The following is a 72,089-nucleotide window of genomic DNA, read 5'->3' as shown; positions in this document are numbered from 1 at the left end:
ACTTACTTACACATAGTTGTTTGCATGTTGTCTCCTCCATTAGATCATGAGCTCCTCATGGTCAGGGACTTTGTTTTTGTCTTTCATTGTTTCCACAGTACTTAGCACATTACCTTGCACATAGGTGGTAGTAGATAATGCCTGCTGATTTATTCTCTTTCAGTCTTATACTATTACTTCCCTCCATATACTCTGGTCTAGACACTCTGGGTTTTTGTTGCTGTTATTTGTTTGTTTGTTTTTGCTATTCCTTATAGAGGATACACTAATATGTTGGAAAATATGCATCAGGAATAGGAAGAAGAGGGCAAGGACCTGTACAGCAGAGGTATCAAACACTGGCAGGCCACATGGGGCAGTGCTTTCAAGGTAGTCTGAGCCAGATTAAAATGTAATTGGTAAATATTTTACAAAATTAAAAAAAATACCGTAGGCAAAATTCATGTCAATATGTGATTTTTCTAAGTCAATATAAAGCCCACAGGGATCTTTATGGACTCTCTGTTTTTATTTGAGTTTTCTGTCACTGATGTAGAAACCTCACCCCTATAAATCATGAATAATTTCAAGGAAAGTATTGTTAAGTGCTGGATGTGGTGAAAAATGGAATAACATCACTGTGATAGGCCTGGGGTTCCCCTGGCAATAGATATTAGTTTTCCCTAAAAGGCAACAAAACTATCCTGTGGCTTGATTGGTCTCTGCCTTCGCTGAGCAGCTTCTTTTTCACCTAAGGGTATAAAAAGTCCCATATACATGGAATAGAGGCCCCTCTGATCAGTTGAATTTCTGAAGACCATGTTGAGTCACCATACACTGTTCTTTTCACCTTCAGAGTTTTGATATGGAGAAATGGAGGGTCCATAAAGGGAATCTAACTGTAGTGTATCCTTATAGAATATTCTTGCTTTGTTAGGACAAAGTAGCCTCCCTTTAGTTAACTATTTGATGATTCTCAATGAGTGCCTCATTTCATCCCAACACTTAACCTAAATTAACAGGATGCTGGCATTAGGCCAGCTCTACCTCATTATCATCACCACCACCACCACAATCATCACACAAGAAATTAATTATATTTTAAATGACAAGAAATGGCATTACTGAAGCGAAGTTCTGAATCAGTTGTCTGTATAAATTGCCCAGTAATTAAAGAGAGCAAAGATCAAAATTAGAAGTTAGAATAAAAAAGAGAAATTATAGCATGGGATTTATAATAATTCCATGCTACCTATTTTTAAACAATGACAAAAATGGGAGAAAAGACACATACAATGAAACTTTATGTTGACCAATTTAAATTTAATTGATATAAATAATTATAAAAAGAGCCTAAAATTTGTCTTGATTCACTTGTCAAGCAGAAAGATATGATATCCAGGGACAGCATGGGTTTAGAAGTAAACTTGAAGTAGGTTCAGGAGAAGGATGGAGGAAGAGGATATTCAGTATCACTTCATAATGCAGGGAGAAGTAGCATAGGGCAAAACCAGTTTAAAGAAAGTTTGGCACGATAAAGTCAATCCAAACCAGTATAAATCCTCTTATACATTTTGCCTCCTCCAATTAGGATGTAAGTTCCTTGAGAGCTGGGACTGTCTGGTTTTTCCATTTGTATCCCCAGAACCCAGCAAAGGATTTAGCACACCATAGGCATTTGAATTTTTGTTTTCATTCATTCATTCTTTGATAAAGGCTAACGGAGGAGAACACTGTCACAATAGCTCTTGCTGCTCACCTGCTTGCTGAAGGAAATAAGAAGACAAGTAGAAACAAGTTACCAATTCCTCATTCAGATGTGATAGAAGAGAGCCAAGAGCCAAAGGTATCTGTTTTCTACTTCTTATTAGACCACAAGTCATCACCTGTCTTCTTGGAATGCTCATAGCTTGCTCCTCACCATCCCCAGAGAGATAAGGACATATATAATTAGAGCTTCAGTTAAAACGCTGAAATTCTTGGTGTTAGCTGAGGACCACAGAGGATGCTTCTGGGGTCTAAGTAAATGGTTCAGTTTTGGATCACAGGCCAAACTTGATAAGAGTAGAAAGCTAACTCCTCATTCTGTTCTTATGGCTTATTGTTGATCCATTTCTTTTTTTTCATGGCTCGTTGTTGTTCCATTTTTTTTTTGAGATCCGTTGTTTTGGTTGAGGCCAAGTAGGAGAGGCATGCATTTACTATAATTCTTTCCATTTTCCCATTTAGAAATATTTGAAAGGTAATGAGGCAGCTAGATAGCATAGCAAATAGAGTGCTGGGCCTGGAAGTCGTCCTGAGTTCATCTCTGGTCTCAGACACTTATTTGCTGTGTAACCCTGGGCAAGTCAATTAACCCTGTTTGCCTCAGGTACTTATTTGTAAAATGACCTAGAGAGGGAAATGGAAAACCCCTCTAGTATTTCTGCCAAGAAAACCCCAAATGGTGTCATGAAGAGTTGGATGTGACTTAACAACAACAACAAAGTGAGGTTTTAATGAACAAATCTCTTTCCTTTCCCTTCCCTTGCCTTCCCTTGCCTTGCCTTGCCTTCCCTTCCCTTGCTTTCCCTTGCCTTCCCTTCCCTTGCCTTGCCTTCCCTTGCCTTCCCTTGCCTTCCCTTCCCTTGCCTTCTCTTGCCTTCCCTTGCCTTCCCTTCCCTTGCCTTCTCTTGCCTTCCCTTGCCTTCCCTTGCCTTGCCTTCCCTTGCCTTCCCTTGCCTTCCCTTGCCTTGACTTCCCTTCCCTTGCCTTGCCTTCCCTTGCCTTCCCTTCCTTGCCTTCCCTTGCCTTCCCTTCCCTTCCCTTCTACTTTTGTTTGTCTTTGTTTTTAAAAACTATATAAAGTGCTTTGGATTTGGAGAGGGAGCATCCAAAGGTTTTTATTTTGTAGTTTTAAAAGTAGAAATATAGTTATTTTTTATTTGGCCTTACCCTTATCTTTAGTTTTATGGGATATTAATCAAGAGACCATCTTGGGAAACATTTTAAACTCGGATCCCAATTTAATATGAAAATGAGCTTAGTGAAAGAGGACAGTGGGGACTCATAAATGAAGAGCAATAGATAAACAATGCAATAAAGGTATAATGGAAACTACAATTGAATGTGGTTGACCCCCAAGGTCAAGCTGTTCACTCATGTCCCAGCAGTAAAGAGGGCTACACAGACTAATTCATATATTTGGAGTATTTGGAGAAGTTAATGACTTTTCCAAGTCAAAGACTTGGTCAGTTTTAGAAATGTTTCTATCAAGAACTGATGTTCTGGGGCAGCTAGGTGGCACAGTAGATAGAGCACTGGCTCTGGAGTCAGGAGTACCTGAGTTCAAATCCGGCCTCAAACACTTGACACTTACTAGCTGTGTGACCCTGGGCAAGTCACTTAACCCCAATTGCCTCACCAAAAAAAAACCCCGAAAACTGATGTTCTTTCAAGTCTAAGGTCTGGAGTATGGGAAGTTGTTGACTCTGCTGTATGTTTTTGAAAGAAGAGAAACCAAATCCAACTGGTCTTACTTCAACCAACCTGAGTGAGTTTGGGTTGGGATGGATCTAATCGATCCCAAATTTATAGCCCTTTAGAATTTAAATGGATCTTAGAGATCTTCTGCTTCAGTATTTCCAAATTAGGGTTTGTGGAAACAAGATATATAAGAAAAATTTTAATGTTAGTAATTTATTTTAGAATGTTCTTACTGAATTGAATTGTCCAACCTGGCCTAGAAGTCATCAGCCTCTCCCCATTTTCTACCTCTCCCCATCCCCCCCCATTTCTCATGCCTTATTTCCCAGTACTTCTCTTATCCCCAATTAATCAATCAACAGGCATTTATGAAATACATAGTGAATACCAAGCCCTGTACTGGATTTATAGTGAAGGAAGCAGGCAGTCTCTGCCTTCAAGTAGCTTATATCCCATTAGGAGAAAGATCCAGTAGGCCCTAGATCCAAAAAAAAAAAGTTGTGAACTGAAAAAACTTTTTTTCTGATGCTCCCATATTTTAGTGTCTTTCCTCTAAAGCTACCTTGTATTCCTTTCATCTACAAACATACACATATGAGTACATATATGTATACATGCATATATAGGGTGTTCCAAAAATCTTAATAGTTTAAAACTGTACTAAGATTTTTGGGACACACTCCAATAAAGCTTAAAACTAGTAAGACTTTTGAGATACCCTCTATACACATACATGTATGTATGTATAATATATGTACAGAAATAAATTCAATTATATAAATACACAATACATGTATACATGCATATATATGTATATATGTGTATATATATATATAAATATAATATATAGAGTTTGGTCATTTTCAGTCATATCCAACTCTTTGTGACCCCACATGGGGTTTACTGGCAAAGATACTGGAATGGTTTGCCATTTCTTTCTCTGATTCATTTTATAGATGTGGAAACTGAGGCAAACATAGTTAAGTGACTTGTCCAGGGTCACACAGCTAGTAAGGGTCTAAAGCTAGATTTGAACTTGGGAAGGTGAGTCTTCCTGACTCCAGGCCTGGCATTCTATCTACTGTGCCACCTAGCTGCTGCATATATATATACACACACATACAAATACACACACTATACTATTAAAGCTTTAGGCTTCACTAACACTTTTGGAACCTCCATCTATGTGTGTATATGTATATAAATGTGTAAGTATACATGTGCATATTATATGTATTATATATGCACATATATAGGTATACATGTGTGTATAATATATACAAAATGAGCACAAGGTAGCTTTGGCACTGGCATCTAGGGGGATCAGGAAAGTTTTTTTTTTTTTTTCCAAGTGACTATTTTAGAAGCAGAGCCAATTGGGTCTTCTTGTTACAGGATATTTGTGATGATAGTAAAGGCTTTCAGAGATCCTACCTAAGGCTCAGCTGAGGCAACCCATAGCTTCAAGCCTCACTTCTCTTTCCCTACAATTCATGACTTAACTTACCTCCCTGGATTATACATATTTTAAAATTCAAGGATATGAATTTGTGTCTTACTCAATAGGCAATTAGGAGCCAGGGAATATCTTTAAACAGAGGAATGATGTAGCCAGATTTGTGCATTGTAAAAATTATGGGTAGCTGTAGGAAGGATTATTGGAGAGGGAAGAGAGCAGAGGCAGGAAAATCAGTCAAGAGGCTATTATTATAGAACAGTAAGAGGCAAGAAGGACCAGAACTAGGTTGGTTGTAGTAGGAATGGAAAGTAGAGGACACGTGTAAGAGATATTGTGAAGAAAGAACTGACAAGACTTGGCAACTGATTGGTTATGGCAAGCCTGGGTAACTGGAAAGGTGGTGGTGACACAAACAAAACTAGAGACATTAGAATGACAGTGATGACTTCCATTTGGGGCATGTTACATCTGAGATATTGGTGAAACATCCAGGTTCTTCTCGTGGGAACCTTAGGGACATGCAACTGAACCAACTGAAGTGGGTCACCACCAGGGAGCACTGGGCTTTGAATAGTGAGGGTAAGAAGAAAGAGAGGCCTCTGATTTACTCATCTATAATACCAGTTATCACTAACATAGTACTTTAAGGTTTAGGAAGCATTTTACATATATTGTGTCACTTGAGCTTCACAACCATCCTGTGTCTTCATTTTATAGAAGAGGAAATTGAAGTTAAGAGGATAAGTGACTTGCTGACATTCACACAGCTATTAAGTGTCAGAGGCAGGATTTGAACTCAGGTCTTCTTGACTCAAAGCAGGGATTTTGTCCATTCTGCCACCAAGTAAACATTTAGGCAGTTGGGTGGCTCAATGAATAGAGCCCTGGACCTGGAGTCGCTTAATATGTCTCTGCCTCAGTTTCCTCATCTGTAATATGCAAATAATAATAGTACCTATCTCCTAGGGTTGTTGTGAGGACAAAATGAGAATATATATCTACGTATTTATATCTACACACACACATATATACATATATTTGTGTATGTACATGTATATGTACTAAGTTCTCAACAAATGCTCAAATGCATCATTTAAAAAAAACATTTAGACTAAAAAATCCACATGTAATCACTTACAGTAAATCTCCTATACAAACCAAGTGTTATCAACTCTTATGGTACAAAGAACATTGAAAGGACCAGGCAAAAGTTAGAGCCATTTCTCTATTGGGACAATTGGATACTTTCAGGTATCAGATGAAAATTCCTCTCACCTCAATTACAAGATGGGGAAAAAATCAATAACCTGATAGTGGGTCTGCCTGCCTCAAGTCTTTCCCCTACCCAATACATCCTCCAACCAGCCACTAAAGTGATTGTCCCAAAGCACAAGTCCCATTATGTTATACCTGTTCCCCCCTCTCCCCCTTCCTCCCTCAATAAATTCAAATGGCTCCCTATTGTTTCCAGTAGCAATTACAAAATTCTGTTTGGCATTCAAAGCCCTTCACAACCTAGCCCACTCTTTCTTATCTTTACTGACTTCTTACATGTGTTCTTCTATCCAGTGACCCTGGCCTCATGGCTGTTCCATAAACAAGGCACTCCATCTCTTGATTCTGGTAATTTTCTCTGGCTGTCCCCCATGCCTGGAATGCTCTCCCTCCTTCCACTTTGACCACTGACCTCTCCAGATTCCTTTAAGTCCCAATTAAAACCCCACCTTCTACAGGGAATCTTTCCCAACTCTTCTTTATTTCAGTGCCTTCCCTCTCTTAATTATTTCCCATTTATCCTGTATATAGCTTGCTTTGTATATATTAATTTGCAAGTTGTATCCCCCATTAGATTGCTCTTTGAGGGCAGGGAACATTTTTTGCCTCTTTTCATATCCTGAGCACTTATCACAGTGCTTGGTTCATAATAGTAGCTAAATAACTATTTATTGATGATTGATTGATAAGTTTGTGAGGCACTACTATTGGTATTATTATTCCCATTTTATCCATGATGTGAATAAATGAGATAAAAAAGTCATGTTATTAATCAATCAATCAATATTTATTAAGCACCTACTATGTGCTAGGCAATATGCTAAGTGCTAGAGATACAAAAAGAGGCATTACAATCTATTGGGAGAGAAAACATAGTTAGATAAAGTCACAACAAGAAGCTGGTAACTTTTGATTACAGAGCAAGTACAAACCATTCTGAGGTCAAATTTAGTTAATAGCAGTTAGACAGAAAGCCTAAGAAACCAACTTAAGGCCCTTTCATGGGGGCCATCACCAGTCATCTTGACTTCTGCCTTGCCACTGAACATTGATGACTCTGGAGGAGAAAGTGAGACTGATGACTTTGTGTAGCTCTGCCTCATTTAAGTCCAATTCATGTACAAATTGAGACATCACCCTTTGAAGTAATTGTTCCTCTCAAAGAATGAAGGATGAACAATAAGACCCTTCAGGAAATCAGGAAAAGCTGTTGAATTGGACATGGGAGAGCAAGGCATAAGAGGGAGGAGGCCCATCCCCACTGGCCATCTAGTAGTTTCCTATTTTAACTTTGAACTAATTGTTCTTCCTAACTCACTGCAAAGGTCTTTTGTTTCTGTGCTATGGAAGGACTGCCAATGCTGCTAGTGCCCTCAGAACGGAGACCTGGTTACTTCACCTCACCCTTATTATAGCTCTGAAGTTCGAGCATCTGTAGATCTGTTCTGACAGAGGGGACCAGGGAAGGCTTCAGGGGGAAGGTGGATCTAAGAAGAACTGGTAGAATTTCCTTAAACGGGAATAGAGGGAGTGCATTCCAGGCATTGAGAACATTATAAGCAATGATACAGAGTCAACAAGGCAAAGGGAGAATCAGCATAGGAGTAAGGAGGGTAGATCCAATATCCTTTGTCATTGACTAACTAAGCTGTCAATCAGCAGCAGACTAGTCTATTACCTACTAATTAAATATAAGAAGAAGGCCCCAGGCAGGATTCTGAGGATGCAAAGTGTCTGGGGCTGGCTCCTAAGAGTCCTAGAAATAGCAGACTGTTGAATCCTCAGAGTGCTGGTTAGTGTCTGACCAACTTACAATAAATATGTGGGGGAGTGGGGAGGGGGGGCTTAAAATTATACCCCAGGCTCAGCCAGAAATGAATTGGTGGAAAGTTGTAGAGGGAACAGTCTCCTTCCCTTAAAGATTAGCCCACATATTCTACTCATGTATATTTTTTTATTTCCTCCATAACTAAGCTCCAACAGTATAAAATTCTAATGTATAGTCTTGGCAGGGACCCTAAGAAAGTGTGTACACATGGCTTGAATCCACAAAATTCTCTGATGGGAGACACAATGGGAGTCATAACATTGATGCACAAAGCTTTCCTTCTCTCCCCAGCATGGTGCTCTTGAGCAATAACATGGGCAGAAGTTGGCCCGCAAAGGGAAAAGGAAAAGAAACAAAAGGTTGGGATAATCCACATGTTGGACGGTCACCTCCTGGGCAATTGAGAATTGGGTCTGCCCATCCAAAGTGGTCATTGGTCAGGACAGCAGGTGTGCTGGTTGGTAGGTGTGCTACATCTGACTGTCTGCAATGAGAAAATGGTAACAAAACGCCTCAGAGTGATTCGACACAAACTAAGACTTCCAGGGTGCCTAGCAGGAGTTTTTAATCACTGTAACTTCAAAATGAGATCTGATAAGGCTGGCATAACTCATAAAGGGACATCAAGCCAAGTGGCTCCTATATTTACATTCGAAAAAAAAAATTACTGATGCAGATGCTTCTGTGCAGAGTAAACTTTCCCCTTTGCATTTTCTCCCATCCTTGGCAGCTGCTGTGAACATAAACCAAATGTTTTTGTAACCATGCTTCATAAAAATAAGTCATTGGAAAGCGGGTGTGGGGAGAGGGATGGAGGAGGTTATGAAGTGAGCATGCCCTCTGATGGATTCCAGACTCCACTCCAAGCAACAGGTGGCTCTTTAGAATCTGACCGAGAACATGCTCAGTCAGACTGCCCTGCTACGGCCTGGCTCTTTGCCGTTCTTTGTGGAGGCAGGGCAGACTTTAATGGGATGTGGGGGGTGGAGAGGGAGTGTAGTTGTAAGGGTCTCTGGACCCCTGGATTCCAGGGTCCTAGAATACAACTACAAGAGAACAAAAGAAGACTCAGAAGGTGTTGTCCAGCAGGCAATCATCAATGATGCCGTGACACGGGGTCATCCCAGCTCAGCCCTTTGGTGTTCTTTGTACCTAAAACCCCCTTGCCACTTGCAGTGCAGCCCAACTCTCCACTTCTCTACCAAAACAGATGACACTAAGGAATGTAAAAGGTCGCCTGGGATGTAACAGATAGCTCCAGAGGCACACTGCTCTGCCTGAAGGGTATCACTTGGCTGTCTTGTGCTCCCTCTTGTCAAAAGCAATCGCCAGAACAGACAGGACAAAGTATAAGGTACACATTAGGAACAATAGTCCAGAGGTTCTGAGGCTCCCTGCAGTAATTGCTTTTGTCTATGCCTTAAAGCAGGAGAGAGGTAGATGTTCTTGTTAGGGATGGAGGAAGCTGTCATTACCTTTCTGCTCCCATAGCTCAATTGCTCTCCCTCCCTGATTGTACTAATAGCAGTAAAAGCAGCCGAGTCTGGACTTAAGAGATGACAGACAGCATTTCCAGGGAGCTGGATGTCTGCTGAGAGGGCCATGAGGTGAAGCAATAAAATGTAACGAGAGCCTGAATGCACCACGCAGCTTTATGGAGCAATATTCCAGGCAATTAGATGGGTCAGACCGATGAAAATGACTCATGAAATTTGTGCTTGAGAATAAGGCTTTGGAAAATAATCTGGCTGTTCAATCAAGACACCAAGCATTTAGAAGAAAAGACAGACTCCTTCCACTGGGAACTTTATGATATTGTTTCGATGCACAGGGGAAGAGCTGATGGACAATTTAGCTTGTGCTACATTTTGGACGGGGACTAGTGTTTATTTTTTATTTTGTTTTTGGATATATTTTTAAAGGAGAATTCAGTGATTTCGAGTTTTTATTGCTTCATCTCTTGAATGTTTTGAAAAAACTATAAAATGTCAGTCTGTGTATTTCTCTGTCCTTGGAGAAAAGAGTTCAATGTACTCATGCCCAGAGAAATAGCATGCTATGGTGGGTAGAGCACTGAATTTGGAGTCAAAAACTCCTAGGCTTGAACCCACCTCAGACAATTATTAGCTGTGTGTACCTGGGCAAGTTGCTTAATTTGTTTATGGTAAACTTAATACACTCTTTTAGCTTCATATCTGTGATGTATGTCTCCTCTGATGAAATTTATTGGAAACAAAATTCATAGAATTGGAAGTGAGGAGAACTGTGTCCTACAGAGGATTGTCCTATCAGAAATGAAAGAGCTAAGAAATCTTTTGTAGGAAATGTTCATCAGTGCCCTTTATCATGGAACTTTGCATGGGAATATTGTGCATAGTGGTGGCCCAGAAAGTTATTGAGAAGATCCAAACATATGTAGACTACCAAACCTGGAAGAAGTGGACCAATGTACAAGGTCCTGAGTGCAAGATGCTCTGAACTGTTAGGCAGCAATCATTGGATTTCAGTCTTAGACTTGGCCTTGTCAGATGTCAATGCCAGAGGAAGATAAGGGGAAAACACTGTGTCTGCCCAACAGGAATCTACCAATTTAAGCACACATCTCCCAAGGAACCTCAAGGACACTGACTACATTTCAGTGGCTTATGGAGGTGTCTGGCGATATATAGTACCTCGAAGTGTCAGTGTACCTGGATGATCACCTCTTTTAAAAGACTTTGGAAGAATCTTGGCTTGGGAAGCAACTCACTTTGTGACCTAGGCAGGTCATTGAATCTGTTTCAGTGTCTGTTTGCTATTCTGTCAGATGAGAATGACAGATTTTGTTCAGTTGACCTAGGTTATTTGGGGAATCGTGTAAGACACTAGATATTTGAAGACAGTTTGAAAAGTTAGAAGGATTGTGTGAATATGAAGTGTTATATTATTATTTAAAATCTAAGACAAAACCTAGCTGCCTTTATTACCTCAATTCAATAATCAGAATGTCTCAACATATAGTGTTAGCAAAGCAAATCAGCAGGCCACAGAACTGTGGGGTTGGAAAGACAACAGTAACTCTGAGAAATAGTCCAACCTCTTTCTCATACTGGAGCTACCTGAAGCAAACACATAAATGTAGGAAGGAATAGGAAATTGTTGCTGATGTTTCAGATGAACCCTCATGAGTGAAGGTTCTACATGTAAAAAACTATATAGGGGGCAGCTAGGTGGCACAGTGGACAAAGCATGGGCCCTGGATTCAGAAGGACCTGAGTTCAAAACCGGCCTCAGACACTTGACACGTACTGGCTGTGTGACCTTGGACAAGTCACTTAACCCCCTTTATCCCACAAAACACCAACCAAACAAAAAACTATATAATAACAGAAGGAGAAAGGAGACAACTAGATCATTATAACTGAACAGTCTAGCTTGCAGTTGAAGTATTCCTCTCTGTATATCTATGCTTGTATTATTCTCGCACTGTAAGAATTCCTTGGAGTAGCATGGGAGTGTTTTATGTGGGGGCAGAATGAATGTGTCTTATGTGCCAGACCATGCTGCCAAGCTGCCCAGGGTCTGAGGTACAAAGAATGCCTGAGGGATTGACAGTGGTATATCTGTAACACAATATCAAAGGCTGTATCTTTGACTTTACCTTTGGAATTGTTCCCTCTCCCTTGGGGTGTCTGTGTCAGGAGTTGGAAAACTCTTCTGGTTAGAGGTCAAAGGACCCTGACCTGTAGTAAAGTTGAGGGCTGCAAAAACCAGTGGCTACTTATTCACTCAACTGTCTGTGCCTTCCCTCAGAGAGACTTGGATAGGCTTCTCTTTGGTTAGCATAAGGCAGAGGCCTCATCTTGGGATCCACAGACCCCCAAAGTGCCCATGGGTAGATTTCAGTGGTTACATGAACTTGGAAAGGAAAAATGGCATATTTATTTCTACTAATCTCTAATTGAAAATTGGCATTCCCTTTGGTTATTTAAAAACATTATTCTGAGAAACAGTCTGTAGACTTCACTAGATTGCCAAAGGGGTCAAGGACACAATAAAAGGTTAAGAACCCCTAACACAGAGTAAAAGAATCTGTTACTGGACCTAACAAAATATTATTTCTTTACTTGTTTATTCAAATCAGAAATGATGTATTATGGAAAAAAGAGTCTTCTCATTAGTCAGAGAGAGAGAAACACACTCTTCAATGGCACAATGTAGTTTTTTATTTTCACTGTCTGAATATAAAGTTCTTCAAACCAGTTTCTCTCGGTAATTCTAGGCTTTACTTACGTGAAAATATATTTATTGCATGCTTATTGTGTGCAATCTTGTCTTGTTCAGTCATTTCAGTTGTGTCTGAGTCTTCGTAACCCTATTTGGGGTTTTCTTGGCAAAGATATTAGAGTACATTGCCATTTTCTTCTCCAGCTGGTTTTATAGAGAAGGTATCTGGAGCAAATAAGATTAAGTGACTTGCTCAGGGTCACACAGCTAGTAAATGCTTGAGACTGGATTTGGACTCAGGTCTTCCTGACTCTAGACCCAGCACCCTATCAACTGACTCAGCAACTGTGTCAAAAGCATTGTGCTAAGGGTCAGAAATAACAAATAAAAAAGCAAGTCAGACCCTGCTCTCAAGGGGCTCACCTTCTAAGGAGGGAAAACATATAGTAGGTTTTATCTGCAAGCCAGATGTAAAGAACTTAGGATACTCAGGGTACAACAGCAAAAAAGATAGTAATAAATCTTCTTTAATGTCACTTCAACTGTTAAAAATTCTATCTATTTCTGATGCTAATGCCTTTGATAGTGCCAAGGACTTTTGTGGAGAGAACTTGGGTGGCTGGACTGGAAGTTAGGCTAGTGGTCTGAGAGGCACTGTTATCCCTTGGGTTATTTGATTCAAGGTCCTGGGCTATCTCCATTGGGGTCAGAAGTGGTAGTAATTATTTTACATGCTAAACACATGCCTCCCCCTGTTTCTTCCTAAAATGAATGAAAAATACCAAGAGACAGAGTTTCTGGGTAATTAATAAACAATTTAAAAATTATACTATGTGGAAGTCAATATATTGATAGTCAGTGGTTTTTCTCAGTAACCAAAGACCCTCCAGTGGAGACCCCAAGAGCCTTAAATACCTTTCTGAAAGGGAATGCCCTTGACAAGTGAAAATCAACCCTGATTGGAGGACATTTAATGAGGAGATAGGCTAGAAATTTTTAGCCCCTCCTTCTAAGACCCTGGCTTGATCATGAGACTCAGCAGCCTCCAACAATCTGGACAGGAGAATCCATCTCCATCCATTCCGCACTGGTTGGTCTTCTCTTTCATGAGCTGGGTCACCCTTACCTCTAATGGAGGGGTACAAGGACACATAATCCTTTTCCCAGGATAAGGACTCACCCAGACTAGATTCTATTTATACTGTAAACTGAAGTTAGTTCTCCTAATTGGGTGGGGTCCCACTCAAGATTGAAGATCATACTCCTTGAGGGCTAGGAGCAATCCATGTTCTTCAGAGAGACTGAAAAGCCTGCATCCCAATTTAATAATTGGTTATTAATATAATAATTTATTTCATCTTTTGCTTCTTTGGTTCCTTAATCACTGGGGATATGGTAAGAAAGGAGCTGGGATGACCACATTACTATCCATCAGAGCAGTAGTACTCCCCAGGGACATAAAGGGGATGCCTCAGACCTCAGGAAATCCTTTTTTTGGCTAAGTGAACTCTACATGTGGTCAGGGATCCTGTGCTGTTCCAGAGACAACAGATGAATGGAAGCATACTTCAACTGATGAGACAGAGTTTGTCAATTATTTGAACAATTACTCAGAAGTTGTCAATTATTCAAACAACAACAATAACAGCAACAATAATAATAGCTAGCATTTATATACCACTTGAAGGTTTGCAAAAAGTTTTACATAGGTTATCTCATTTGATCTTCACAATAATCCTGCAAGGTAGTTAACCCTGTACTATTGTTATAACTATTCTACAAATGAGAACAACTGCTTGGATGAGATTAAATGACTTACCCAAGGTCACACAGCTAGTGAATGTTTGAGGCAGAATTCAAACTCGGTTCTTCCACACTCTAAGTCCACCTTGCTATCCAATCTCGATAGACAAACCTACCCAGCACCCTTTCATCTGGCATTTGCACTGCCATGACTACCCAAAATTCTGTTCTGAGATTCCCTTTGCTAATTATCCCATTCATTGCCTTGGTTTAAGTTCCCTGTGACCATGTCCTGTCTTTCTTCTAAATGACTGAGAGAGTCAATAGGAAATGACTCCTAGTACCCTGCAGACTTGACCCATTCCTTACTTTCTTCTCTGACTGCCTTGACCTTTGCCTCTACCCTATAATGTCATGTGAAAAGCCCCCAATCTCACCAATTCATCCTGAATGCTGACATTCTCTATGCTAATTTCTGGCCTTTTATCACCTCTTCACAGTCCTTTGCAATCTGACACAACTCTACTGAAACTGCTGTATCAGAGGTTATCAGTGATCTCTTGATGGATAAATCCAGTGGCTTGTTTCTTAACTCTTATGCTTGTTGACCCCTCTTCATTTATTGTCACTGTTGACCACACCTTCCTCCTAGAAACTTTCTCCTCCCTGAGTTTTTGTGACTATAATCTCCTGGCTGTTTTCCCCCCTGACCTGACTTTATTCTCAGGCTCTACCATCCATATCCCAACCTCATAGTATAATTATAATTGTAATATAATTATAAGGGTATAATTCAGGATTCTGTCCTGGGATCTCTTAATTTCTCTTTACATTCTCTTTTAGTGATTTCATTGTCTCCCATGGATTCAATTATTACCTCCATGAAGATGGCTTCCAGATCTATACATCTAGCCCTACTTTCTCCCCTGAGCTCCAGATCTTCTATCGGTTGCATTAAACTCAGTATGTCCAAAATGGAACTCATCATCTCATCAAAATGTACCCCTTATCCCAGCTTCCCTTTTGCTTTCAAGGGCAGCACTAACCTTCCAGATACCCAGGTTCGTGGCTTTGAAGTCAACCTTAACTCTTCACTCTTCCTCATCCTACATATCCAATCAGTGTCTAGTAAATTCTACCTTCATGTAATCTCTCTTATCCTTTCCCTTTTCTCTGCATCCATGATCATCATTCTAGTTGAGGCCCCTTTCACCTCTTGGCTAGAATTATTACCTGTGGTGTTTGCAAAGCACAGGGTTGATTGTCGCTGTGCTGCTCAAGAAGCTTCAGTGACTCCCTCTTATAATAATAATAATAATAATAGCTGATATTTATGTAGCACTTACTATGTGCCTGGCACTGTGCTAAGCACTTTACAATTATTATTTCATTTGGTCCTCACAGCAACCCTAAAAAGTGGGTGTTATTATCATTCCCATTTTACAGATGAGAAAACTGAAACAAATGGAAGGCTGCCCATCTCTCTCATCATCCCTTACCAGCTGTGTGACCCTAGGCAAGTCACTTAACGCTCATTAACCTGCAGAAAGATAGAAAGAAAGAAAGAAAGAAAGAAAGAAAGAAAGAAAGAAAGAAAGAAAGAAAGAAAGAAAGAAAGGAAGGAAGGAAGGAAGGAAGGAAGGAAGGAAGGAAGGAAGGAAGGAAGGAAGGAAGGAAGGAAGGAAAGAACAAAGGAAGGAAGGAAGGAACAAAGGAAGGAAGGAAGGAACAAAGGAATGAAGAAAGGAAAGAAGGAAGAGGAAAGAAAAAAGAAAGAAAGAAGGAAGGAGAAAGAAGAAAGGAAAAAAGAAAGAAAAACAAAAAAAGAAAGAAAAAGAAAATGATCAACAACAACAACAAAGCCACCCTTCTCTTTGGCATTTCTATACTAGAATGGGCATCTCTTTACTTGTGTAACGATTGGAATAACGCCACCTGCTGGATACTTACTGTAGAAGAGTTCTGCCCATGAAGCGAAGGTCTTTGAGGGCAAGACCAGGAGTCTTTTCTCTGGCATCAGGAAGTGACGCGGACTAGTGGGAGGAGGAAGGAAGAGACTGGCGCTCACTCTCGCGCTCTTTCCTCTGGACTCGGGTGGAGAGCGGAGCTAGAAATGTGCTCTCCCTTTAAATAGATAGGAATCTAGGCCTTTCTCTCTCTTTACCAAATTCTTATTCTCCTTAATAAATGCTTAAAAGTCTAACTCTTGCTAAAGCTTATAATTTATTGGCGACCACTCATTAGATATTTTAGACAGACTAGCTAGAATTTTAGCCCTTAACACTTGTGACCCCCCAAAATCTTGGGATTCAACCAATGTTAGGGGCAACTAGGTAGTACAGTGCATGGGTTATGGGGCTTGCAGTCAGGATAGACCTCAGTTTAAATCCAACTTTGGCTACTCATTAGCTGTGTGACCCTGTGTGACACTTAACCTCTGTTTGCCTCAGTTTTCTCATCTATAAAATGGGGAAAATAATAGCATCTACCTCATATTTGTTGTGAGGATCAGATAAAATGATAATTATAAAGCATTTAGCATAGTGCCTGGTGCATAGTAAGTGCTATACAAATGTTAGCTATTATTATTGTTAACAGGACAGTTAGATAGTGCAGTGGATTGAGTGGTGGGCCTGGAATCAGAAAGACTCATCTTTGTGACTTTGATCAAATCCGGCCACAGATACTTACTAGCTGTATGACCCTAAGCTAGTCACCACTCCTGTTTGCCTCAGTTTCCTCATTTGTAAAATGAAGGAAATGGCAAAGCACTCCAACATCTTTGCCAACAAATCCCCAAATGGGGTCACACAGAGTCAGACATGACTGAACAACAAGTTGTTAATGATTGTTGGTCAGTCAAGAAGAAATTATTAAGCCCTTACTATGTGCCAGGCATAGTGCTAAACCCTGAGGATACAGAAAAAGGGGGGAAATGTCATCCTTGCCCTTAAGAAGCTCACATTCTAATGACAGAAACAGCATTCAAACAACTGTACATATTGCTGTCGTTGCTTGTCCTTCATTCTCAAAGAGGACCATGACATTGGGGTGATGTCATGACTTACAAGTGAATTGGATTTAAGTGAGGGAGGGCTGTGCAAGGTCACCAACCTCACTCGCTCCTCCAGAGCCATCTGGGTCCAGTGGCAAGATACACATCAGGATGCCTAGAGATGGCCCTGGATGTTTGAGGCAATCAGGGTTAAGTGACTTGCCCAGGGTCACACAGCTAGTAAGTGTCTGAGATGAGATTATGTATAGATATGATGGCATAGAAAGGGGGCAATCCCAACAGGCCTTTGAACCTCTTGAACCTCTGCAAGTCTGTGTGTGGTAAGGAACACTATTACTCAGAGGCGTGACTGTCCTACACTAATTCAGCCCACAACCACTGCTCTGCTCTCCAGTACGTATGCAGGGGGGGGGGGGGGGGAGGCGCGACCATAGAGTACTGTCACTGTTTTTACAGCACAATTATATCCTAAGTTTTCCATGTGGATAATTTTAGTCCTTCCAAACTGTTGCCTTGAGACTTTCTGCAATGAATCTGGGGGTGGTGCTTCTGCCACTTAAAAAAATGTGTCCTTCCTCCTTTCTGAGGCTTTTCTTCAGAGCCCAAAGCACATTCTTTTGGTTCTCCTCCATGGTGACAAATCTGTGTCCTTTGAGGGTGGTTATGATTTTCGGAAATGGCAAAGAGACCTTTGGAGCCAAGTCTTGTGAATAAGGTGGATAATACCATTTTGGGTAAAAAAAACCGAGATGTGACCGTAAAATGAGACTAGTCATCTTGTGCAGCTTATAAACCGGCTCCAAAGGCAATTCCCAAAGAAACATATTCCAGGCAATGGCAGCAGCCCTGGAAAGCATGACTGACCCCCTCCCCTGACCCAGGTGAAGACTTAAAAGGAAAACATCTATTCAGATGTCTATGTTACATGATATTCATTAGAAAGGCAGTCACTTTATCTCCTGATCCTACATAACTCATGGAGCAGTTTTCAGTAAGAGATGAAAGTAGGTCAAGGTAACCAGTGCTTTCCCTCAGGACCTGGAATTTAAAGGATACTGACGATACTTATAGTCCTTCATCTGGCAGAAATGTCTGAACTTAACAATTAGCTAGCAAGAATAATGAGTTAAATTAGGGAACAGTTTGTGCCTTTTCCTCTTTTCTCTTTCCCATGAATATCCTGGAGTCACAAGTCTTTCCCTCAAGTTTCTTCTCTTCCTGTGCTATCTTCCTTTCTCTAGGCTATCTGAGTCTGCTTTGTGTTGTACTGCTTGCTTCAGGCTCCACAGTTTCTAGTTTTAGCTCTTCTGTGAGTGGTTTGTTCAAAAAGATACATAGAGGCTGTTGATTTCGAAGAAAGTTTAGAAGGAAGTGGAGAAACCTGAAACAAAGTATAGGTCCATAAAATGGGAAATAGCTAATCAAATTATAGCACACAAATATGGTGGAATATTATTGCATAGAAAGAAAAGGCAAAGATGAAGAATACAGGAAGACATGTGAAGGTATTTGAATTGAGGCAAAGTAAAGTGAGCAGAACAAGGGGGAAAATTACATGAGAAATACAATATAAATGGAAAGAAGGATGACAGCGAAATAAAAACTAAATTCTCAGTTAATTACAATGACAAGACTTGGTCCAAAAGATGAAATAAGAGAATGCACTTTCCTACTTGTAGAAGTGGGGGACCATGGAGGAGGAATACAGCAAACATGGTTAGATTTCATTGATGTGGTGCTTATTTGTCTTGAGCTGCCTTATATGGTCTTATTTTTTATTCTTTGTTATAATGAATAACTGAGTGAGGGAGAGGAGGGAAATTTGGGGAAATACAGGTGATGTAAAAACAAAAAATAACTCTTCAGAAATCAAGGAAGCAGGGAGCATTTCACATAGGTGGGAAAGCACAAAAAACATCTTGGACACAGGAGAAACATGTAAGAGTGAAGAGCTCAGGGGGCAGCTAGGTGGCACAGTGGATAGAGCATTGGCCCTGGATTCAGAAGGACCTGAGTTCAAATCCGACCTCAGACACTTGATACTTACTATCTGTGTGACTCTGGGCAAATCACTTAACCCTCATTGCCCCACCAAAAAAAAGAGTCAAGAACTCAAGACAATTTGTAGCTGTGGACAAGGCTGGTTCGGAAGCAACAAATCAATGAATCACTCATAAGGCATTTATTAAAGACCAGGTGCTATGCTAAGTACAGGGAGTGTGAAGATAAAAATGAAATCATCCAAGCCCTCAAGGACATTTCAGTATATTCTGATAGAGGAAACAATATGCCCTCCCCCATACACATACATACACACACACACAAGTAAATATATGGTAATTTTTGAGGAGAAGACGATAGCAGTTGGGGAGAGGATTGGGGAAGGCCTCATGTAGAAGGTGCTGTTTGAGTACAGCCTTGAAAGAAGCTAGGGATTCTCTACAAGGCAGAGGTGAGGAAGGAGTATATTCTAGACATATGGAATAACTTATGTTAAGGCATGGGGATAAGCCATATCTGAGAACTACCAAGGCAGCCAGTTTGACTGGACCATGATATGTATGGAGGGGAGTAATGTGTAATAAGCTTGGAAGGGCAGATTGGATCTGGGTTGTAAAGGGCTTTAAATACCAAACAGAGGAGTGTTTTAATCTTCTGTCCCATGATCTGTAATTTTAATCTAATTTAGATGGTCAAGAAGTCACATGGGGCTCCTAAGAAAGGGAGAAAACCTGATCAAAATGATGCTTAAGGAGCATGGCTATTGATGTCCTGTAGCTTCTCTATCTTGTATCTATTCTGTAGATCTTGGTGATCTGGGCTATAGGTACATTCTTCTTAGCAGTATTAATAGAATTATTGTCTCTAGCAAGTTGATGGATCTGCCAATACTCATCATGTGTTGTAGAGCAGTAGCATCAACAAAAAGAAATGAATGCCTGCTCCAGGTACATATGAGCTTAGAAAACCACAAATCAACATTATCTATGATGTATTGTATTCTTACTTATTTTGCTAAACCTTTCCTGATTCCATTTTAATTCAGGCACTGGGATCTGCCAGAGCTTGACCCCTCTGTTGTAGAATACCAGCTGCCCACCTGGGTTCTGAGAGCAGGAAGAAGCAATCACCATGTCATCATTTCTGTAGTTTGTATGTTGTCTCTGAACTAGGCATTTTACAAACACAAAGGTTCACAGACAGAGACATGAATACAGAATGTGACTAGGAAATAATGTAGCTGTTTTATTCACAAACACACCAGAAAAGATAGATCCAGGTCAGTGTTATCTCTTCAACATATTCATCCCAGAATGTTACAGACGTGCTAAGGATCTGACTTTGAAACTCAGCTTTGCCATTAACTAACTGTATGACTGTATGTAAGTCATTTAGCTTCTCTTTTCCTCATGGGTAAAATGAGGGGTTAGACTAGATGGCATCTAGGCCCCTTCCAGTTCTAAATCATAATCCAATAAGTCCCGCTTTGGGATTGTCCCCAGAACCTATGACAGATTCTTTAGAATACTTGACCCTCATGTAGTATTCTTTTGTAGACAGGCTGGGGGTGGATGTAGGGGTAAGTTGGTTGGTGCTCAGCACAGTGTGAATAGGGGCTCCGTGAGAAAATTTTGATACTGGCATAATCTTGGGGGCAGGCAGAGGGAAGTCTCACTAGTTCCTTGCTTTGAGGAAGGAAAGGAAATTTTAAAAACCTCCAAACAAACAATATTTATTTAGTGTTTGCCATGCTCAAGGTACTGTGCTAGGTTCCAAGGCTACATAGACAGAAAAAAAAAATCAGTTGCTGCCTTCAAATACCTTATATTCTCCTAGAAGAGGCCAGGTAAGGGTAGCACGTTCACAGTGTATATCTATATTTTTATGTTCTCTCTCTCTCTCTCTCTCTCTCTCTCTCTCTCTCTCTCTCTCTCTCTCTCTCTCTCTTGGCAGCTAGGTAGTACAGTGGATAGAATGTCAAACCTGAAGTCAGGAAGACTCATCTTTGTGAGTTCAAATCTGGTGTCAGACACGTCCTAGCTGTGTGACCCTGGGCAACTTAACCCTGTTTGCCTCAGTTTCCTCATCTATAAAATGAGCTGGAGAAGGAAATGGCAAACCAGTCTAGTATCTATGCCAAGAAAACCCCAAATGGGTCATGAAGAGTTGGGCATGACTGAAATGACTGAATGACAATAGCAACTACTATATTTGTGTGTGTGTATACATATACACAACTATATATATGTATATACACATATACATATACATACATACATGTATGTATCACACACAAACACATGTATACATTTCTACATGCTTTATCCACTGTGCCCTAGCTACTAGGTGGTACAATGGTTAGAACACTGGGCCTCCAGTCAGGAAGACCAGAGTTCAGATTCAGGCACTTCAGAACTGGTCGAAGCACATAGCCTCTCTATGCCTCAGTTTCTTCAACTGTAAAATAGGAGTAATAACAGCACCTACATCCCAGGACTGTTGTGAGGGTCAAATGAGATATTTGTAAAGCTCTTAGCGTAGTGTCTGATATAGAGTAGAGGCTTAATATGCTCTTGTTCCCTCCTCTCCCCTCTCATTAAAGGATAAGTTCTTTAAGCACTAAGACATTGTGGTTTCTGGGTAGGGAAATGTTTGGGCTTGGCTGGGCTTTCCTAGACTTTATCAAAAGAGCGAGTGTTGCTCTGACTCTGCCTGTCAAATCCTATCAGCAGGCATTATTAAAATGTGCCTGCTCTACCCCTCACTGCCAGAATGGTTCACTCACTCCCCACCACCTCCACTCCCTCAGCTCTATATGTACACAGGAAGACTCTGCAATCAGAATTTCCTACCCATCACCTTAAACATAGTTTCTCTTGGACTTGGAAAGGTTTAAATTTTAACCTATCTGATAGCCAGGAGGAGAGAAGTAGGGATGACCCAAACATTCTTTTCAAAATATTTGCTAGACCTAATTTTTTTTTGTTGGCATGTGTCTGGTGATTTGTGAATTTACATAATTTGTTTAAAATATCTCTTGTTCCCTTTTGGACAGTGGTTGCTGTCCAAAGGGCTACAAAACCTTTTTTTTTGTTGTTTTTGTTTTTGTTTTTGTTTTTTGTTTTTGCAGGGCAATGAGGGTTAAGTGACTTGCCCAGGGTCACACAGCTAGTTAAGTGTCAAGTGTCTGAGGCTGGATTTCAACTCAGGTCCTCCTGAATCCAAGGCCAGTGCGTCACCTAGCTGTCCCCAAAATAATTTTTAAGAAAAATTAGGGCTGATGGAAATTACTTTTTGATGTCTCCCCTCCCTTACCCCACTCCCAAACATATACCCTACCCCACCCTATGGTAGAAAGAATATACAGAAACTTTCCCAATGCATATAACAAAATATTTCAATTATATATGTAATTAACACCCCTCTTGTGTGTGTTTAGTGAAAGTCAAACACTCCCACGGGTGGGTATATAAACAAGGAGGTTGTTAAATATAATAGGATAGAGAAGATGCAAATTTATTGGTTTGGGATGGTGGAAGAATAACAGTTATAGTCGTTCAAACATAAAGGATGAGTTCACATCAGCTGATACTTTCTTGTTCCCATAAAGGACATAACCTCTAAATAACTACAACAGATCTATCCTGATGCTAGTGATTTGCTCTGTCTCCTTGCCTTAGTTTTAATGGGACAGGTGATTCTGAAGTAAAATACCACTGTGATCCATAGTTGCTTTTTTCCACAGGATTATTTGGCCAAAGGATTCCTTTTCTAGAGTGTTGGAATATCATTCCCTACTGTCCAGTTGAGAGGGTCGGCTTGTTACATTTCAAGTCTGCCCATTTGAACTTGGGTCCAGGTATTCTTGTGTGTTCTAGAGATAATCCCTTAGAAGGTAACAGGTTTTTCTGTCTCTATCTGTGGTCAGGAATGGGGAACTAGGAATATGACTTGAGCTGGACAGATGAGAAGAAGCTACCACTAATGGTGAGAAGTGAAGATCCTTGTAATATCTTACATTTTGTTTGGTGCTTTATGCTTGACGTTGAAATCCCAGATGTTAAGTTCTGACAACCTCTTACTGAAAGTGATCGTATATCTGACACAGAAGAGAAGTCACTAGGGGTTCAAAGGGGGTTCAACTTGCCATTTGACTTCAAAATGCAAATTTATTACTAGTAAAAACCTTTGGTATTCTCTGTGCCCAAGACTTCAGAAAAAGCCAGTTAGGAACACTAAACCCCCAAAGCTATGCTTTTCTGCTAGAAAGAAGGAAAGAAAGAAAGAAAGGAAGAAAGAAAAAAGTCTCATCCAGGCTCATATCTCTCATTCTTCTCAAGAAACAGCTTTACAACAGCAGTAAAATGAACCAGTGGTCTAAGAGACACCAGTGAGAAGTTTTGCTTCTCTCTACTTTCATCTGTTCCCTATAGGCAACATTAGAGTAAGAAAGAGGCTGGTCCAATCCTTAGCAATATTGTTATAGCTACTGATTACAAGCCCCACGATTCAGCCACCTTAGTACAATTCCACCATATTGTCCAACATCTACCTAACTTCTCAGTATCTACATTATCTGCCACACTACTTGTCCACTCTCATCTCTCATGATCTCTAAACTCAGCTAATAAAAGACAGATTGCAACAATCTTCAATTTGAAGACCCTCTAGTTCAATTCACACCCAAGGAAGAATATACTCTGTGGCATTCTCAACAAACGGTCATCCAGACTTTACTCTAGTGAAGGGGAGCCCACAGTCTCCTGTGGCAGCCCACAGTCCTAATTTTTAGGAAGTTTTTTTCTTTTCCAGCTGCCACCCATTATTCCTCATTCTGCCCTATGGGAAAAAGAAGAACCAGTTTAATTCCTCTCCACATGACATAAGACAATGAATGCTTGGAAACAGGAATTGTGTCTCTGTTGTGGTCTTGTCTAGGCTGTATGTTCTCAGTTCCCTGAATTAATCTTTCCCCCCCAAGTTAATCTTGTGGCATATATTTGAAGCCCTTTACCCACCATTCATTTGGAAAATCTTTAGCTTATTGATGTCTTTCACAAAGCTCAGTGCTTATCAGAACACAAATACTCCATATATAATCTGACCCCAGAAAGGAACAGTGGCACTAAAAAGCTTCCTCATTACAGATCCTATTCTCTCACCATATACCTTATATTTAATCTGATCACTTGAAGTGTTGGCTCGTAAGTATATTAAATTCAACAATAATTTCTTAAGTGCCACTAGATAGTGAGTTCAAGGTTGCTTGAAGGCAGGGACCAAGTCTCTTAATTCTTTTTTTCCACAGGGTCCCTAACATTTAGAGGCTGAGAAATAATGATTGCTGGGAAAGAAAAATGGTTGTCTTGATTGCTCAACTGGCTTTAGAATGCCAGTAAAAAGAAAGATGCTTTCCTAATAGTAATAAATCTTCCCATGATTTTCCATAAGCACCTACTTCTTGCTTAGGGCTGTGAGTCTTGGGGGATCTTGCCAGAGGCCTTTCCAAGGAGATCACACCCTTCCAGAGCAGCCCATTCCTGAGTTCCCTTTTGTTTGTCTTTATTTTTCATTTTCAAGTTTAAGCCGTGTGCTCTTGGCAGCAGAAGACTCCTTAGGATGACTAACACATTACAGGCTCATCAGTATTCTAGGATTACGGGTAATGTTACTGGCAGCCCACACTGGGGAAAAGGTAACCTCTGGAATTCTTAGTTACCAGTTTGTTGTGTCAACATTCTTGGCTGGAGCTGGCATGTATGTAAATCTAATGGCCTCCTCCCTCCTCTACTCTACCCCCACTCACTGCCTGACATGGGACTTTTTCAATTTTAGGTTATTTATTTTTAGGGGAGCCTCAGAGAGTAAATGAATAAAGGAGTAAGGAGTAAGTAAAATATCATGCAGGATGATTGCAGATGGGAAATTCTGCTCATTTCTCACTTTAATCAATCCTCCTTGGGCAGCTCCCAATCAGATTTTCTGGGGGTGCAGCTGTATTCTGTTGGTAGGCACTGGATGTAGGCATTTCATATAGTCCCTCTCCTTCTAAAATGGCTTTTGTTGTTCTTTATGCAGAACTGGGAATTAAAAAAAAAATAAGCCATCCCCAGGGGGCAGCTAAGGGGTACAGTGGATAAAACACTGGTCCTGGAGTCAGGAGGACCTGAGTTCAAGTCCAGCCTCAGACACTTGACACTTATTAGCTGAGTGACCCTGGGCAAGTCACTTGACCCTCATCACCCTGCAAAAATAAATAAATAAACAAACAAACAAATAAATAAATAAATAAGCCACCCCCAACCAACCCCCCCTCTCCTCAAAACCAACAAAGCAAAATCAAACCTCTCTTTTCTAAAGAAACACTCACAACCACTGTCTTCATCTTTAAAAGGGCTACTTCCTGCAAGGAGCCAAAAGTCCCTTACAACTCATACCGGTAATTAGTATCATTAGTGTTTGTACATAAACAGAAACATAATTCTTATATCTCAGTTACAGTAAGTGTTCTTAATGATGCTCAGGGACATACATCTTCAAGTCTTATCAAGCTATATCAGTTCAACTGGCCATTTTCAGCATGAATATATGGGCATTTCTGATGCCCATAATCCTGGAATCAGTAAAAAAAATAAATAAAAACAAACAAACAAAATAAAACTCTGGGAAGTGGCATTTGAAACTTAAAGGAATGAAGAACCAAAATGAAAATTGCAAAATGAATCTGAGGGTCTTTGGCAGAATGCTGTGTCTTTATGGCAGATTTGATTATATTAAACTATAGCTACTGGGGACTGCAAATATGTGAAGTCACTCTTTCACCAGATACTACCTTTTCTCCATCTTCCTCATGACTGACCAGTCACTTGCTTCAGTGCTCCACCCTTGCCTTGTCTGTCCCTATTCCCCTAAAGTGTTTATTGCTTCAACATAACCAGTCCCCTATCCTGAAAAAAGTTCCTATTTCCTCAGTGAGAGTAATGTCTCTGAGGCCTCAGGAGGAAAGCAATATGATTAACACTTGCAAATTCCTCAGAAGATATCGGGTTTACACTGTGGTATGCAATCTTTTGGACATTTAAAAATAAAACTTGTTAAGCCAAAGCAATCTCTAATTGGTACAATTTCAACCAGTGAATAAAGAATTTCCTACAGATAAAAGTTAGGGTAGATTTTTTTTGGGGGTGGGGAGCAAGAGACCTTATCCATTAAATTTTATCCCTGTAGGCAATTAGCCATTCTATATTGTTGTTTTTGTTGTTTGTCCTTCATTCTCAAAGAGGACCATTACATCAGGGTGATGTTATGACTTACAGGGAAGTGGATTTATGTGAGGGAGGGCTGTGAAGGGTCACCAACCTCACTCTCTCCTCCAAAGCCATGTGGGTCCAGTGGCAAAATATTTATCAGGACAACTGGAGATGGCCCTGGTTGTTTATTAAGGCAACTGGAGTTAAGTGACTTGCCCAGGGTCACACAACTAGTAAGTGTCTGCTGTGAGATTTGAACTCAAATCCTCCTGACTCCAGGGTCGGTGCTCTAGCCACTGAGCACCTAGCTACTTCACCCATTCTGGATATGGGTAAGGTTACTATGGCTCTAAAAGTAAGGACAAGGTCATCCATAGAAGATGGGTTGGTTTCTTTCTTTCTTTCTTTCTTTCTTTCTTTCTTTCTTTCTTTCTTTCTTTTTTACCTATTCTACATAATTCCTTTATTAGTACTGCTGAACAACGTTTTTAAACAGCCATTCATGATCAAAATTCTCAGGTTAATGAAACCAATTTAAATAGGGTCGTTATGGTACATGTAAAAAAAGGAAAGAGATATCAGCAGAGACCTTCTATTAGAATAAATAAGGCAGCAGACAAGGGTTACTCATTGATGGCCTGCTTAATGTAGGCTATCAAGTCGGCCCTTTCGGACTTCTTCTTCATGCTGGCGAAGATCATCTTCATCCCGGGGATGTACTTCTTGGGGTTTTCCAGGTACTCCATATCACCATTCCATATCATCATTCCAGGTGATGCCTTTGTTCTTGTTGGTGTAGGTGTAGGAGAAGCCCGGGGCCTGGCTGGTCTTGCGGCCGAAGAGCCCGCTCAGGTTGGGGCCTGTCTTGTGCTTGCCCCGCTTCTCCACTGTTATATAGAAAATTGCTCTTGGCTGCTCTAGACCAGTTGATCTCCTAACACAAAATGGGTTGCACAGGACGAACAGTTAAGTTCAAAATCTAAAGTGGGTGGAAATTTATACCAGAGATCTCATTACATTCTCTTCCCTCTCAAACACATTCCTCCTCCAAAGTTTCCCATTTCTGGCAACTCTTTCTACCTCCTCAGCAACTTTCCATTCTGTCCTTTTTTTCTCCTTTCACACACTAGAGTTCAGAGCCTTCTCACACCTCTTGCCTAGTGTTATTGGCATAGCCAAGTAATTGGTCTCCCTGCCTCAAGTCTCTCCCCATTGTCATATCCATCCTCCCTCCAGGCAACTGCCAACATTATTTTCCTAAAGCACAGTCCTGACCATATCAGCCCCCTACTCAATAAGCTCCAATTACTCCCTACTGACTCCAAGATAAAATAAAAATCGCTGTTTGGCATTTTAAACCCTTTATAACCTGACTCCCTCCTCCCTTTCCAGCCTTATTATACTTAATGTCCCTTTACACACTCTGTAGCTCAGCCAAAATGTCCTTCTTGCTATTCCTCACACACACAAACCCAAGAAAAATATCTAAATGTGAATAGGAAATTAGGATAAGACACCATCTAGTAAGCAGAATGATGTAAAGAAAGAATTCATTAAGTAGAATCACATAAAATTCACCATCTTGGCTAACTACATTGATCAAATTAACTAAATAATTATCAAACAATTATTATTTACAAATCCGCCCTGTACCCTAGGACACAGAGGCGCACACACACACACACACACACACAGAAGTTGTTCAAAATAATGAAACCTATTTAATCACATTGCTTGTAGTAAAAAAAAAAACATTTAGTGAAAACAAAAATATTTTTGTACCATTATTAAAATAAAAGCATTTAAAATGTATCTTATTTTATTTTTATTCAATCCCTTTTAATTTCTTTTTTGTTTATGTTTATAATGTATTTTTATTAATATAAATATACATATATATAATTTCTATGTAAATAAATTTAATACACTTAGATCATGTGCTCAATTTTTTTTTCTCTTAGGGTATGATCAAAAAAGTTTGGAGACCACTGCTCTAGTCAGTTAGAATTCCCCATTCTGGGTTGTATAAAACAAAGAAACACAGAGAGCTAAACAAACCTTTCTCAAGGTCAATAAGAGCCAAGATTAGAAAAGAGAGGAAATTACCTAGGGCTTAATATGCAGAGGAATCTATATTTATATCTGTATGTATATATAGAAAAAGATACATGTATGCATATGCATGTGTATGTGTCTATATACAATCTACACACACTCATATGTGCATATATGGATATTTTAATAGCACTTCTTAAGGCATAAATTTTAATGCCAGAAAATTCTGCTCTTCTTAGCATATACAGTCTCCTGTGTTTGAGTCTTCCTATTGTGGACCATATGCTTTTAAAAAATACGATGGAGATGTGATGGCAAATTTCAAGCATTATCTATGGTCCATAATTGTCAAGTTTTGCATAAAAATTATAGTCTGGGTACAGCTTGGTGCTGTTGTTGTTTGTCCTTTGTTTTCCAACAGGACCATGATGTCAGGGTAATGTCATGACTTTCAGTGAATTGGATTTAAGTGAGGGAAGGTTGTGCTAAGTCACCAGTCTCACTCTCTCCCCCAGTGCCATCTAGGTCCAGTGGCAAGATATCTATCAGGATGACTGGAGATGGCCCTGGATGTTTAAGACAATTGGAGTTAAGTGACTTGATCAGGGTCACATGACTAGTAAGTGTCTGAGGTGAGATTTGAACTTAGGTCCTCCCAACTTCAGGGCCAGTGCTATATCCTCTATGTCACCTACAGAATGGTGCTAAATGCTAGAAGACTCAGTCAAAAAGAAGTGGGTTTTCCCTCCAGTGAGGCAGATCATTACCCATTTGTGCCTGTCTATCCTGTACACCTGTAGTCTGTACCCATCTAAGTTCAACATGAAGGGCCCACCTATAAGATCAGGTACCTTCCTTATTGTATCTTGATAATGGGAGCACAGTTGTTCTTTCTACATCTTGACTTTCCCTATTTCAGTTTCAATTTATCATGGGTTGGCATAAGAAATCAAATGGGAATTTTGGGGGAGTTTTATGGAAGTCACAGATGACACGTGAAGATAAGATGACACAAAGCTTATGACCAAATACATAACCCAAATTTTACAATAAGGTACTATAAACACTCCCCAAAGAAAAAAAATTTAGACTTCTCTGGTACAAAGGGAGGGCCAAAACATTTTATATGGATTTTTCACTTTGCGGGGACATTGTACCCCTAACTCCTATGATGTGGAAGGGATAAACTGCCTATCACTAGAGAATGTGAGATGTCTATAAGTAATCCCTCACTCTTGACATGCAACCTGCCCATCTTCTTTTTATTCATATATTCTTTGATGACATACTTTACTCCACTTCTTGGTAATACTCTGTAATGCCTTCCCTCCCACACTAACTTATATTTAACAACTTTGTATTTATTTTGTGTTGATTCCCTTCGCCTTTATTCTGTATATATTTATTTGTATGTTTGTCATCAGACTCATTAGAATGTAAGTAGGAAAGTAAGTAGAGGTAGGAAAAAAACTTTCATTTTTTGTATGTGTAGCCAGAACATAGCACAGCTCCTGGCACATAGTATTTAAGAAATACTTGTTGATTGGTTAGTTATAAAGAATTATGGTTTACTGGTATCTAATGTATACTTTTTGATTGTCTTCTGAGTGATACTGACTTTCAATTCCTTGGTGACTGTAATGATTCATAGCTCACATAACAACACTGGAAGAATATTGGTATTTATTTCAGGACTTTGGTTTCAAGGAGGCACTTGTAGTCATAAAAAGAACTTTTAATTTCCCAAGGGACATTTAACTTTCCTTCTCCTGTTCAATTTTGGGCCCAAATCATTGTTCATTTAAGTGTCTGTTCAAGACATGTCTGTCTGTCTGTCTATTTATCTATCATCTATCATGTGTGCATATGTATATATATATAGATAGATAGATACATATAATTTGGACAGTCACTCAAGTAGATATTTAAGTATATATCTGCATCTCTCTATAAATATCTATATATTCAAATCTCTTGGATAAACACTCAAAAGAGTTACATGTATGAATAAATATATATGTACATGTGTGTGTTGATGAATGAACTCTATAGGTTGTATATCCAACTGTGTATCATAATATACACAAGCATTCTTCACACATTTGGTTCTTCTTGGTTGAATGGTTAGGAAGAATTCTTTTAAATGTTTATAGATATTATCCAAAGGCTTTGCAATGGTCTAGGGCTAAAGCACATCATTGTCACAGAAAAGATCTAGCACAGATCAGATTCCAGCATGAACTGTGAGTCCTTGTAGATCCTCTAGATGATCCTGTTGGTGGATTGCATTGTACTATTTGCCAGAGGATTTATGAATAGAAATAACACAGATTCTACCCTCATGGAACTAACAATCTAGGAGAGGAATACTACATGCACAAATAACTAATACAAGACAGAATAGGACCAATGTTTAAGAAAAGTAGGTACAAGGTCTTATATAAACACTTGTAGCAAAGAAAGATGATTTCCAACTTGAGGGATCAAAGGCTTTGTGGAGAAGGTGGCATTTAGGCTTGGTCTTCAATTATTCACTCATTCAAGAAATATTTATTAAGCCTCTAGAGAACTACATGCAATACACTTTAATATACATGGATGGAAATCCCCCATTAGATTGTGAGCCCCTTGAGGGCAGGGACTGTCCTTTGCCTTTCTTTACATCCCCAGACTTGGCCCAGTGTCTAGCACATTATAGGTTCTTAATAAACATTTATTAACTGACAGAGAAGCAAAATTTAGATAAGAGGTACCTGCTCTCCTAAAATATATGGATAAAATTATGGTAGTCAAGGGTTTAACTAATTAAGCACTGGAATAAGGGAGGCCTGATGATAGTCTGGCTAGATCAGAATCCCAGGATAGAATATAAAGAAGTGGGACCTTTAATGGTATGGGCACTGATGAGGGGAAGCTTTGTGGAATAATGGATGTCATGCTGAACATGGCGGCAAAAGACCTGGGTTTAAATCTTACCCTTGAGGGTAACCAGCTTTATGGCTCTGGGCAATTCACTTAACCTTGTTTCCTCATCTGTCAAATGAGGAATGTGTAATTAAACCTGTTGTACCTACCTCCCAGGGTAGAGTGAGGATTCAATGAGTGAATGCATGCAAAGTACTTGGCAAATCTCATGCATATATGAATGTTGGATTTTATTATTATTGGCTCTGTTTAAAGAATATATAATCGAAAGCATGTTATATTAAGAAGTCCAGGGGAGACAGGACAGACAGAAGGAATGGTATTCTTTAATTTTTTAGACTGAGCCATAGGATTTGTCAGATTCCAAAAAGAAGATTATGTTCACAAGGAGACTGCACCAATTCAGAATCAGCAGAGTCCAGGTAGCCAAGGGAGCCAGGTAGTTCAAGGTAGCCAGAGGAAAATTTGAATTATTGATAATTGTGCAACAGCTAGGTGGTACATTGAATAGCATGCAGGTCCTGGAATTAAGATGATATGAGTTCAAATCCAGCCTTAAATACTTACTTACTATGTGACCCTGGGAAATTTACTTAATCTGTATTTGCTTCGTTTTCTTCATCTGTAAAATGGAGATAATAACAGCACCTCCATTACAGAGTTGTTGTGAGCATCCAATGAGATATTTGTGAAGTGCTTAGCACATTGTAGGCACTTATAGATACTTATGCGATTCACTTATACCCCAGTATAGCATGATTGTTGCTAGAATAATGAAAGAATCTCACTCCACTCCCTCCTCCACTTCCACCCCAGCTGAAGTTTGTACTAAGCATGTGCAGAATTATGCTAAGGCATGCCAATGATACGATAATTGTAGGTAAATAATATAGGTGAGACCAGGATCATAGCATCATTCTCCAATAATTTCCTGATCCACATCCTCCCCTCATTGAACTCTTCTATTCAGATAAAAATGGTTTAGCAAAATCAACCAACAAAACAACTTAATCTGGCCACATAAGCAATATTCCCCATTCATAGTCTTCCTTCTACCTACCAAGAAAAGGAAAGTTTCATCATCTATTCTCTGGAGCCAAGATTGGTCATTGCTATTAAAACAAGTAAAGTCTCCTTTTCAAGTGATTCTTGTCTACATTATAGTAGTCATTGTGTATAACATTTTCCTAGCAGTGTCTTCTTTGTCCTCCATATTAACAGATTTCAATTTCCTTGATTTTTTTTTTCATTTGGGGGGCTGAACTTTTTGTCAGATCTAATGAGTATCATTGTTTTATCTCTTAATATGGCCAACAAAGAGCTCATACTAGAAACAGGAAAAGTGTCAACGCTGCCATTTTCTCATTCACTTGTGCTTGCATTGTCAGAATCCTCTTCAGTGGATGAATATTTTTCCAGGCATCTTTCTAAACCACTTGTCCATTTTCTGAGGGTTGGTTTAGTTAAAGACAGTCAGGTGGCACAGTGGCTAAACTTCTGGGCTTAGAGTAAAAAAGACTCATCTTCTTGAGTTCAAATATGACCTCAGACTATCTATGTGACTTAGGGCAAGCTACTTAACCCTGTTTGCCTCAAGTTTTCTCATCTATAAAAGGAAAATGGCAAACCACTCTAGTATCTTTGCCAAGAAAACCTCAAATGGGTTCACAAAAATTGAACATGACTGAAAAATAACTGAACAACTGAAAGTTTAGTTAGAACTAGAGAATATAATCTATAAATCCACTTATCTGAGCACACATATGTGGTAATACTCAAATATGCTGAAAGAAAACAAGTAAGTCAGGGCACCACAGTCAATCTCTCCACTATCTAACTCCCATTCTTTCTTCAGGTTGATTCACATATCTTATGTGACATATATATATATATATATATATATATATATATATGATATACAGAACCTGTGAGAGTTCAAGTGCCAACCTATATATTAAATAGTAGGAAAGTTTAATTTCTTTCTTTTTTAAGGTAAAAAATAATAGAATTAGAAATTCAAGTATTTTCTTTCCCAAATCCAATGGATCATCTAATTCATTCCCCAGGATGCCCTTACTCTTATTTTGGAGCCTACTGTTATCAACCATTACTGAATTAAGAGTTCATTTATTTAAGTTTGTGCTTATTTTGGTTAGTTTGTCATGAGTTAATGTGCATCGAATTTAACTTTAAATTCCTAAATAAATAGATTTCAAGCCTGAGTTGCTTTATGTGCTATGTGCTGCTTGCAAAATATGATTCCAGATTGGTGGAGAGAATGATAATTTAATCCTATAAAACTGTCTGAGGACTGGAGTTGGTATAAGAGCTTTAGAGAAGAGTGATATTCTTCCCTCCTTCCTAATGAGATGAAACACATAATTTCATATTCTCTTCAGGACCAAATCTAGAGAGGAGAGAGAGAGAAAAAAAGATTTTGAAAATGACAAACATAGGTGCCCAAAGCACCACAATATATCCCTAATTTCTAGTTTGTTTCCCTGGAGACTTCAGGGAATTTCCCCTTGGCTGAGATTGGGGCTTCTCTCTTGTTTAGCGAGATCTCAATCTCATTCCCATATACAAATCTCATTCACCTGTGTATTGTAACGATTGGAATGAGGCCACCTGCTGGAGACTTACTGTAGAAGTGTTCCACCCATGAAGCGAAGGTTTTTGAGGGCAAGACCAGGAGTCTTTTCTTTGGCGTCAGGAAATGAGGCCCGGCGAGTGGGAGGAGGAAGGAAGAGACTGGTGCTTGGTCTCACGCTCTTTCCTCTGGACTCTGGTGGAGAGGGGAGCTAGGAATGTGCTCTCCCTTTAATAGATAGGAATCTAGGCCTTTCTTTTCTCTTTACCAAATTCTTATTCTCCTTAATAAATGCTTAAAAGTCTAACTCTTGCTAAAGCTTATAATTTATTGGCGACCACTCATTAGATATTTTAGACAGACTAGCTAGAATTTTAGCCCTTAACAGTATTTTCTATTATATTTTAATTTGAAGAATTCTTCTCATTTTATTTACTATCTTCTTGGATAAGTGGATTTACATGCTATTTACTATTCGTGATGGTCTTTTGTATAATTAGGATTTGTAGAGAATGAGTCAAGCCTATGGGTGTAAGCTTTGAGTTATCTCTATCACTTAAGAGATAGCATCCAGAAAAGCACCTTGTTGAATTGTGATAATGTTCCTACCCCTAAACTAGTAATATTTGGGCTGCTGTGTGTGTGTGTGTGTGTGTGTGTGTGTAAATATGATTTTTGTCTGGCACTCCTTCTCTCAGAAGAGAAGAGAGACCTTCCCTTATCCTCCCTTTTCAGATAATATTCAGTTACCATTTCTGATGTGGAAGCTGGATGGTGGTGGGGTGGGGGATTGTTCTGGACATGTATGCCTCATTCTTGAATTTTCTTCCAAATGGTTTATGAGCCAAAACTCTATGGATGGATTTTCTAAATGTGAGGACAATTCTCTGAGCTATCTGTAGGATGGGTGGCATCCCCAGACAAGGGATGGTTTGCCTCTTTATTATAGCCATATATATATATATGTTAGACATAGATAGAAGCTTGTTTCTCCTTCCTTCCCCCCTCCCCACCCACAACTTCTACAGCATCACCAGTAATGGTAACTAAGCATTCTCTAAAAAGGGGCAGGGAGGACACTGTGTGCTATTCCACTCATCTTCCTTTGTACTATAGACAGCATGCATGGCTTCCTTATTAAAGTTTCATTCTTTCCAGACAACTGGGTAACGGTAATGAACCAGTTAGCTATTATAGCATCCACTTGCTCAGCTGTTGTGTTATACTGTTGATACTTGACTCAAGCACTACGTGTTCATCTGCCTCAAGTCTAATTATCTTGATCAAGTAGGAACTATATAAAAAGTATGCAAATAGGACCTTGCTACTTGCTGGGTCAGACTTCATAAATAGATCAGTAAATCTTCAGTTACTTGGGATACTGAGTGGTGACTAAAGGCTGGAAGCTTTGAATGTTACAATGCCTCTTCACTCCAAAAAGCAGATTCCATTATCATTCTGTTGAGTGGCAATGTTCACAGTTTAAAGACTTTCACCAAATCATCAGGACATTCCAGAATGATCCCCATAAGATCATAAGAAGTCATCGTATATGTATTCAGGGCACATAGTTGAATTTATAATAAATGAGTTAGGGCCCCATTGGTTTTAAAAAAATGAGTAAATTATCTCTGAATCTACTCCTCACACACTCTTCTGTTTGCTCACATTTTATTGAAGGAAATATCATGTAATGCTGGACTGGCCAATGAGAACCCAGTCCTGAAAGTCTGCACATTAGGTGAGCCTATACCTACTAGGGTCTGATGATGTAGAATAGGAAGGACTAGCTCTCTACTTCAGAGAATTCAAAGGTATTCTGCAATTGCTTCCTGTCTACTTATTGTGTATGCTCCTGGGACCAAATCCTCATTATCCAGTATCCTGTTAGAAGTGCATATATATTTAATTATAAAATGTATGCAAAGTTAATATAAAGTAATTTTTTTTGAGGGGAGATACTAGTATTTGGGAAGATCACTGGCCCAGGAGTCAGAAAATGGAGGTTTGAGTCTTAACTTTGCTATTCATTTTCCTTGTTACCTTATACAAACCACTTAAACTTTCCAAACCTATTGGGTATAAGGAATTGTAGCTCACTGAATGAGTTCTTTGCATATTCATAGTCTGAAGTGTTTTGAAGTTAGAACTTATTTTCCTTAATGGGACGATAATAGTGGATTATTTCATATGGTTGTTGTTAGAGTCAAATAAAATAATAAATGTGAGAGTATCCTGTAAAACAAAAGTTGTTCAGTCATTTTCCAGTTGTGTCTGACTCTTCATGACCCTATTTGCAATTTTATTGGCAAAGATTTGCCATTTCCTTCTCCAGAGCATTTTACAGGTGAGGAAACTAAGGCAAACAGGGTTAAGTGACCTGCCCAGGGTCACACAGCTAGTAAATGTCTGAGGCCAGATTTTAAATCAGGAAGATGATTCTTCCTGACTCCAGGTCTGGTGCTATATCCACTGCATCACCTAGCTGTCTTGTAAACTATAAACATGGTTATGCAAATAGAAGGTATTATAAATGCCATAACTCTCCTTAGTGAGTCCTTTGCAATTGTGGTTCATCATGGTATTATCAAGGTTTCTAAATCTTTCAGAGTTGTCTTTACAATATTGTTTGTTATTACATAAATTGCTTTCCTGGTTCTGCTCACTTCACTTTGCATCAGTTCATATAAGTCTTCCCTGGTTTCTCTGAAAACCAAGATTTTTTTTTTTCCTGTGGCACTACCTATCTACACTTTTTGGCTGTTGGAAACCCAGAAACTGGGAACCACTATATTTTTAAATTTTTTTGAAGTTATGTTATCAGACTTTTAATTTTTTTAAAAAAGTGGGGTGGGTTGGGGGGCTGGAGAGAGGTGTAGATATAGGGGATGAGCCATTGGTAATCAGGTATATACACTAAATCATTTAACCTTCCAGGCAGGAGGAGCTGAGAGAGACTACTTCAAAGATCTGTGACTTCTACCATGTGGGAACTCATAACACTGAGGCAGGTTGGAACTATCACTAGATTTTATAGTCTGAGCAAATTGCTTGAGGCCCAGAGAGATTCAGGGAATTGACCATGTACACACAGCTAGTGTCCCAGGCAAGCTAATGAACCCAGGTCTTCTTGACTCAGTCCAACACTGTAGACTATGGCTCAAGGCCCCTCTTTTAGAGTAGATACAGTCATGAGGGCTTCTAGTCTAGTGCCAAAAAATACTATGATCATTTCATTTACAATGAGTCACAGCTGCTGTTTGTCTGAGTTTCTTCATATGTAAAATGGAGATAAAGAAAGCACTGTTGTAGAGATCAAATGAGATAATAATTGTTAAGCACTTGGCACAGTGCCTGGCACATAGTAGGTACTTTAGAAATGTTAGCCCTTATAATTATAATTGGTTTTCCATTGATTCTAGCAGCTTCTTGACTTCTCCTTTGTAATCTGTCCTGATTACAGTCACATCCATGCCAGATAAGTATTGATTCTTTAATTGACAAAACAACCCCTCAAAGTTTTAACTAATTTCTACCCTACTTGATGAACCTGAAGAGGCTGGAATAGAATAATATCATGGAGAAATCCTATAAGCCTATTACTTTGAAGTTCAAGTAGTTATAGAAATTTAAAGTTTGAAGGTACCTCAGAGATCATTTAGGTCTGACCCATATACCTCAAACTAACATATGGTACCACCTGATAGATGCCATGTTTTAGATATGGTCTGATTGATAAAAGAGTTCAGTGGGATTATCACCTCCTTCATTCTGCAAGCTCTGCTACCTTTAATGCAGTCTAAGATGGAGGAAGCTAGGTGGCCCAGTGACTTGTGTGCTGGACCTAGAGTAAGGGAAATCTGAGTTCAAATTCTGCCTCAGACACAAGCTATCTAACTGTAGGCAAAGCGCTGACAAGTCTGCATTGGTTTTCTTAACTGTAAAATGGGGATAATAATAGCATCTCTCTTCCAGAGTTGTTACAAAGATCAAATGAGATGATATTTGTAAAGCCCTTAACATAATACCTGGTACATACCAGGCCCTTAATGAATGCTTAATTCCTTCTTTCCTAAGATTGTATTAGTTTTTTTTTTTTTTGGGGGGGGGTGAATCATGTCACAGTATTGATGCATATCAAGCTCCTAGATCCTTTCTCATCCTGTCATCTGCTTATACCTCCAAATAACTCATGCTCTTTACATGTATACCTCTTATAATTAATATTTTGAGATGTACCCCACTGTTCTAGCCTACAAATGGACCTTTTGTATGCTGGTTTTGTCACATAATATATTGGCTTTCCCTTCCAGTGTTGTGTAATCTACAAACCTCATCCAAGTCATTGATAAAAATTTTGAACAGATCATGGCCAAGAACAGAGCCTCACTTCACCCCAGTAAAGGCCTCCCTCCAGATTGAAATCTCTCTATTAATCATTGTCCTTCTATGTTGTTTTTCAACCACTTCCCAACTATTTAAATTTCTTCTCATTGACCTCATAGTTCTCTCTTTCTATTCCAAAAGAATCTGGTGTGGTTTTGACAAATGGCTAACTGAAATCCAGGTAAACAATGTCTATGGCATTCCCCTGATCAGATCATCTAAATTACTCAGTCTGGAAAAGAAAATAAGCCTACTCTGACATAACCTCTTCTAGCTGAACCCTTGTTGACTCAGTGACCACACTCTATTAACAGAGGTAGAGCTTCCAGGAATTGAATCTGACCATCAGACGCTTACTAGCTATGTGACTTTGGTCAAGTTGCTTAATCTCCCTGTACCTCAGTTTTCACATCTATAAAGTGTGGATAAAGATAGAACCTATTTCACAGGATTGTTATGAGGATTAAATGAGATAACATGTGCAAAGAACTTTTCAAACCTTAAATGCTGCTGATGTTCTACTTCTGCTGGATTCTGTCCTGGTCTGTTCAGATTCTACCTGGAATATTGGGCTCAATTCTAGGCACACCATTTTAGAAAGGAGATTGATAACCTAGAGAAAGGCTGGCATACTGTATGAAGATTTTTTTCAAGAAATTTGGAGCTATTTAACCTGAAGAAGAGAAGACTCACAGGGGAAATGATAGCTATCTTCAAAGGCTTAAAAGACTGTGATATGGAAGAGTGGTTAGACTTGTTATCTTCAGACCTAGAAGGCAGAATTATTTAGCAACAGGAAGAAGTTATGCAATTTTTAAATAAGTAATTTTCTTAATATGTAGAGCCATCCAAAGGTTAAATGGGCTGCCCCTGGAGGCAATGGATTCCTTCTCAAGTAGACGCCTTTGAGCAAAGCCTCAAAGGATCACTTGGGAATGGAGAAGGGATTCTTATGTGGATTGCACCTGGAGGCTGTTGAGTCCCTTTCCATCTCTGTTGTATGTACTAGACCAATTAACCTTCAAATGCTCAGGTTCCAGACAAAAGGGGTCAAGGAGATCAATAACTCCAAGATCTATGATTTTTACCACATGGGAACTCCCATCGTTTATGCATCTTAGAACTTCTCTACACCTTATAGTACTAGGCAGTTGCCTGAGGCTTCCATAAATGAAATTCAGGGACTCTAGAATCATGTGAAAATGCATTTTTATAATTGTTTGTGGTAAAAACCGGAAGTTTTAGCTGAATCATTTGAGAGTTGAGCGCATGCTACTGAAGCGGCTTTTGAAGGACCGCCCTTTTGGGGAGGAGACCATGATGAAAGGCCGTGCGCCTGCTGCTGCCCAGAGAGCTGGCCAAGCATGCTGTGTCCAAGGGCACCAACTTCCGGGACGGCAGTTTAAAAACTGAGGGAGGAACGGAAGTGGGGATCTTTCTGGTTTTTTAAACTTAGCCATGGTGGTGTGCACATGTGCTGGTTCTCGGCCTGGCGGGCAGTTTGGGATTCGGTGAGTTTTATAAAGGAAAATAGACTAAGCTTAGATCTAAGATTATTCATTTGTATTTCTACTTCCCTATTTCCCTAATTGGTATCACCTTTTGTTGTCTAATTAATTCCCAAGCAATACAAACTAATCCCTCACAGATTTAAGCTCAGAGACTTCTTTTTCTTAGTGGTCTGGGAGACATTGAGGGAAAAGTTAAAAGGGAGAGTTCAATGCTCATATATCCAATTTTAAATCTCACATGCTCCAGGAATCACAGTCAAGCTCATTGGTCTATAGTTTAAAGAACAGACCTTTCTCCCCTTTTGAAAAATGTAGACAATATACACTCTTCCCCTGTCCTACCACATCTCTCCTGTTTCCTATATGTAAAGGAGGAGGTCCACCTCTATCCTAATTAATTATAGATGACCAAGATATCTTGATTAAATCAATCAGTTTTTCAAAAGCAAACTAGGTGTTTGTTAGATTATGTTAAAGAAACACTTGTTTTATTCCTTAAATCAAAAATAAATATATTTTTTAAAAAGTAACTATACATGAAAAGTTCATAATAAATTTGAAAGGACTATAAAGGAACTAGATCATTGCAGAAAGTAGATGATGTCACACAGGAAATATCTCATGATTAGTTTAAGAGAAAAAAGTCACATCCTACAGGTCTGCAAATACCACTTCAAAGTAGTCTGGGAGTTTGACTATTTTAGTATTGGTCAATTGAGTGGTTTTTGAGTCTAGTGGTAAGGGACTTTTGAGAGGGAATTGCTACTGGGGAAATGGAGAATTTTTTTCTCAGCTTTTTTCTTCCCCTTTCTGACAGCTGAGAAGATTGTTAAGCTCTAAAGATCCATCAGAGCTCACTTCTCCACCAGCCACCAGAGAACTTAGTGGCTGCCAGAGTTTTAGTGGCAAAGGAGTGATAGAGAAAGTGCCTATTAACAAGTATAGAAAGATAGTCACACAAAGATGGTGACAACTTCTGAGAGTGAGACCCCTTATATTGAAAGGAAGTACAGGGGGCAGCTAGGTGGCACAGTGGATAAAGCACAGGCCCTGGATTCAGGAGGACCTGAGTTCAAATCCAGCCTCAGACACTTGACACTTACTAGCTGTGACCCTGGGCAAGTCACTTAACCCCCATTGCCCCGCAAAAAAAAAAAAAAAAAAAAAAAAGGAAGTGCAGGATGTGAATTCTAGAAAGAACTACAACCAAAGGGAACTTTATGAGAATTCAACATGGAAAAAAAGACTCCTTGGCCACATGTGTTCTCTCCATGTGTGCCCATCTACCTTTGTGCAAAGCCAATTTCTATAGTGATCTTGTATGGGCAAGTGAAGTATGTGCCCTTGATTTGGGGGCATTGTTTTTAACTAAATGTGCTATATCTACTTAGTAAATACTCTTTCCTAAGAGTTAATTGAGGGTACTGACTGAAAATTTAAACTCTGTAGGTGGGGACTTTTGAATGACAGTACTAGAAACCACAATCCCTTAGGGTTAGCCTGAGAACTCTGAGAGAAGGTCATAGTTACATGATCTCTGGAGACTGTGCCCAGCCATGGAAATGGGAATTATTTTCCTAGAACAGGGAACTACATACAATTTTTCAAAGATCATTGCCAGTCTCAGAAATTTCATCCAACATTTCTTTAAGTACACTGGTATAATCCTTCCTGGTCTGAGGACTTAAATTCATTGTGAACAGCTGGGCTCACTCTTAATAATGACTCATTTTTCTTGAGTTTCACTTCCCTATTAGTCATTTTTGTTTTGTCCCTTTCAATCCAAAGATTATTCTCCTTAGTAGAGGAAACAGACATAAAATAGGAGTTGAGTAGTTCTAGATTCTCCTGGCCCATCGTCCCTGAAGGACAGTTTCAGACTTTCATTGTTCCTTCTCATAGACATTTTTAAAATTAAAATTCATTTTGTTTATTCTTAACATTTATTGTAAGCAGTTCAGGTAATTCTGGGATTTTTAATTCCTGGCATTATTAATAGATGATCATGATACTTTTTAATATTCTTCCTCAGTTACCTGTCCTTCCTTATGTCTTCTATATATAGATATGGAACCATCGCCAGTCATCTTGACCTTTGTCTTGCCACTGGACTTTGATGACTCTGGAGGAGAGAGTAAGCATTATCACGTTGCACAGCTCTACCTCACGTCTATCCAATTCATGCACAAGTCAATACATCACCCTGGTGATGTCATTGGTCCTCTTTAAGAATGAAGGATGAGGGGGCAGCTAGGTGGCACAGTGGATAGAGTACCAGCCCTGGATTCAGGAGGACCTGAGTTCAAATCTGGCCTGAGACACTTGACAATTACTAGCTATGTGACCCTGGCAAGTCACTTAACCCTCATTGCCCCACACAAAAAAATGAAGGATGAATATTAACAACACAGACATACATATATGTATTGTATATGCATACACATAGATGCGGACTGGAATTGTGATGATTTTATTAATATAGGGAACTTCTAGATGAGGAAATACCCTCTACAAATGCAGATTTCCAGCTTTTCTGAAACGTGCAGTCTGAGAGAGTTAAATAGAGCACTAAGTGGTTAATTTATTTGTTCAGTGTCATATAGCCAATATCCATCAGAGAAAAGTCTTGAATTCAGGTCTTCCAGACTTTGAGGTCTTCTCTTTCTCTCCTTTCCTCTCCCACTCCCACCTGTGTGTATGTGTATGTGTGTGTGTGTGTGTGTGTGTATATATATATGCATGTATATACACATATATACATATATATATAAACATACATACATACATAGATATATGTGTGTGTATATATATATATATATATATATATATACACACACACATACACACATATCCTTTTCACATTGCAGGGTTTAAGGGCATGGTGCCCCCATGATCTGGAAAATCTGTGTAAAAATTTTTGGTCCTCCCTTCATACCAGAGAAGAAATCTGATTTTTTTTCTTTTTCTTTTATGGGGTGTTTATTGTATTATAAAATTTGGGTTGGTATTATACAGTACTATACATATATTTTATACATTTCTGAGTTTCTAAACTTTTTCTGTGTCATTTGCTGGCCTTCTTGTGTCATCTGCAGCTTCTGCAAAACTGCCCCTAAATCCCCATTTAATTTCTTATGCTAACCTGTGAAATACTGAAACTACAATGGGGAAAGTTGCAATGTAGAAGGGATGAATAAACACACACACACACACACAGCACGTGTGTGTGTGTGTGTGTGTGTGTGTGTGCCTATCTGTAAAGCCTGAATTGGTCAGCAAGTTCCCTGTGTAGCCACATTTAGCTCTTTAAACCATTTCCTCTCTTTCTTCCTTGGTGGATTAATTTCTGTTTTTTTGTCTCAGAATTTCATTCTTGAGAATTTTTGTTCTCTCTTGGGCTGATTATCCTTGTTGAATTCTAAACCATGTTGCCTTTGCTGTCATTTGTCTTAATTCATTGAAATTTGTTCTCCTTACATAGAGTATATGTCATATTCACCTGGTTTTTCCTTTCTTGTTTGTGACATTCTAAGCTGGCATAGTTGTTCTCACAAGACTCCTGCTATTCCAGCAGCAGTTAGAATCAGGTCCAGCACTGCAGTCCCTCTCAATGCTTCCTTCACCTGCAGATGATGTAATAGGAAACTGGTCAAGGGAGGCTCAGCTCTAGGAAGGCATAAGTTTGCTGAACCTACTAGGATTGAATGTTTTTTAAGTGTTACGGTAGTGTTTTATATATCAAAATTATATATTCCTGTGTAGAAAACTATGGTTCTACCGTGGAGAGAATTTGAGTAAGAACTAATTGAGGGAGAAACAGAAGCAACTTTGTTTTAGGAAAATGTTATGGACATTCTAGGGCAGTTAGGTGGCATGGTAGATTGAGTACCCAGCCCGGAGTCAGAAAGACCTGAATTCAAATTTTACCTCAGACACTTATAACTGTGTGACTGTGGACAAAGCACTTAACCCTGTTTGTCTCAGTTTCCTCATGTGTAAAATGAGCTGGAGAAGGAAATGGCAAGCCAATCCAATATCTTTACCAAGAAAACCCCCCAAAAGGTCAGGAAGAATCAGACACTATTGAAAAATGACTGAACGACTACAACATGGACATTCTGGACAGAAGAAAATGCGTGAAGAATTCTAGAAGCATTTCCTAAGAATGCTATGAAGACCAGATGTAGCACTGACAAAGGACCAATCCTTTGCAAGGGTGTCTCTCTGATAAAGGCAGAATGAGCTTAGGAATTCTTGGCTTCCCCTAAGAGGAATAAAATGTATTCTTTCATCGCTATTCAAGGAGTCTTGATTTTTTCTTTGTTATCTCAAGCATCTAGCTCAGTGTTTGACACAAAGTAGGCACATGATGCAGTTTTCTGATGAAGAAATCAAAATAATTTATAGTCATATGAAAAAGTGCTCTAAATCATTACTGATTAAAGAAATGCAAATTACAATAACCTTAACTAAGAGAATGTTGTATGCAATAAGTAATATTGTTTTAAGAACAATTTTGAGCAACTAAGTCATTTTGACTATTATAAATACCCAAATTACCTACAAAGGACCTATGAAGGAAGATGCTATCTTCATCAGAGAAAGAACTGATGAATTGAAGTATATATAGAATGCTTTTGCATATATATGTATGTGTAGGTAGACACACACACATATATACATACACATATACACACACACATATATACATACACATATACATACATACATATATATATATACACACATACACTCACACACAAACATTTGTGTCTACTGCTAGCCATCACTAAGTCAGGGGGAGAGGGAAAAAAAATAAAGTTACTTGATAACTTTATTATACATTTACAAAGAATAGCAAGTTGTACATAATTGATTTGCAGTTTCATGTGTAATCATCTTTCTTTTCTATTCTAAAAAATAAATAAGACCTTGATGGCAGTTAGCTGAATTTAGTGTACATGTGTTAAAAAAGCAAACTATTGTGGTAAAATATGAAAGTTTTTAACAGTCGGTTAGGATAACTGAAAGACGCCAGTTTTTCAAGGACCACCCTTTTGGGGAGGAGATGAACAGTCCGCCTGCTGCGCATGTCAGACTGCCTGCCGGGTACAGTCCGCCTGCTGCGCATGTCAGACTGCCTGCCGGGTACAGTCCGCCTGCTGCGCATGTCAGACTGCCTGCCGGGTTTTTTGACTTCCGGGGTGGAGAGAACGAGGGTAGGCCTTTTTGCCTGCTTGGCGGGACTCCTGGCGGCGCGGCACAGACGGTCTCCCTCACTCCAAAGGTGGCCTTTTTTGGTTTGGTGAGTTTTTATAAGAAATATAGACTAAGCCTAGATTTAAGACGATTTCTACTGTATTTCTACTTTCCTATCCTTCTAATCAACAACACCTTATATACAATAAAGACTCTATCTAGAAAACCAGAAGCTTCTTCCATTTACTAGTCTGGGAGATAAATTAAGGGAAAAGTTAAGTAGGGGAGATTTATGATCTAATATCCAATTTTAAATTTCACAGTTTGGCGACCCCGAAGGGACCTTAAGGACCCTCCCACCCTCCCTAGTTTGGCCATAAGCCGACTAATTCGGTGGATTTTCCAAATACCCCCCCCCACACGGACTTTCCCTTTGTCTAATCTCCCTTAAAGACTTTAAGCCTCTAAAAGTCTTGCTTTAAACAGAAAAGCCAGCCCAGTTTAAAGGGCAAGATGCTCGAATATTCTACTATCCCTTTGATTTTTCTCATCGGAATGTATTGGGACAGCATAACGTCCCGACTTAGAAGAATAGTTTACTCAATGGTCCTTCAAAACATTATTGGTTTTTTCCTCATTCAGGCAGCAAAAAGTTTTTTGTATAATAGTATAAGTGAGAATCTTTGGGAAAATACGTTTAATATAAGTAGAAATTTTATGCCTGCAATTGAAATACCTTTTAATACCACATCCATAGTTCATACGACTAAGGATTTTATTTTTTTTGGGTTTTTTTTGTCTTGTTTTGTTTTTGTTATTATCATTGTTATGATATGGGGGAAATTCTCACATATGGAGAGAGTCCTCAAAATGAAATACTCACATATGGAGAGAGACCTCAAAATGAAATTCTCACATATGGAGAGAGACCTCGAAATGAAATTCTCACATATGGAGAGAGACCTCAAAATGGCTGTTTCTACTAGAGATGATCCAAGTTTAGAATCAGATCAACAGAAACTACTCCCTCTGCAGGAAGCTATAGAACATAGTAAAAAGGGAGTGCCAATTCAAGTCAGAAAATATAGCCCCTTTAGACCAAGTGACTTGAGCGCATGGAAATCTTTCATCCCTAGTTTTGAGAAAAATCCAAACACTGTAATTTCACAGTTAAGGACTATATTTAATGCATATCAACCCAGTTGGGCTGATGTTACTTGCCTTTTGGAAACTTTACTGTCCCCAACTGAGATTACAGATATTATCTCAGCAGGAAATGCCCTTGTTGCGAAAGGTAAGGCCAATGTGGAATGGCCTCTAAAGGATCCAGAGTGGAATTATAATGATGATAGGGATTTCCAAAGATTAAAAGATGCTAGAGAAACACTTCTGAAGGGAATGGAATCTTGCTCTAGAAAACCGGAAAACTGGCAGAAATTTTTAAGCCTACCTCAGGAGGCTAATGAAAGACCAAACAGATTTTATGATAGACTTTGTGAGGCCGCTAGACAGTACACCAGATTGGATCCAGTAGATTTAAGAGATTCCTATATCGTTCTCAACACATTTGTTTATAATTCACTGCCAGAAATACGCAGATACTTTCTGAAACAATGTCCAGACTGGAGAAATCTCACAGTAGATAGAATTAAGGAACTTGCAAATTATGTCTTTGACTCACGTGAGGAAGATCCAGATCACCCTAAACAGAGCATTCTGGCACCAGCGATTCCTAGTCAGCCATGTGAACACCGGAGCAAGGACACTAAGGTGTGTTGTTACTGTCGTAAGGAGGGGCATGAATTGAGAGAATGTAGGACTTGGAGAAGAAATTCTAATTCTAATTACAGGCGAAATCAAAATAGAAATAGATCTTTTCGGAGGAATACAGAAAGGCAGTACCAGAATAATGGTAACCAAGGTCCCCCTCAGAAGAGGACACAGGAATGACGGTGTCTTGGGGAGGAATGGAACATAGATAATGAAAGCCATATATTCCCAGATCCGGATTTTTTGAATGCACTTGTGCCAGTCCATTCACCTCCCCAGAGTAATGAACCACATGTCACCTTAAAAGTGGGGGAGACTTATTATGATTGTCTGCTAGACACAGGAGCCTCTAAATCAGTATTAGTAAGCAAACCAGATGCTGGGTGTAGACCTGTAGGATATTTGAATGTAGTGGGAGTCTCAGGAAAGAGCCAGAGAGTGGCAAAATTGAATCCTCGCATGGTATCTATGGGGCCCTTAACAGTAGAACATTCATTTTTACTCATGCCTGATGCCCCTGTAAATTTATTAGGTCGTGATCTCCTTTGCAAGCTTAGAGCAACCATATCTTGTGCTCCAGATGGGGCTGTCTCCTTACAATTGCCAGAGGATACTGTTCATTTATTACCAATTTTACTTACAGAAGCTCAAGGAACAGCAGGGGAGGTATCCAAAATCCCCTCTGACATTCCTGAGTCTTTATGGGCCTCATCCCCTAATGAGGTGGGGCTCCTTAAGTCTGCCATGCCTGTTACCTTTAAAGTTAAGGGGGGACCACCCCCCTCCATTCCACAGTATCCATTGTCTAGGGAAGCAATAGAAGGGATCACCCCTATAATTGAGGCTTTGAAAAGCCAGGGTATTATTATTCCATGTCATCACTCTCCATGCAATACTCCCATTTTGCCAGTTAAAAAACCCAAGCCTGGGCCAGATGGTAAACCTGTTTATCGTTTTGTGCAAGATCTTAGAGCGATTAATAATTATGTTATTCCTAGACATTCTATAGTCGCAAACCCGGCTACGATAATTTCATCGATTCCCTATGAATCTACATGTTTCACAGTGGTAGACCTTTGCTCTGCCTTTTTCTCCATACCAGTACATGAGGACTTCCAATATTTATTTGCTTTTACCTGGAAAAATAGACAGTGGACCTGGACTAGACTCCCACAGGGATTTGTAGACAGTCCCACATTATTTTCCCAAATTTTACAGCAGGATCTGGCCTCTATTACCTTCAAAGGGTCCATACTAGTACAATATGTTGATGACTTACTTTTGGCCTCTCCTAATGCTGAAATTTGTCAGGAAGATAGCCGTCACTTACTGCTGGAGCTGCACAAAAGAGGACACAAGGTTTCCAAGACAAAGGTACAATGGTGTTTGCCCCAGGTAGAATATTTAGGATTTATTTTGGCTGCTGGAACTCGCTCTGTCTCTTCTAAGCGAGTCCAGGCCATTCAACAACTCTCTGCCCCCACTACTAAGAGGCAGTTGAGAGCCATTACGGGCCTTGTTATCAGCACCTGCCCTAGGACTGCCAGATTATAGTAAGCCTTTCACTCTCTTTGTGCATGAACAAAGGGGGGTGGCTTCTGGAGTCCTGACTCAGTCACTGGGGCCTAACCAACGCCCTATAGCCTACTATTCAATTCAGCTGGACCCTGTAGCGGCTGGAGTGCCACCTTGCCTTAGAGCAGTGGCGGCCACAGCCCTTTTGGTAGAAAAAGCCTCTGATTTGGTCCTAGGTAACCCTCTAACTGTGCAATGCCCTCATGAAGTGGAGGCTCTCTTACTACGTCACAGGACACAAGCCTTTTCAGATCAAAGGCTGGCTAAGTATGAAATAACCCTGTTAGGTAATGAGAATATCACTTTAAAACACTGCACAGTTCTTAATCCAGCAACACTACTCCCTAATTTACCATTCTCGGGGGAACCGTTGCATGACTGTGCTTCTTTAGTTGATATGGCTGAAAAACCCCGTGATGATCTTTTTGATACACCTTTAGAAAATCCTGATCTTGTCCTCTATACAGATGGTTCCTCATTTATGAGAGAGGGAACCCGTTTTACTGGAGCTGCTGTAGTTTCTGATTATGACACCCTCTGGGCAGCTTCTCTGCCTTGCCATTTTAGTGCACAGGCTGCTGAACTTGTGGCTCTTACACAGGCCTGTAATATAGCCAAAGGTAAGAGTGCCACTATTTTTACTGACTCGAAATATGGCTTTGGCATATGCCACTTTATTGGTATGATTTGGCGTCAACGAGGCTTTCTAACATCCTCGGGCAAGGCTATTGCCAATGGGGACCTTATCAAGGACCTCTTAGATGCCCTGAAACTGCCTTCTTCCCTAGCTGTTGTACATTGCCCTGCCCACACAGGGAATAGTGATCCTGTTTCAAAGGGAAATGCACGAGCCGATTCTGCAGCCAAGCTTGCTGCATTAGAAGCTCCTGAACATGTATTTAACCTTTCACCTTCTGAGGATATTCCTTCCAACCTAACCTATGACGATTCTGAAGTAGAAAAGTGGAAAAAGAAATTTAAGGCGAAACAGATCAATGGCATCTGGGTGTCTCCAGAAGGTAAGCCATTTCTTCCCCGGAAATTCTACCACCAGGTATGCCTCTCTGTTCACAGAAAAGGCCATTTTGGTACACAAGGCATTGTAGACTCTATTAAGAGAACCTGGATAGCACCAGGTGTGACTAATACAGCATCTCGAATCTGCTCGGGCTGCTCCACATGTCAGTCTTATAATCAGTATGCTTTTAAGGCCAAAGCTTATGGAGGGCGTCCTCTAGCATATACACCTTTTGAGCACTTACAAATTGATTATATTACTATGCCAAAAGCAGGACATTATAAATTTTGCCTTGTTATAGTTGATCAGCTCACTCGGTGGGTGGAGGCCTTTCCCAGCCCCCGAGCCACAGCTGCCTTTGTTGCCAAAATTCTCCTTAAAGAGATAGTACCTCGTTTTGGCCCACCAGCCCGCATCGATTCTGACAAAGGCACACATTTCACTGATTCGATTTTATCCCAAATCTACTCTTTCTTGGGAGTGACTCCAAAATTCCACACGCCCTACCATCCACAAAGTTCAGGCCAAGTCGAACGTATGAATAAAGAGCTTAAGAGTATGATTGGCAAATTATGTACTGAAACCCATTTGAAATGGCCTGATGTTCTACCATTGGCATTATTCTATCTACGAAGTAGACCAAGAGGAGAACTTCATATATCTCCTTATGAAATGCTTTTTGGTCACCCTCCTATCCAAGCTAAAACTTTTTCCCCAGTTTATACATCACTGGTGGGAGGTGATACTTCTGTTGCTTCCTATATACAGGAATTACAAACCAGGCTACGTGAACTCCATGAGGCAGGAGCTGTGGTCCAGGCAGGACGATTAGACTTTTCATTGCATAACTTCAACCCAGGAGATAAAATATATGTAAAGAATTTTCAGAGAACCAGTGGAACTCAACCCGCCTGGGAAGGACCTTTTCAGGTATTATTGACAACTCCTACTGCCATTAAAATTGGTGAAAAAGACTCATGGATTCATTGCTCTCATATAAAGCCTGCACCATTCATAGGTGAAGAGATTTCAGATAGACCTGAGGTAGACGCTAAAGAGGTAAAAACCCTAACGATAGCAACTGTTAAAGAGCAAAGAAAGTTGAGAGGAAACAGGCAGTTCCCATTTAAGAATCCCACTGATCAGTTAAATGCTTTGGGACTCAGTCTTCGTAAAGTATCAGGAGACGGAAATTGCCTTTTTAGGGCTTTAGCAGACCAGCTAGAAGGTCACTGTAGAAATCATCTCAGACACAGACAAGAAGCTGCTTCTTATATGATTAACCATAGACAAGAGTTTGAGTCTTTTATAGTAAATGACTCCCCTTTTGAAGAATATGTTGATGAATTAAAGAAATTTGGAAAGTGGGGAGGAAATGATACAATTGTAGCATTTGCTAAGCAGCATCAGCTGAATGTTGTGGTTCATCAATTAAATCAGCCTTTATTGAGAATCAGTGGCACAGACAAAACTGATGCTAGAGAACTCCACATTTTCTACCATAAAGAACATTATGACAGCATTAGAAAGATCAATGACAATTCAGAAACCCCTGCCACTTTGGCATGCAGAGAATTGGGGAACCAGTTAAAACAATGTGGCATACCCCAAACTCTAGCAGCTTAAATACCTTAAAATTTAACAAGCATTTCCTTCCACAGGCAAAAGCACTGAAGCACATGGCCTAGTTTTCTGGCCCACCTCAATTTCTCCCACCCTTTTCCCTACCCTATACCTATTTTTTTTTTTAATCCTTTTTGTTTTTTGTTTTGTTTTGACTTTTGAAAGGCACTGAAAAGACCTGGAATTCACCACACCTTTAAGTTCTTTAAGAGCACAAAAGGGTGCTTAGCGAATCTTTTGCCTTTTATTTTTGGTTTTTGGTTTTGCTTTGTTTTTTTTTTTTTTTACTTTTGTTTCTTTTGCTTTTCTTTAAAAACCCGATTTTGTAAACTAAGCGACTTTTCAAAGGCATTTTAAGTATATGCTATTGAATATTGAATCTTGCTAATTGAAGTCTTATTTCTTTTTGATGAATTAATCACCACTTTAAGTATCTGCTACTGTTATACTAGAGAATTCATGTATAAGATGATGTGGTCTACTTGCTAAAAGAAGATTATGTAATAATGTCTAAAAGAAGATTATGTAACAATGTCTAATATAATCAGCTATTTACATTCATTTATTATTTATATGTCATTATACTCTGGGTATGGTTTGGAATTATTGTATATATCACTAATATATTCTCAGTTATGCAGCATAGCACACATTTTTACCATCATATTGTCTTTGGTGAAATTAATGAGATTTCAGAAATATGGAAACTTATCATTTCAGAGACTAACTTGCTGTGAACTCTGATGCAGGCCCTGGAGAGAATATATGTGCAACAAAAGGAGAGACAGGTATACATAAGTCCATGGTTTGCTTATGATGGTGACTATGTAGAGCACAATTACTAGGCACAGTCCAGTATTCATCTTCTCTCCCTCCTAATTTAACCTAATTTAACTGAACTTACTTATCTTTTTATCTCACTCAGTTGAATTCACCTGTGGCCTAGCACAATCACTGGCTGTCTCGGAACCATGAGATATGGTATGATAACCTTTCCATAACATTTTCAGGTGTCATGAACACATACTAAATTTGACTTTGATCCAGACACATGGTGGTAAAAAGTGTTACTGATTGCAAAATGCTATGCTAAGGTTTAGTAAAAAAAAAAAATACAGCAATTCAAACAGTTAAAGAAGAAATCCAGCTTTCCAGACCAGAGTCCAGAGTCCAGAATCCAGACCAGAGTCCAGAATCCAGTTTTCCAGACCAGAATCCAGTTTCCTCCTGATGACATCTTACCACTTCAAGAAGACAAGAGAACTCAGAGACTTTATATGAACTGTTTTGCTTTATTAGCTTTTACTATCTCCTTTCTGTTATATACTATCTGTAACATGTACTCTCTGCAGAGGCTCTCCCTTTGCAAGACTAATGTCAAAGCGTCGGTTCATGAGGAAAGAAAAAAAAATCGCCCCTCTGGACAAAACTTTCCTCTCTTCTTTTTCTGTATTGTTGTTCGCATATTATTAGTCAGCAAAAGTTATTATATTCTTTTTACTGTTCCATCAAGGAAACATTCCATTTCTTGAGGAAGCAAAGGGGGGAAATGTGGTAAAATATGAAAGTTTTTAACAGTCGGTTAGGATAACTGAAAGACGCCAGTTTTTCAAGGACCACCCTTTTGGGGAGGAGATGAACAGTCCGCCTGCTGCGCATGTCAGACTGCCTGCCGGGTACAGTCCGCCTGCTGCGCATGTCAGACTGCCTGCCGGGTACAGTCCGCCTGCTGCGCATGTCAGACTGCCTGCCGGGTTTTTTGACTTCCGGGGTGGAGAGAACGAGGGTAGGCCTTTTTGCCTGCTTGGCGGGACTCCTGGCGGCGCGGCACAGACGGTCTCCCTCACTCCAAAGGTGGCCTTTTTTGGTTTGGTGAGTTTTTATAAGAAATATAGACTAAGCCTAGATTTAAGACGATTTCTACTGTATTTCTACTTTCCTATCCTTCTAATCAACAACACCTTATATACAATAAAGGCTCTATCTAGAAAACCAGAAGCTTCTTCCATTTACTAGTCTGGGAGATAAATTAAGGGAAAAGTTAAGTAGGGGAGATTTATGATCTAATATCCAATTTTAAATTTCACACTATACATAATGAGTTCTCAAGCTCTTGTATGATCTTCTCTTTGTTTTTTATATGTTGAAATATGTTTTTGTTGATGACTTTTAAGTCTGTAACATAAAGTTTCAAAAAAGAAAATTCCCAGGAATAAGGAGGTGATAGTCCCTCCAAATGGTGCCCTAGGCCAACCACATGTAGAATATATTGTGTTCTTTTCCGGGCGCCACACTTTACATTTTTTTTTTTTTTGGTGAGGCAATTGGGATTAAGTGACTTGCCTAGGGTCACACAGCTAGTAAGTGTCAAGTGTCTCAGGCCAGATTTGAACCCAGGACCTCCTGAATCCAGGACTGGGGCTCTATCCACTGCACCACTCTTTAGAGAGGATGTTGATAAACTGAAGAGTGTCCAGAGGAGGGCAGCCAGGATAGCAAAGAGCCTTGAGTCCACACCATGTGAGGTTCATTAGAAGGAATATTGGGTGTTTAGCTTGGAGAAAAGAAAGACTGCAGGGTTGGGGAGGAGGAGGGAGAGACTGAAATGATAACTGTTCTCAAGTTTTTGAAAGACTGCTTTGGGGAAAAGGAATGGCCCCAAATAGGAGAGCCAGGAGTAATGGGTGGAAGTTGCCAAAAGGGAAATTTCAGCTTGATGTGAGTAAAAACTTCACCTAATAATCACAGCTATCTAAAAGTGGAAGGAAGTGCCTCATTGGAGATCTTCAACCAGAGGTTTCTAGATCACACCTCAAGCATATTGTGCCAAGGATTCTCGTTAAGGTATAGCTTGAGCTAGATCAGAACTTCTTAAACTTTTTCCATCCATGGCCTCTTTTCGCCCAAGAAATTTTTATGTGTCTCTGGGTGTATAGGAGTATAAAATAGGTATACAAATTAAACATATACTGCCAAATTTTTTTGCAACCCTCACATTCAGTTATACAACCCCATATGGGGTTGCAACCCACAGTTTAAGAAGCTAGGAACTAGAGGACAGCTTCCAACTGTAAACATTCTGTAATTTTGTGATTCTGCTGAACTCTGTACTGTATGTGAAGCACATTCTTCACATCACTCCATCGTTTGACTTTTTGTGTAGAGTCATCTGAGGCCATGGATATTATTAGTGGTACTCTTTCTCAATTTTATCTTGGCTGAATCATTTGACATCTTCACTGTTTATAACAATAATAGTAATAGTAATGTTGTTTTTTGTTATTAGGTTATTTCAGTCATTTCTGACTCTTCCTGACCACATTTGGGTTTTGTGTTGTTGCTTTTTTGGCAAAAATACTGGAGTGGTTTACCATTTCCTTCTTTAGCTCATTTTATAGATGAGGAAACTGAGGCAAACAGTGTTAAGTGGTTAGCCCAGGCTCACACAGCTAGTAAGTGTCTGATGCCAGATTTGAACTCAGAAAGATGAGTCTTCCTGACTCCAGGCCCTGCACTCTATCTACTGTGCCACCTAACTACCCTTAATAATAGCAATAATATTTAAAGCTTATAAAGTGTTTTACATACGTTATTACATTTGATTCTCACCACAACCCTCAGAGACAGTTATTATTATCCCCATTTTACAAATGAAGAGCTTGAGAGAGGTCATTTGACTTGCCAAGGTCATATAGGTAGGAAGTGCTTGAAACAGGATTTGAACTCAGATCTTTCTGATTTCTATCAATTTCCTATCCAATTCTCTATCCATTTTGCCACTCAACTGACTTTAATGTAGTATGTGCTATTTGGCTCAGCATTTGTATGGAGGGAGCATTTCTTTCCCCTTCCTTACTTCCATTCAGGTTATAACTCTTTTCATAAGACCCACAGTCCTCCTTGCAAATATATTCTTCCTGGACTCACTTAGGTACTCAAAGCATCATCATTTCTGTATCAGAATTCCTAGTTTCAGAAGTACAAATCCCTTTGACACCATCTTCTGAACTATCATAGAGGGCACCCATTACTATTATATTAAGACATCATTGTTGTTCCACCAGAATTCTATTAGGAATAAAAGGAAGCCATAAAGGGGCATAGACAAAGATTATCTTCTCCCCCTTCTGTGGCAATTTTAAGTCTAGGTCAACAAGTGTTTAAGTTTGTCCCCTCCCCCTACCCATACTGGAATGTATAGTGTCAACATTTTCACATTTCAACCAGGAGAAAGTGTAATGTGTTGAGTATATTGTGGAATTTTAAAATGGATTTAAATTTGACACCTGACTTTCTCCCCTGGATAATGGCCCCAGGATGGGATCCCCAAAGTTTGCCAAGTAATTGCATCTTCATTGGCTGCTTATATAGCTTGTCTGGGTCCACTTAAGAAGACAACTATTTCTTTTGCAATGAAAGACAAATTCTCTGAGTGTTACATAATTTCTCTTTTATCTGTGCTCTTTTAGAATGCCTACTCCTTCCTTCTTTTTTGTTTTTTTAAATTTTTTGTTTAATAATTCAAATTCTATACTTCTTTTAAAAATTCTACTCAAGTCCTATGTCCTTTATGGAGATTAACTGATTATACCTTAGTTCTGAAGAAAAGAATTACTGAGTCATGGAAGAGATCTTTGCATCACAGATTCAGAGTTAGAGGGGATCTTAGAAGTTAGTTAGTTTTATCCCCTTATTTGAATGGTGAGGAAACTGAAGACAAGGGAGGACAAGTGAGTTTCCCTAGGTCACAGAGCTAATTAATAGAAGAGCTGGAACTATAATCTAGATCTCCTGTCCAAAGTATCTTTTTGCCATTGATTAATCAATAAGCAATTATTAACCACCTACTATATGCTAGATAACAGCATTTATAGCCTGTCCCACACAATCTAGCACTTGGTGATTCACCATTTTGCTTTGTCTTCTAATTGTTTTACATATTTGCAATCTTCAGAGATAGCTCTTAGAAGACCATGGTGTTGACGGTTTGTCGTCAGTGCTTTTTCATGTCTTCTTTCTGTGACTACATCTTCTTTTCAGCCTCACTCAGATACAGTTGGTGGTGTAGTCAGTAGAATGCTGGACCTGGACACAGGAAGACTGGAGTTCAAATTCAGCAGCAGACACTACTTTTAAGACCCTAGACAAGTCAATAAATCTCTGCTGCCTCAGTTTCTTAACCTAGAAAGTAGGGATATTATTAAGAACTTGCCTCCTGGGGTTGTTAGGATCAAATGAGATCCTATTTATTAAAGTGCTTTGCAAACTTTAGTGTGGTATAAATGCTGTTATTATTTTATTGTCACTTTCCTACAGTTACTCCAATGCTTCATACTACTTCCCACTGATGGACCTTGCCATGCCACCTTGGACCTTTTCCTTTAAATCCACCCAGTTAAAATGCATTTGTCTTCTGCCCCATTCCCTTAGAGTCTTTCTGGGTGACTGGCTGGCTTGTCTAATAAACAATGTACTTAGAGTGTTTATAGAATTATAGAATCTATGTTGGAAAGGATCTAAGCATTCATTTAATCCAATCCTCTGCCTCATGATACATCCCCAATAAATGGTCATTAAGCCTTTGCCTAAAAATAGTCCATACTGGAAGATTCCTGCTTCTGAAGGCAACTGATTCATTCCATAATTGCAGAGCACTACTCATTAGTTGAAATCTGTCTACTTTTAACTTCTGTCCATGGATGCTAGTTTCCTTATTTGTAGCGGCACACAGAATAAGTATAATCTCTTCCAGGTGACATTCATATTTTAACCAAAAAGAGTGAATAAAAGAAGGAATTTGGAAACCATCCAACAGGCTGAATAGTAAAGATATTTGGGGGAATATCACCTTGTAACCACAGCAAATAAAAGACTAACATTTTGTCTCCCCAGCTAACCGCTATACTCCTTCAGGGCAAAACAATTCTATCTTGAACTTCTTTGCCTCTGTGGTCCTCCTAGCACCTACAATGTCCCTTTTCAGCCCTTCTTCTCAGAAAAGAAGTTGGAAACATACAAAACAATCCTGTAAATGCTCCCCAATAATTGCTAGAGGGGCTGCAAAAACAACCACCATACATGACGTCTCTTGGAAGTTCTGGCTCCTGTCGAAATTTGGAAAGGAAGGGCCCAGCAGCCCTGCCCTGCCTGTGCTTACAAACAAATAGGTATAGCACACACCCCTTGGCTATCTCTTGTTCATGTTACTCTCCCTTTTGCCAGGGATTAACATTTTTCCATAAGATTACACCTTCTATTCTGGGATCCATCTAATGAAAAACCTCCACGTGCTGACATCTTTTCTCCCCAAGTGCCAGAAATCTTGCACACACACTCAGAGGAAGCCTCAGAAAATCACACAAACAGCTTAAATATCCTTCTTTTGGAATGCTTGTAAAAAATGAATGGATTTTCTTTTTTGCCTTTGCAATAATCAGGAGAGACATTAACCCAAGGCCAATATACAGTTACTTAGGACATTATCAAGCCCATCCCCTCGGAGCACGGAATTGCATAAGCTTTACAAGCCAGCATTCCATCTCGAAAATGGTTCATGCTTTTTCTTTGCCCAAATTCAGACATGGGCAGAGACAGAGATGCGTCAGTTCAAAGAGTCACACTTTGTCTTTCTGGTATGGGCCATGAAGATGAGAGATGATAGGGTTTTCTGGGTAAATATTTATAGTGCTGCATTCACATGGCCATTTAGCACTTTTTCCTGACCTCTGCCACCCCCACCCCTCTCTCTTACAGAAATAGTAACGGCCTCGAAAAGTGCTGGGCTGATTCCATAAAGAACATATGTTTACTGATTAGGGAAAACAGAAGAGGCCTTCTAATGTGAAAATATGGGGTCTCTCATGGGCTTGGGGTTTTAAAGCAAATTACTGGGTTCTATGCATGTGTGGTTTTTTTTCCATGAAGTCGAGCATTGTCTTTCCAGCCCAGCCTCTCCCCAGGGAGGGGAGGGCATCCACCCCCTTCAAATATTACTTATTGTCTAATAGTAAAACCACAGATAGATCTCATATGGTGTTTCAATGCTGGGCAAAATTAAATACAAAACAGACACTGAGGCACGCTGGAGTGGTGAGGCAAGCCGACGACAGGCCAGGAATGCGGAGATTAAGGCTGAACCGCCATTAGAAACTGCAGGCAGAAAGAATGTTAACTCTCAATGTCCTGAACTTGGTCGGCTTGCAGCAGTATGTGCTGTGGAGTCTCTGTGTAACCTATGAGTGTTTTGACGCACAAGTACTCACACACACACACACACACACACACACACACACACACACATCCCAATAGGCTTTGAGGAGTGGTTATGATCTATTCTTGAGCCATGTGGTTGGAATCCACAAACCCGAAGTGACAGAGGTGTGAAAAATGCACTGCCTCATCCCCAGAGATGGTTTGAAAATGACTGTTTTAGTGTCGAATATGATGAAGGCACTGATATGACTTGCCCCATTTCTGAATTTAGGATTTTTCTGAGTCATGGAATTTAGTTATGATACAAATGGACAAACCTGCCAGACCTTCCTCATTTTTTGTTTTTATCTTCTTTATTCAACCAGCCCTCCACCTTCATGCTACAGAGATGCCACACAAATTCCTCCGAGTTCAATTTAATTCAATTTATTTGTATTCAGCAAGCATTTATTAAGTGACTGTTGTATGCCAGCCACTGGGAAATGGGGTTACAAATTAAGAGCCAAATAGTCTCAGACTTCAAGGAGCCTACATTCTATTGTGGGGTGAGGGGAGGAGGGGGAAAGGGGAACAATATATGTGCAGATAAATAAATATAAATCATACCCAAAATACATACAAAATAACTTCGGTGGGAAAGAGTGCCAACAATTTGGGGAGTGGGGGATCTACCTAATTTGGAAGGTGGCACTTGAACTGACCCTTGAAAGAAGCTATAATTTCCAAAAGGCAGGTGGAGGCAAAGTGGAAGAACTTATACAAAGCAAGGGGCAGAACCTGTACAAAGGCATGGAATGGAGATGGAAGATTGAAGAACAGCAAGTAGAACAGCTTGGCTAAAATTAGATTATATCAGCCTAGAAATATAAATTGAAGCCAAATTATAAAGGGATTCAAATGCCAAGTGGAGGTGTTTATTTTATCCTAGAGGCAACAAGGAAAGTGACAGGATCAGATCTGTGACTGATGGGTTGGAGAGGGGAGAGACTAAAAGGCCAGGAGACCAATTAGGAGGGTATTGTAAAAATTCAGGTGAGAGGTGATGAGGACCTGAATGAAGGTGGTGGCTATGTGAGTGAGGAGAAGGGGATGGATGAAAGAGATGTTGAGGAGGTAGAATTGACAAGACTTGGAAACTGCATGGATGTGAGGAGTAAGGGAGTGAGAGTGACCAAATGAGGATGAAGACTGAGATTGTGAAGGTGGATAACTAGAAGGATGACAATGTTCTCAACAGAAACAGGGAAGTTTCTGGAGAATCAAGATAACAGACATTATTTTGGGTTTCAGGTACCTTTGGGACTTCCTGATGAAAATGTTTCAGGAGACAGAAATGTGAGCTTGTAGCTCAGCAGGATAGGGACAGAACTGGACCTGTGATTTCACTGGCATAGGGAATTTCCTCTACCAAGGCAGGCAGGTAACCTTTCAGCAACCTCTAGGCTTAGAGAGATAGCTAGAGCATTGAGTAAGTGACTTGCTCAGGGTCACATAGCCAGTATATGTCAGAGATGAGAGTTGAACCTTGTTGGTCCTGGCTCTAAGGCTGGTTCTCTATGCACCACATCATGCTGACTCTCCAGAGATATATTATTAGTAGTAGTAATAAAAATAATAATAATAATAATGAAAGAACAAGGTATGTTATCCCCTCCCAGCTTATGTAAGCGGTTATAGCTTATATAGATATAGAAAGTCATCACATATGATGATGGTTTCATGTTTTAATGTTCTAACACCCTGTGATCTCTTTAGGATGTGGAAGCACCTGATGTCATTAAAGGGACCAGACTCATTGGACAGGGTTTTAAATAGCTAAGCCCTAAGAACAGAGTTCAGTTTGAGAGTACGGACTTATCTGGGGCAGTGGGGAGAAAGAGTTTACCTCCTCCTTCTCCCTCCCTCCCACTTTGCTCAGGTGGTTTTGAAGGGGAGCTATTCAACCAGTGGGAAACATTGCATCTAATGGAGTCAGGGACACATACTCCAAACAGACACAGAAAGAGACAGTTACCCAAGGGAGGGAGCTGCATTGAAGAGTGTGGCTCCTCAAAGCAGAGAAGAGAGGCAGGCTTCAGAGAGTAGCAGACCCTGGGAACCCTGATAAGCAACCTACAAATCAGAGACACTGTACCTAAGAAGTGTGAGCTCTCTTTGAAGAGGAAAAACAAAAACAACAACCAACTTCTTTAGGCCTCACAGTAACAGGAGCTGAATTGGCTACATGTTCAAGAATTCTGAGATCACCCTATCTAACCATAATCTACTGGCTTTTCACATCTCCCTTTATGTTTCCCTTTACCTAACCCTACTCTTTGTCCACATCATGACCTCCAATCCCTAGATTCTTCAGGTCTCTCCCAGGCTGTCTCCCCTTCATTAGCCATTCTCTCCCCCTTTTCCCCATATTGATGCCTTAGTGAACCAGTTCACCTCTACATTTCCTCTTCTCTTGGGTCCCTGGCCCCTCATTAATTCTCTGATTATGTTGTACTAAGCCTCAGCATGGAATCACAACCTTAGCTCCTTCATGGGGACTACTGAATGAAAATGGAGAAAATCACACAACCATTCTGACTGGGTCCACCACAAATTTATGTTGTGCAATCTCACTGCTGCTAGGCAATCCAACTATACCCCCTTTATCAACTCACTGTCACATTCTCCACAGTGGCTCTTCCAAACCTTTTCAACCTTCCTGGAGCCTCCCATGTCTCCCTTTCCTTAACTCTTTTTTTTTTTTTTGGTGAGGCAATTGGAGTTAAGTGACTTGCCCAGGGTCACACAGCTAGTAAGTGTTAAGTGTCTGAGGCCGGATTTGAACTCAGGTACTCCTGACTCCAGGGCCAGTGCTCTATCCACTGCGCCACCTAGCTGCCCCTCCTTAACTCTTTCAGATGAGAACCTTGCCTCATAGTGTACAGAAAAAAACAAAACCAAACCATTCACTACTATGAGTTTCCACTTCCCTCTTCCTCATCTCCTATTACTAATATGCTTTCTGCTTCCATCTCCTCTTTCAACCCTGTCACATAATGAGATGGCCCCACTCCTTATCAATGTTAACACCTCTACTTATAGCTAAGTAAACTCTGCAAAAAGACTGTCTTCAGTAAGTGCTCCCACTCCCTCTCCTCTTGATCTCTTCTTAACCTTTGCAATTTGACTTCTGACCCTATCATTTCAGTGAAATTACTTTTTCTGAAATTACTAGTGATCTCTTGTTTTTTTTATTTATTTTTTTATTTTTTTTTAGTAAGGCAATTGGGGTTAAGTGACTTGCCCAGGGTCACACAGCTAGTAAGTGTCAAGTGTCTGAGGTCGGATTTGAACTCAGGTCCTCCTGACTCCAGGGCCGGTGCTCTATCTACTGTGCCACCTAGCTGCCCCACTAGTGATCTCTTAGTTGCCACATTCAATGTTTTTTTCCCCCCTAAATCCTCATTCTCTTTGACTTCTCTGCTGGCCTTTGACACTATTTCTCACTCTCTCCTCCTTGATACTTTCTTCTCTCTTGGTTTTTAGAACAACAGTCTCTCCTGGCTCTCCTCCTACCTATCTGACTGTGCCCTCTCTGTCTCCTTTGCTGGATCCTGCTACAGATCATGCCCTATCACTTGGAGATGCCCCTCAGGGCTCTGTCCTGGGCTCTATTCTCTTCTCCCTTTATACTAATTCAATTGACTATCCCATCAACTTGTATCATTTAATTAACATTGCTATTGTGATGATTCTCAAATCTATACAGCCCCAGCTTTTCTGCTGACCTCCACTCTCACATCTCCAAATGCCTTTCAGACATCTCAGATTGGATGCCCACAGACACCTTAAATTCAGTATGTCCAAAAGAGAACTTCTTATCTTTCTCCCCAAACCTTCACCCCCTTTGATCTTCACTATTACTATAGAGGGCAATATCACCCTCCCAGCCCCACAAACTCACAACCTAGGAATGATCCTAGATTCCTCGTTATCTCTCAGCCCCTCATGTCCAAACCCTGTCAATTTTATCTTTGCACCATCGCTTGTACATTCCTCCTTTTCTCCTCTAATACTGCTACCACACTTGTATAGCTCCTCATCACCTGATTACTGCAACAGCCTGATGGTGGCCCTGTGTGCCTCAAGTCTCTCCCAACTCTAATCCATCCTCCATTCAATCACTAAAGTGATTTTCCTAAAGTTCAGGTCTGAGCATGTCACCCCTCATACTCGATAAACTACAGTGGCTCCCTATTGCCTCCTGGAGCAAATAGAAAATGCTGTTTGACACTCAAAGCCCTTCCTAACTTAGCCCCTTCCTACCTTTTCAGGCTTTTTATATCCTATTACCCTCCTGTACTCTTTGATTCAGTGACACTGGCCTCAGGGCAGAAATCAGAGCTCACAAATCAGGACTGACAAGAACAAAAAAATGAGAAATCAAGTTAGAAAATATGATAGAAAAATGTTCCCAAGTAACAGAGGCCCTTAAAAACAAAACAACAACTTTGGAACCTCAAAATACAATAGTAGAAGAAAATTTGTCAGAGGAGAACCAGAAAAAATAAACAATTTTGAAAGAACACATGAATTCCAATAAAAGTAATGTGATTGACCTTGAATAGAGAATGAATAGAGAAAGCACAAGGATCAGAAGCAACTCTTCCCACTCCCACAAAACCATAATAAATTTAAACACCTGAATACCATATTGTAGGAGATAATAACAGAAAGCTAACATCAACTTTTGAATTTGGATATAATACATTGATTGAGTAAATCCACAAATCACCACTAAGTTAATAAACATTTTTAAGTGACTATTATGTGCCAGAAAGTGTGCTCAGTTCTTGAGCTCACAGTCTAACAGGGGAGACAACATGTAAACAACTATGTATAATCAAGATGTATAGGGAATAAGCATTTACATATTGCCTTCTATGTGTCAGGCACTGTGCCAATCACGCTTTATTACAAATAATATCTCATTTGATCCTCACAACAACACTGAGAGGTATGTGCTCTTATTAATCCCATTTTACATTTACAGAAAAAAAAAGGAAGAAAGAGATCAAGTGAATTGTTTGGGGTCACACAGTTAGTAAGTATATGAGGCTAGATTTGAACTCAGGTCTTCTGACTCTATACCTATCATCAATTGCTTCTATAGAGAGAGTATAGGGGACAGCTAGGTGGCACAGTGGATAGAGCACCGGCCCTGGATTCAGGAGGACCTGAGTTCAAATCCAGCCTCAGATGCTTGACACTTACTATCTGTGTGACCCTGGCCAAGTCACTTAACCCTCATTACCCTGCAAAAAAAAAAGACAAAAAAGACAAAAGAAAAAGAAAAAGAGAGTATATACAGGATATGTTGAAAATAAGGTGAGGGTGGAGGGAAGGTTGGATGGTAGAGTGGAGGCAGAAACCAAGCTGAGGTCTCCCAACATTCTCCTGCAAACAAATTAAAAATAATGCCTCAAGCCAAATTCTGGAGTGACAGAGTCAACAATAAATTAGGATGAGATATTTTTCCATTCCAAGACAGCTTAGGAGGTTGGCAGGAGAGATTTGTGATGATGGGGTTGAGGTCAGTCTGGAACACATACAGGTGACAGCATCAGCAGTGGGCATTAGAGGCAGTTAATGACAGACAGCAACAGCTTCAGGAGTTTTAAGTCCAAAGACAGTAAGGAGCCCAGACAACTGCTTAGAAAGAGATAATAGTGAAGTCTTTTTTGACTAGTGGGTGCAGGACTTGGCCCTGTTTGGCACCTCTACTGCCCATACGTATTTCTGGGTTTCAATTCATGGTCAAAGTTCCAGAGCAGATAGGAATGTTCATAGTCAGTCACAAGGAAGCAGGATCCCTGGTCACAGTTCCAAGGTGGAGAGGAGCACTAGCACTTATGGCTACAGGAGAACAGGGGTCCTGGTCACAATTCCAGGGCCAAGAGGAATGCTAGTGCTTGTGGCTGCAGAGGAGCAGGGTAAAGATCAGAGTACAGACCAAGAGAGCAGTGATGGTACCTCCTCCTGAATCACACCACCTTGGAAACTTGCAAACCACCAGAACTAACACTGAAAACAGAAACAGAAAAAGCCTGAAGTTTGGGACAGTGCCTCCAAACCTCCAGGTAAGCAGAGCCAAACTTTAACACAAAGGTAAAAGTATAGAAGTAGGTTGGGATAATGAACAAACAAACAAACAAACAACAACAACAAAACTTGAACACAAAAACTACTACAGTGGAAGGGAAGACCCAAAGAACAAACTCAGAAGAATACAACAACATGAAAATAGCTACAAGCAAAGCCTCAAAGAGAAAAATGCTAATTCGACACAAGCCCATCAAGAATTCCTGGGAAAAAGGGGTGGGGGCAGAGCCAAGGTGGTGGAGGAGAGGCTGTGACTCTCACAAACTCCTAATAAACCTGTCCGCTCACTCCCAAATAATGCCATTAAAAAAAAAAAACAGAGCAGCCTAACTCACATAAGAACAGAGTGAGACTATATTCCAGCCAAAGACGGCAACTGGATCACCTGCGGATCAGGCTGAAAGAGGAGCTCAGTGTGTGGTCCAGACCCAGCCAGGAATAAACCATGCCTCCAGTACCTGGAGTCTTCAGCACCAATGGCTTCTTCTGAGGCTCAGCTTGTGGACCAGTGAGGGGGTTTGGTGGTTGGCTCGGGTGAAGTGGCTGCAGTTTCTGTTGGAGCTGGGGCAAACACCCTGGTTCTGAACCAGTGGGCCAAATTGAATAGTGGTGGCCCAGTGGGGGAGAGGCACAGGCACACCAAACTTATATTAAGGGCTAAAATTCTAGCTAGTCTGTCTAAAATATCCAATGAGTGGTCGCCAATAAATTATAAGCTTTAGCAAGAGTTAGACTTTTAAGCGTTTATTAAGGAGAATAGGAATTTGGTAAAGAGAGAAAGGCCTAGATTCCTATCTATTAAAGGGAGAGCACATTTCTAGCTCCCCTCTCCACCAACATTCTTAGGAAAAGAGAGAAAGACAGAGCGCTAGTCCCTTCCTTCTTCCTCTCACTAGCCAACGTCACTTCCTGATGCCAAAGAAAAGACTCCTGGTCTTGCCCTCAAAGACCTTCGCTTCATGGGTGGAACTCTTCTACAGTAAGTCTCCAGCAGGTGGCATCATTCCAATCATTACAGTTATGACCATAGAGAATCAGATTTCAATCAGACATCTACTTCTGGGTCAACATGAGTAGGCAAAAAAGATAGTGGACAATAGACGGATAATAAAAAAAAGTCAAAGCTCCAAAATCCAAAGCCTCCAAGAAAAATATGAATTGGTCTCAAGCTATGGAAGTGCTTAAAAGGGACTTTAAACAGAAAGTAAGAGAGATAGAAGAAAGATTTAGATGGAGGAATGAATGGAAGGAGAAATGAGAGCAATGCAGGAGAGTCATGAGAAAAAATTCAACAGCTTGATAAGGCAAATGGGAAAGGAGATTTAAAAAAAGCTGTCTGATGAAAATAATTGCCTAAGAATTAGGATTGAATAAATGGAAGCTAGTGACTTTATAAGAAAACAAGACACAGTAAAGCAATTCCAATTGAATAAAAAAATAGAGGGCAATATGAAATATTTCCTTAGAAAAACAACTGACCTGGAAAATAGATCCAGGAAAGATAATTTGAAAATCATTAGACTACCTGAAGACCATGACTAAAATAAAAATTTAGACATCATCTTCCAAGAAATTATCAGGGAAAATTGCCCTGATATCCTTGAAGCAGAAGGTAAAATAGAAATTGAAAGAATCCACCAATCATGTCCTGAAAGAGATCCCAAAAGGAAAACTCCCAGGTGTATTATAGTCAGATTCCTGAGATCCCAGGTCAAGGAGAAAATATTGCAAGCAGCTAGAAAAAAGGAATTCAAATACTGTAGAGCTACAGTAAGCATAACACACTATCTAGCAGCATCTACATTAAAGGACCAGAGGGCATGGAATATGATATTCTGGAGGGCAAAGGAACTGGGACTACAGCCCAAAATCACCTACCTAGCAAAACTGCATATAATCTATTGGGGGAAAAATGGGACTTCAATGAAAAAGAGAACTTTCAGGCATTTATGATGAAAAGACCTAAACTGAACAGAAAAATTTGACTTTCAAATACAAGACCCTAGAGAAGCATAAAAAGGCAAATGGGAAAAAGAAATCATGAGGGATATTAAAAGATCAAACTGTTTACATTCCTACATGGGAAGATAATACTTCTAACTCATAAGATCTTTCTCAGTATTAGGGCAGCTGAAAGGAATATATTTAGACAGAGGGCAGAGGTGTGAATTGAATATGAAGGGATGATATCTGTAAAGCATTTATTTTTTATTTATCCTTGATTTTTGTGGGGAAGGCAGGGTGGGGTGGCTTACGTCTGGGGCCGTATGTGGGCTCAGGGCCTCCTGAGTCCAGGGCTGGTGCTTTGTCCACTGTGTCACCTAGCTGAACCATGATGACATCTTCAAATTAAGTTAAGGGGTAAGGGGAATACACTGGAAGAAAGGGAAAGGGAGATGTGGACTGGGGAAAAGTAGTTCATATAAAAGAAACAAGAAAAAGCTTATGGAGTGGAGGGGAAGACAGGGAAGGAACAGGGAAGTGAGTGAACCTTATTCTCATCAGAATTGGCTTAAAGAGGGAATAACATACACATTCAAGTGGGTATAGTAATATATTCTGGCCTAAGGGAAAATGGGAGGGCAAGGAGATGAGGGGGGAGAGGGGAAGGAAGGAAGGACAGATTGGGGGAGGGGGCAGTAAAACGCAAAACACTTTTGAGGAGGGATAGGGCAAAGGAAGATAGAAAATAGAGTAAATATCAAGATGGAGAGTAATACAATTAGCAATAGTAATTGTGAAAGAAATGATGAGCAGGATGATTTCAGAAGGATGTATCAAAAATGCAAACCACCAACAGAGAAAGAACTGATGGTATCTGAATACAGATTGAAGTATAATTTTATTTGTTAGCCTCTGTTTCTTTTGTTTGTTTTTTTTTGTTTGTTTGTTTTTGGTGGGGCAGGGCAATGAGGGTTAAGTGAGTTGCCCAGGGTCACACAGCTAGTTAAGTGTCAAGTGTCTGAGGCTGGATTTGAACTCAGGTCCTCCTGAATCCAAGGCCAGTGCTTTATCCACTGTGCCCCCTAACTGCCCCCTAGACTCTCTTTCTAAAGGTATTTTGTCTATTTTCTTTCACAACCTGACTGATAAGTAGATGTTTTGCATGGCTGCACATGACTTATATTGAATTGCTGGATTTCATAGGGAGGGACGAGGAAGGAGGGAGGAAGAAAATTTAGAACACAAAGTTTTAAAAAATCAATGTGGGGGGCAGCTAGGTGGCACAGTGGATAAAGCACTGGCCCTGGATTCAGGAATTCCTGAGTTCGAATCCGGCCTCAGACACTTGACACTTACTAGCTGTGTGACCCTGGGCAACTCACTTAACCCCCATTGCCCCGCAAAAAATAAAACAAAAAACAAACAAACAAACAAAATTTTTTTTAAAAAAATCAATGTGAAAAGTAATGATGAGCAGGAGGAGTTCAGAGAAACCTGGAAGGACTTACATGAACTGATGCTGACTAAGAGGAGCAGAATCAAGATGACATTGTACACAGTAACAGCAACATTGTGTGATGAACAATGGTGATAGACTTGGCTCTTTTTAGCAATGCAATGATCCAAAACAAGTTCAAAGAACTTCATGATAGAAAATGTTCTCAACATCCAGAAAAAAAGAACTGTGGTTTATGAATGCAGATTGAACCATACTGTTTCTAATTTGGGGCTGTTTTTCCCCCTTCTTTTTTGAGGTTTTCCCCTTGTGTTCTGACACTTCTTTCACAATATGACTAATGCAGAAATATGTTTAATGTGATTGCACATATATATTAGATTGCTTTCTGTCTTAGGGAGGAGGGAGGGAAGGAAGGGTGGGAAAAATTTGGAACTAAAATCCTACAAAAACAAATGTTGAAAACTATCCTTATATGTAATTGGAAAACAATAAAATACTGAACTATGAGGAAAAAAATAAAATAAAATGTGGCTTTAAAAAATTCTTGGAAAAGTCAAAGAAAAAAATAATGGTAGAGGAAAATAGAGAAAAGAAGTGAGAGTGATGCAAGAAAATTATGAAAAGACAATTAAGAGCTTAGTAAAAGCAGCATGAAAAATACTAAAGAAAATAACACCTAAAATGAGTTGACCAAATGATAAAAGAGGCATAAAAATTAACTGAAGAAAAGAATTCTTTAGAAAGCAAAATTGGTCAAATGGAAAAAAGAGCTGACTGAAGAAAACAGTTCCTTAAAAATTAGAATTGGGTGAGTAGAAACTAACTATTAAATATCAAGAAACAACCAAACAAAGGTCAAAAAATTGGAAAAAATTGAAGAAAATGTGAAATATCTCATAGGAAAAACAACTGACTAGGAAAATAGAGTGAAGAAAGATAATTTGAAAATCACTGGACGACCTGAAAGCCATGATCAAAAAAAGAGAGCTGGGGCAGCTAGATGACACAGTGGATAGAGCATTGGCCCTGGAGTCAGGAGTACCTGAGTTCAAATCCGGCCTCAGACATTTGACACTTACTAGCTGTGTGACCCTTGGCAAGTCACTTAACTCCATTTGCCTTACTAAAAAAGAGAGAGAGAGAGAGAGAGAGAGAGAGAGAGAGAGAGAGAGAGAGAGCTAGCGCCAAGACATCATCTTTCAAGAAATTATAAAAGAAAACTGCTCCCAATATTTTAGATCCAGAAGGCAAAATAAAAATTGAAAGAATCCACCTATCAACTCCTGAAAGTTATCTCAAAATGAAAAACTCCTAGGAATGTTAAAGTCAAATTTCAGAGCTCCCGTGTCAAGGAGAAAATATTTCTAGGAGTCAGAGAGAAACCATTTAAATATTGTCAAGATAACACAAGATTTAGCTGTTTCTACATTAAAGGAGCAAAGGGTTTGGAATATGGTATTCCAGAAGGCAAAGGAACTAGGATTACAACAAAACATAACCCACCCAGCAAAACTGCATATACTCCTTCAGGGGGAAAAATGGTAATTTAATGAAATAGAGGATTTTCAAACATTCCTGATGACAAGACCAGAGCTGAATAGAAAATCTAACATTCAAACACAAGCTTCAAGAGAAGCATAAAAGGTAAACATTAAAGAGAATTCATAAAAGACTTAATAAGGTTAAACTGTTTACATTCTTATGTGGGAAAATGATGCATGTAATTCCTAAGAACTTTATCATTATTAGGGCACTTAGAAAGAGTCTACATAGACAGAGGGCATAAATGCAAGTCAGTTATGTAGGGATGTTCTCCATATTAAATGAAGTGAGAGACAGATGCACTGGGAGGAGGGAGAAAGGTTAGGAAAAATGGAAAAAAAAAATCTCACATAAAAGGTACACAAGGAAGAGCTTTTATAGTGGAGGGGAAGATGGCAGGGTGGGCAATGATTAAATCTCACTCTCATCAGAATTCATTCACACACAAACACACACACACACACACACACACATACACACACTTGATTAAGTATAGAAATCTATCTTACCCAATAGGAAAGTAGAAGGGGAAGGGGATAGGAGAAATGGAGGGGCAGGGCATTAGTGATGATAAAAAGTAAGGTAGATTAAGGGAGGCAGTTGTAATGATTGGAATGATGCCACCTACTGGAGACTTGCTGTGGGAAAGCTCCACCATGAGGAAAATTCCTCAGAGGCATTGTGGCTTTTCCTTGGCGTCAGGAAATGATGTTTGCTCAAGGCTACCAGCCAATCAACTTGAGGAGCCTCCTATTTTCTGGAAGGAGACAGGAAGGAGGAGAGGGAGCCTGCACGGAGAGCTCTTGGGTTTTTGGGGTTCCTGACTTGGTGGTGGTGGCGGCAGAGGACTTCACAGAAAATTTGAGGAAAGATAGGGATGCCAGGCTGTTGGAATTCTGTTCTCAATCCTTTTCTTTCTATTTTCCATTAAACCCTTAAAAACCTAAACTCATTTTATCAGTGATTCTAGTCAGTTTCCCCCAAAACTGGGGGAACAGATTAGAATCCACATTTAGAATCTTAAATTACACACAGTGGTTTGGGAAAAAAAGGCTTTTGAGGAGGGATGGAGTAAAAAGGGAGAGAGGATAAGTGGAAGAAAATAGGATGGAAAGAAATACCCAGTTAATAATCATAACTCAATGTGAATGAGATGAGCTCACCCATAAAACAAGCAGATAGAAGAATGGATTAAAAATTAGAACCCCACAATATGTTGTTTACAAGAGACACACTTGAAACAGAAAGATAGGGGCTAGAGAAAAATCTATTATGCTTTAGCTAAAGTAAAAAGGCCAGGGATATTAATCATGATCTCTGACAAAGTCCTATTTCAAAGAGATAACCAGGGAAACTACATTTTGCTAAATGGTATCATAGACAATGAAGCATTTTTTTAAAAATTATAGCAAATTTATCTGATAAAGACTTCATTTTTCAAATATATAAGGAACTAAATCAAATTGATGAAAGGGCCATTTCCCAAATGATAAATCATCAAAGGTTGTGAACAGGTTTGAGAAATCAAAGCTACCTGTAGTCATGAAAAAAAGCTTTAAAACAACTCTGAAAAAAACAACAACTCTGAGGTACCACTTCACACTGATCAGAAATAACAAATTCTGGAGGGAATGTGGGGAAATAGTTACACTAATTCTACCTGTAGGTAGAATTGTGAACTGGTTCAACTATTATGGAAAGCTATTTGTAACCATGTTGAAAGGGCTGGCTATAAAGCAGTGCATTCCCTTTGACCCAGCAATACCACCACTAGGTCTGTATCCCAAAGAGATCAAAGGGAAAGTACCTATATATACAAAAGTATTTATAGCAGTTCTTTTTGTGGTGGCAAAGAATTAGAAACTGAGTGGATGCCCATAATTTGGAGATTGGCTGAACAAATTGTAGTATATGATTATGTTGTAATACAATTGCATTATAAGAAATGATGAGGAGGGATGATTTCAGAAAAAAAACACACAAAACACAACCTAAGAAGACCTATGTGAACTGATATAAAGTGAAGTGAGGACAAGGAGATCACTGTACATACTGTGTTCAATTTTCAGTCGTGTCTGACTCTATGACACCATTTGGGTTTTTCATGGCAAAGATACTGGAGTGGCTTGACATTTCCCTCTCCTGTTCATTTGGCAGATGAGGAAACTGAGGTTAAGTGACTTGCCTAGGGTCACACAGCTAGTATGTGTCAAGTTTCTGAGGTCAGATTTGAACTCAGGTCCTCCTGAATCCGGGGATGGTGTTTTATCCATTGCGCCACCTAGCTGCTTTCATCTGTGATTTTAAGGAAGACAAAGGACTAAGAGATGAGGAGAGAGGACATTCTGGGTATATATTCCAGGCCAGTACAAATGCCTGGAGTCAGGATATGGAGGGTCCTGTTTAGGGAACATCAAGGTTCCCGGTGCCACTGTATTGCAGAGGATGTGAGGGGGTGAGCTTCAAGGTATAAGAAGATTGGAAGGGTGAAGGAGGAATGCAGGTCGTGAAGAGCTTTAAATCCCAAGCAGAGGATTTTGTAATTTGATGTGAGAAACAATAGGGAGCCACTGAAAGATATGGAGCATATGGTGACATGGTCAGACCTTCACTTTAGGAAGATCGCTTTGCTAGAGAATGGATTGGAATGAGGATAGGCTGACCACCCACTAGGTGAATGCAATAAGCGAGGCATGTGGAGATGAGGCCTTCTACCAGGGTAGCAGCAGCTTCAAAGGAGATAAGGGGGAATAAGCAAGAGGTGTTACAAAGGTAAAATAAGCTTTTGAAAAAAAACAACATTTTATATGGGAGAACAGAGTGAGGAGGTGGTAGTCTGGGTGACTGGGAGGATGGTGTTGCCCCCAACATTAATAGGGAGGTTAGGAAGAAGGAACAATTTGGGGGCAAAGATAAT

General features: G+C 39.8%; 1 pseudogene; it reads right to left on the bottom strand.

Annotated features, from left to right (window-relative positions):
* Positions 1–26,845: 26,845 nt before the first annotated feature.
* On the bottom strand, positions 26,846–64,674 carry LOC122747895 (annotated as a pseudogene).
* Positions 64,675–72,089: the final 7,415 nt, after the last annotated feature.

This window comes from Dromiciops gliroides, chromosome 3 (assembly GCF_019393635.1).
Source record: "Dromiciops gliroides isolate mDroGli1 chromosome 3, mDroGli1.pri, whole genome shotgun sequence".
In the NCBI taxonomy this organism is placed as follows: Eukaryota; Metazoa; Chordata; class Mammalia; order Microbiotheria; family Microbiotheriidae; genus Dromiciops; species Dromiciops gliroides.
Note: the sequence above shows the minus strand (reverse complement) of the source record. Positions and strands in the feature narration are given on the sequence as shown.